The 72,089-nt window shown below is 36.8% G+C and overlaps 4 protein-coding genes and 1 long non-coding RNA gene across 6 annotated transcripts in view; 3 read left to right on the top strand and 2 right to left on the bottom strand.

The window, feature by feature from the left end:
* LOC148769761 (uncharacterized) overlaps nt 1-5,095 on the top strand; it is a 7,039-nt gene extending 1,944 nt beyond the window's left edge. For both annotated transcript variants that reach the window (XR_016032300.1, XR_016032299.1), the window contains exon 2: nt 4,161-5,095. This is a non-coding gene — a long non-coding RNA (uncharacterized LOC148769761). The remainder of the gene's footprint in view (nt 1-4,160) is intronic.
* A 2,678-nt stretch (nt 5,096-7,773) lies between these two features.
* On the bottom strand, nt 7,774-13,454 carry LOC105965051 (endochitinase EP3-like). The gene is made up of 4 exons (XM_088820335.1): nt 12,813-13,454; nt 12,126-12,447; nt 10,818-11,093; nt 7,774-7,950 (listed from the first exon to the last, which is right to left on the bottom strand). The coding sequence occupies exons 1-4, from the start codon at nt 13,452-13,454 to the stop codon at nt 7,808-7,810; spliced, it is 1,383 nt and encodes a 460-aa protein (XP_088676461.1). The 3' UTR covers nt 7,774-7,807.
* A 7,269-nt stretch (nt 13,455-20,723) lies between these two features.
* On the top strand, nt 20,724-24,454 carry LOC105953994 (BRASSINOSTEROID INSENSITIVE 1-associated receptor kinase 1). The gene is given in 8 exon segments (XM_088820996.1): nt 20,724-20,964; nt 21,069-21,148; nt 22,027-22,128; nt 22,223-22,296; nt 22,299-22,521; nt 23,263-23,657; nt 24,008-24,065; nt 24,131-24,454. Coding segments are annotated over 8 exon segments (1,191 nt in total). The 5' UTR covers nt 20,724-20,806; the 3' UTR covers nt 24,232-24,454.
* A 1,038-nt stretch (nt 24,455-25,492) lies between these two features.
* LOC148769760 (somatic embryogenesis receptor kinase 1-like) lies at nt 25,493-33,707 on the top strand. Its single transcript, XM_088820995.1, has 6 exons — nt 25,493-25,757; nt 25,854-25,930; nt 29,451-29,777; nt 30,750-31,070; nt 31,933-32,330; nt 33,274-33,707. The coding sequence occupies exons 1-6, from the start codon at nt 25,603-25,605 to the stop codon at nt 33,544-33,546; spliced, it is 1,551 nt and encodes a 516-aa protein (XP_088677121.1). The 5' UTR covers nt 25,493-25,602; the 3' UTR covers nt 33,547-33,707.
* A 4,360-nt stretch (nt 33,708-38,067) lies between these two features.
* LOC105953864 (BRASSINOSTEROID INSENSITIVE 1-associated receptor kinase 1) lies at nt 38,068-50,273 on the bottom strand. Its single transcript, XM_088820334.1, has 6 exons — nt 50,146-50,273; nt 49,983-50,065; nt 40,352-40,471; nt 39,905-40,222; nt 38,774-39,171; nt 38,068-38,665 (listed from the first exon to the last, which is right to left on the bottom strand). Exons 1-6 carry the CDS (start codon nt 50,271-50,273, stop codon nt 38,384-38,386), a joined length of 1,329 nt encoding a protein of 442 aa, XP_088676460.1. The 3' UTR covers nt 38,068-38,383.
* Nucleotides 50,274-72,089: the final 21,816 nt, after the last annotated feature.

Genomic DNA, 72,089 nt, shown 5'->3' with positions numbered 1-72,089 from the left:
AACAAGATCCTCCTGAGACGTCTGCTCGGAGAGAAAATGACATAGCTAACGACCTCCCACCTCGTGGAGGCTCTGGCTTGCCACCTCCTCCACGTCCCATGGATCCGCCTCGCGAGGTTCAGGTGATCCCCCCTCGGGACCCACCACTCGCCGATCCACCACTCCCTTCTCCTCGAAAGGTTCAAATAACCGAGGATGCGCTTCAACGCATGATAGCAGAAGCTTCAACTCGCGCTGCCACAGAGGCCGTGACCCAATATATCGCCACGATGGGAGCAAATGCTCCCAACGCGATACCAGCACCTGCTCCACATGTGGAGCCACCTATGACACCACCGCCATCGACTCCCTGGGGGTGTACAGTACCCCAAAAATATTTCGCTCGCCAAGGGTTATCGACTCCTTGGGGGCTTACATCTGCCCCCAAAATATTTCGCTCGCCAAGGGTTATCGACTCCCTGGGGGCTTACATCGCCCCCAAAATATTTCGTTCGCCAAGGGTTATCGACTCCCTGGGGGCTTACATCTGCCCCCAAAATATTTCGTTCGCCAAGGGTTATCGACTCCCTGGGGGTTCACCGTGCCTCCAAAACATTTCATTCGCCATGGGTCATTGACTCTCTGGGGGTCTACTTCTGCCCCCCCTCTAACGGTTCAGATAACCGAAGAGGACCTTCAGCATATGATCGCCGAATCCTCAACATGATCAATTTCTACTTACTTCTCGAACGGTTCAGATAACCGAAGAAGACCTTCCGCGTATGATCACGGAAGATTCAACTCATGCTGCCACTGAATCAGTAGCACCATATATCGCCAAGGTTGGGCATCTCACCCTAGTGGTTCGTGATCGCCTCATCCTAAATGGGGGGGCTATCCCATCCTAAAGTTGGGCATCTCATCTCAAGGGTGGTACATCCACTTACCTTTCAACCCCAAGGGGTTTCACATCCCATCAAATGTTTCACGTCCCTACTTCAAAAACAGAAAAAAGGGTCTAACGCGCACGCGCGAACCAATGGCACAACCGTGCGCATCCAACTCAGACCATAGGTCTCGAGCGTCTCATCCTACAGTGGGCAGCTATCCCATCCTAAGGTTGGGCATCACCCTTAACTTTCAACCCTAAGTGGGTTCACATCACATCTCAAGAGACGAGTATAATCTCCCTACTCAAAAAAATAGAACATCCCCAAGGGGACGCACATCCCATATCAAGGAACGAGGATAATCTCCCTACTCAAAAAATAGAACATCCCCAGGGGGGTGCACATCCCATCTCAAGGAACGAGGATAATCTCCCTACTCAAAAAATAGAACATCCCCAAAGGGGTGAATATCAACCAAATAAAAAAAAAAAAAAAAAGAGAAGAAGAAAGAAACAGAAAAAAGAAGAAGATCAAAAAAAAGAAGAAGAAAGAAAAAGAAAAAAGAAGAAGATGAAAAAATAGAAGAAAAAAAAAGAAGATGAAAAAATAGAAGAAAAAAGAAGAAGATGAAAAAAGAGAAGAAGAAAGAAGAAGAAAAAAGAAGATGAAAAAATAGAAGAAGAAAGAAAGAAGAAAGAAGAAGAAAAAAAAAAAAAAAAAAAAGGGGGAGGGGAGCAAGCCGAGCCAAGCCGCGCGCGCGGGGCTCCAAAAAAAAAAAAAGAAAAAAACAGGAGGAAGCGCGCGTGGCGCCCACACGCTGACGCGCGCGCGCGTCAGCAAAGAGAAAAAACAAAAAAAAAAAAAAAAAAAAAGGAGGAGGCGCGCGTGCACCGCACGCGCGCGTCAGCGAAACAGAAAAAAAAAATAAAAAAAAATTGTTAGAGCGCGCACATGCGCGCGCGCGCTTTCCAAGGCGCCTTTGGACCGCGCGCTCCTATCAAATCGCGTGCAACTTTGCTTACTTTTTACTAAATTGCGCGTAGATTTTGACTCGCTTCACCAAATCGCACGAGAATTTCAACGCACTTCACCAAATTGCGCGAGCTCTTCAACGCACCTACCAAATCGCGCTCGCTATCAAACGGATAAATAAAAAATATTATTTCTCCACACCGTGCCAGCAATTAACGATTAAAGAAACACTACAACACCGATCTACTCTCGACACGATCCGGTCCCCTTTTCGACGTGGCTCCCACATCGTCTCGAGAGTGGGGGGCTTGCGAGACAACTCCCACGAGGAGCCAACTCGCTCAGTACTACCACCCGCAGCGAGACAACTCCCACGAGGAGCAAACTCCCTCGGGTCTACGAAACCATAGCGAGATAACTCCCACGAGGAGACCAGTCGCTCCGTCCTATAACCCGTTGCGAGGTAACTCCCACGAGGAGCCAACTCCCTCGGGTCTCATAACCACAGCGAGATAACTCCCACGAGGAGACCACTCGCTCCGTCCTATAACCCGTTGCGAGGTAACTCCCACGAGGAGCCAACTCCCTCGGGTCTCATAACCACAGCGAGATAACTCCCACGAGGAGACCACTCGCTCCGTCCTATAACCCGTTGCGAGGTAACTCCCACGAGGAGCCAACTCCCTCGGGTCTCATAACCACAGCGAGATAACTCCCACGAGGAGACCACTCGCTCCGTCCCACAATTCGCAGCGAGATAACTCCCACGAGGAGCAAACTCGCTCCGTCCTACAACCCGCAGCGAGACAACTCCCACGAGGAGCCAACACGCTCGACACTACAAATCCGTTGCAAGGTAACTCCCACGTGCAGCCACCTCGCTCGATAATAAGACTCGCTGCGAGACAACTCCCACGAGGAGAGAAATCGCTCAGAGCGACATCAATCCGCACACTCGTCAGTCGCGCGTCATCCAATGATTCTACAACTTCGCTGCGAGACAACTCGCCCGAAACTCACTATATAATCGCAAGCTCAAGTTAGCACGATTACAACCCTAGAAACACTTAGAAATATTATGGGAATCTATATAGCCTGGCCAGCTTGATTACTCAAATTTATCTACTTGTTTTCGATGGGTCCTTCATTAAAACGTGGCCACGGTCCAAACATACTTACGACCCACGAGGTCTAACAAAAGGCACGATCCCCATATAAAAATCTTGAGAGCCTGATCCCCTCCTCAAGTACATCACGCGCAAGGCTATATGTAAACACATACAAGCAACGCGTCACAACATTGACAATGTCGATAAATAACAATTCCCACGAGGAGAATACTCGCTTTGTGCTACTACATTATCGCGAGACAACTCCCACGAGGAGATAACTCGATCAACTCTATTACCCCGCGACGAGTCAACTCCCACGAGGAGATACCTTGATCCGAGCTATTACATCGTCGCGGGACAACACCGACGACTCAAGTAACTTACATCGCGACAACTTGGTTGCGCTACGCGCCAACGCGCCTTCACGCCGACAACTTGGTTGCGCTACGCGCCAACGCGCCTTCACGCCCCTCCGACACACGCTCCGATGCGTTTTCGCACACCATTAGGCCATACGCCAACGATCGACTTCTACAAGTTTTACTCTCGACACGATCTGACACCCATTTCAACATGGCCCCCACATCGAATCGAGAGTAGGGGGCTTAATGATATGCATAATTGGGTCAACCCAATGGGCCTACAAATTACTTACCTACTGGGCCACGAGCCCAATATCGAAGACCACTATCACCGAGGCCCAATCACCTTCAAGCAAGGTTTGGGCCCGACAATCTCAACTAAGCTATAAATAAAGGTTTGAACTCATTCCTTAAGGTACGTCCTATTAACTGAGCAATACTACAATACGTATTCTCTGGACTATCTCTATGATCAGCACGTCTGACTTGAGCGTCGGAGGGGTTTCCGCCGGATCAACCCCCGGCTTAGTTCATGTGTTCTATGATCGCAGGTACCTCAGGATCATCAAGTTATCAAGCTACTGATCTGCTTTGCTCTCCCAGTCCGTTTTCTACACCACCCTAGGTGAGCTACATTTTAGCATCATCAGTGACCATAATCATTTTATTAATGAGTGTCCCAAGCTTAAGAAAAACCAACATAGAGATCAAGCCAATATGATATCCGACGGTGGTGATGTATTCTAATGTGTTAGAATATTTGCATTACTTTGTGTTTTGCTTGTTTTTTGCATTACTTTGTGTTTTGTTTTTAGACTTGTACTAACTTTGTGTTTTGAGTGCAGGTAGTGTCATACGGCAATGATGATCTCGTTTTTCCCCTTAAATGTCCCGATGACTCATTTGGGCCAGGTGGAGATTATTGGGATTTTTGGCCCAAATGTTTTTTCTTCATCTGTGGCCCAACACCAGCATGTAACCAGCCCATCTTGGAGCAAGCCCATACTTGAAAAGCCCACGTGGAGAATTGGTCTTGACCCATTCAAGAGGTCGAAACGTGAAAAAGAACTTTTCTCTCCACCGAAATACTGATCTCGGCTCTCTGCTTTTTCATCATCTTTTCTGGTCCGATTTCTCCGCCGAAAATCTGTGACACCAATATCTCGACTCCTCGGTTTTCGCTGAAATCGGTTCTTGGGGGCTATTAAATAGACCTCTTCTTCGTGAGAGAAATGTGGCCAAGAGAGACCAAGAAAATTCAACCTACTTTACACCGTGTTCCAAAATCTTTTCTTCGTGACTGATTCTGACTCTTTGTGAGTGTTTGGGTGTTGGGTTGAGTGCTGTGTGTGTTTGATTCATTCGAAGTACTCTTGGTCCTTTGTGAGTTGGGTTTTTTCCGGGTTTTTCCGGTTCGAGATCTGAGAGGGATTTGGGCTGTTGGGCTAGTTCCGATGGGCGCGTGGCTGCGGCTGGTGAGTCTTGGACGAGGACGAATGGGAATTGAGACTGAGCCGGGAACCTCAATCGTCATCAGAACTTCATCTTCCCGCGAATCTGTGTGATTCGCCGTGGTTCCCTCCTTTCCCCTTTATTTCTTTAGTTTTATATTATTTATTTGTTTCTTACCTTTTTTTTTGCAATTATTCTGATTTGTTAAAGTCGTTATAATTGTTATGCTTTGTTTTTTATATTAATAGTGATTGTAGTCCGTATCCCCTATTCCCATAAGGTTATTTTCTTGTATATGGATTTAAGTGAATATAATGGCTGTTTTATTTCCGATTGTTTCTCCGGACGGATACCCAACATATAGTATGAGCTTGAAGAGTAAATTAAAGTGGATCAGTGGCTCACGAGCTTGATGACCTCGAGTAACATGCGATCAGAGAACAAGTAAAGTAAGTCGGTGGTTGATCCGGCGGAAACCCCTCCAACGCTCAAGTCAGACGTATGAATTGCAAAAATTGTAGAGAGAATTCAGAGAGTTGTCTTGCTAGAATCATGAGCATACCTTAACAAATGAATTATAACATTTATTTATACTGAGCTTGTCGGGCTGGAATTAATTGATTGTAATTGTCGGGCCCAAACCTTATTTGAAGGTAATTGGGCTTACGTCGTACTGGTCTTCAAACATGGGTTCGTGCCCCAGTTTAAGAAATTGAAGGTCCATTGAACTGACCCAATTAGGTATATCATTAAGCTCTCATTCTCGGGTTGATGTGGGAGCCAAATCGAAATGGGTCGTGTCGAGGGAAAAAATCGTAATAGTCTTGTGTTGGGACCTTGTCCTTTGCTTTCCCCTCTTTGGTGTTTATTTTTATTTTTTATTTTTTTGTTGGTATAATCTGTGGTAGAGTAGAGTTTTTGTTGTTGAATCAACATCATAAATATCTGCGAATTAAACTGCGAGAGGAGATTTAGAAGCACGTGATACGTACTGAGGCGATTCTTTGGACATGGGGTTTGACTGCACGCAAACCCAGGTTACTGTCTCTATTTCCATTCGTGTATACTGTTGTAAAAAAAATAAAAAAATTGGTGGCGCTGCGTTGTCCGTCGAACCCGTAAACTTTGATATACCATTTCACATTACATATATATATATATATATATATATATATATATATATATATATATATATATATATATATATATATATATATATATATATATTTTAAATATACTTTCATTTCAAATACCCTTTACAAAAAAATCGAATTCGCCACTGGCAACATATAAATTTAATTGAATTTCTATACGAGACCACGCCAAATCAATGGCAGCTTTTTAATTTATATTGTAAAATTTTGTCGTAGATAAAATAAAATATAGCATTCAACATCACCCATTTTGTCAATAAGGGCAAATTACCAAAACCCCCCTGAGGTAAGGCTGAATAACGAAAATCCCCCCCTTGTTTGCGTAATTACGAAAATCCCCCTTGACTAACGGTTGACCAATTTTTTTTAACAGAAAACGTGAAAAGTCTATTATACCCTTCTGTTAAATATGTAAAAAATAAAAGAAAAAAAACAAATTACGAAAACCCCCCTGAGGTAAGGCGTAATTACGAAAATCCCCCTCAATGGAATATTATGATTTATTTGTATTTAATATATACTTTTTACATTTCGTTTGTTTAAAATTGAAATATAATTAAACAAATATTAAAAATTATTAAAAATATTTTTACCGTAAAATAAGAAATACGAGAATATTTCAAAAATATGTAAACTCGTTTTGATTGAATAAAAAAATATAAAATATATAAAAAAAAAATACAAAACAAGTAAAAAAAATTATGTTACAAGATATGTTTAATTATTTTATATATTCTTTTTGTATATTTTTAATAATTATAAAATGAAGAAATACGTTATAGTTTTAAAATTAAAATAACTACGTTTTTTAAGTATTATAAGCCCCCCTACGGTGTTACTTTTGACGAAAAAATATAATAAAACATTGACAATTACCATAATATTAAAAAAACTATTAAAAATATTTGTAGCATAAAATAAGAAATACGAGAGTATTTCAAAAATACGTAACCTCGATTTTATTGAATAAAAAAATATATAAAAAAATTAAAAAAGAAATAAAAACTTTTAATGTTATCTTTAATTATTTTATATACATTTTATCTTTTTAATAATTATAAAATGAAGAAATACATTATAGTTTTAAAATTAAAATAACTACATTTTTTAAATACATTACAATTTACCCCCTAAGTAATTAATATGCTTACAATTACCCCTCAAGGGCAAGAATGTCATTTTCGGAGGAATATTCCATGGAATCAAAAAGATTCCGTCAGAAGTAACACCGTAGGGGGAATTTGTAAGATGACAACATACCTCAGGGGGATTTTCGTAATTACGCAAACAAGGGGGGGATTTTCGTTATTCAGCCTTACCTCAGGGGGGTTTTGGTAATTTGCCCTAATTAATAGTATATAAGACAAAAAATACACTTCACCCTTTATAAATTTTCTATTTCCGCACTTTCCTCCCAAAAAATTCAAAAAATGGATACTCTTTCTTCGAAATATTATTTTGGCTGCACTTTGCCCCAAAAGTTAATTTTTGGAAGGTATTGTGTGACAAAAATAACATTCAAATGGGCAACCTGCAACAAAAATACTCAACTCCGATGAATGATCAATCGGAGTGTTACTATTGGGTCAATGTGCAACAAAAATAACATTTCAAAGGGAGGGATTCAGTTTTAAAAAATTTAAGGGGTAAAGTGCAAAAATTAGAAATTTATAGGGGGCAATATGCAATTTGCCCTAATATATATAACAAATCCTCCCACCCGTAAACCCAATACAAACAAAGGGACGTACGAAAAAAAAAACCAAAAACAAAAAAAAAAACAGAAAGTTTGACTACATGGAAAACAAAAACTGATTAAACCAAACTACTAATTAATTAATCAAAATCTCTAAATTAAATCAAAACACAATAATATAATATCCAGCCTAGCATCTAAGATTAGTTCCAGGATAACCTCGGAGTTGATTACAATAGTCTCTATAGTACTTAACTCGAGCGCTAACCGTGCTCGGATTCGCTCCGTCGCATTCTTTAGGCCCGTTTATTGCTCGAATCGTTGCTCCGAATCTAATGATATGCATAATTGGCCCAACCTAATGGGTCTACAAATTATTTACCTATTGGGCCACGAGCCCAATATCGAAGACCACTATCACCGAGGCCCAATCACCTTCAAGCAAGGTTTGGGCCCGACAATCTCAACTAAGCTATAAATACACATTTGAACTCATTCCATAAGGCACGAATCCCGAGGCGCGCACAGGCACAAATCCCGAGGCGCGCATCCGACACGCTTCCCGAGGCAAAAAAACGGACACGATTCCCGAGCGCGCGGGCGGACACGATTCCCGAGGCGCGCGTCCGGCACGATTCCCGAGGCGCGCATCCGGCACGCTTCCCGAGACAGAAAAGGAGAAAAAAAGGAAGGAGAAGAAAAGGTGAATAAAGCAACATGCTGCGTCACTCTCGAGGAAGTCCCTATAGCTCCTCATAAAATTCTTAACAGCTCCACACTCTCTCTCTCCGTGCACTACATGCGCGCGTGCTTCCCCCCCCCATGTGGGCTTGTGCGCGCACGGACTCCAAGTGCGCGCGAACTCAGGCACATCAGCGTCCTACAATGCGTGCCGCCTCTTCTACCTCGTAGTTCGAGCATATCTAAGGTCGCGCGCAACTCTCAAAATTCTACCTCAAATCACGTGAAGATTTTGACGCACTTTACTAAATCGCACGAGAATTTCAATGCGCTCCACCAAATCGCTTGATAGTTATACCTCGCTTAACCAAATTGCGCGACCTCTTCAACGCGCCTACCAAATCGCGCTCGCTATCAAACGGATAAATAAAAAATATTATGTCTCCACGCCACGCCAACGATTAAAGAAACACTACAACACCGATCTACTCTCGACACGATCCGGTACCCTTTTCGACGTGGCTCCCACATCGTCTCGAGATTGGGGGGCTTGCAAGACAACTCCCACGAGGAGCCAACTCGCTCAGTACTACCACCCGCAGCGAGACAACTACCACGAGAAGCCAACTCCCTCAAGTCTCATACCCACAGCGGGACAACTCCCACTATGAGACCACTGCTGCATCCTACAACCCGCAGCGAGACAACTCCCACGAGGAGCCAACTCCCTCGGGTCTACGAAACCATAGCGAGATAACTCCCACGAGGAGACCACTCGCTCCGTCCTATAACCCGTTGCGAGGTAACTCCCACGAGGAGCCAACTCCGTCGGGTCTCATAACCACAGCGAGATAACTCCCACGAGGAGACCACTCGCTCCGTCCCACAATTCGCAGCGAGATAACTCCCACGAGGAGCCAACTCGCTCGGTACTACAACCCGTAGCAAGACAACTTCCATGAGGAGCCAACTCGCTCGGTACTACAAGCGGCAGCAAGATAACTCCCACGAAGAGATAACTCGCTCAGTCATATAACCCGTTGCGAGGCAACTCCCACGAGGAGTCAACTCCCTCGGGTCTACGAACCCACAGCGAGATAACTCCTACGAGGAGACCACTCGCTCCATCCTACGACCCGCAGCGAGGCAACTCCCACGAGGAGCCAACTCGCTCGGTACTACGAACCCGCAGCGAGAAAACTCCCACGAGGAGCCAACTCGCTCGGTACCACAACCCGCAGCGAGACAACTCCCACGAGGAGCCAACTCGCTCGACTAAAAATCCGTTGCAAGGCAACTCCCACGTGCAACCACCTCGCTCGATAATATTACTCACCGCGAGACAACTCCCATGAGGAGACAACTCGCCCGAAATTCACTATATAATCGCAAGCTCAAGTTAGCACAATTACTACCCTAGAAGCACTTAGAGATATTATGAGAATCTATATAGCCTGGCCATCTTGATTACTCAAATTTATCTACTTGTTTTCGATGGGTCATTCATTAAAATGTGGCCACGGTCCAAACATACTTAAGACCCACGAGGTCTAACAAGGGGCACGACCCCCATAAAAAAAAATCTTGAGAGTCTGATCCCCTCCTCAAGTACATCACGCACAAGGCTAAATGTAAACACATATAAGCAACGCGTCAAAACATTGACAATGTCGAAAAATAACAACTCCCAGGAGGAGAATACTAGCTCCGTGCTACTACATTATCGTGAGACAACTTCCACGAGGACATAACTCGATCAACTCTATTACCCCAGAGACAACTCCCACGAGGAGATTACTTGATCCCTGCTACTACATTATCGTGAGACAACTCCCACGAGGAGATAACTCGATCAACACTATTACCCCGCGACGAGACAACTCCCACGAGGAGATAATTCGCTACTACATCGTCGCGGGACAAAACCGACGACTCAATTAACTTACATCGCGACAACTTGGTCGCGCTATGCACCAATGCGCATTCACGCCCCTCCGACACACGCTCCAACGCGTTATCGCACACCATCGACTACTACAATTTTTACTCTCGACACGATATGTCACCCATTTCAACATGGCCCCCACATCGACTCGAAAGTGGGGGGCTTAATGATATGCCTAATTGGCCCAACCCAATGGGCCTACAAATTATTTACCTACTGGGCCACGAGCCCAATATCGAAGACCACTATCACCGAGGCCCAATCACCTTCAAGCAAGGTTTGGGCCCGACAATCTCAACTGAGCTATAAATACACATTTGAACTCATTCCATAAGGTACGTCCTATTAACTGAGCAATACTATAATATGTATTCTCTGGACTATTTCTATGATCAGCACGTCTGACTTGAGCGTCGGAGGGGTTTCCGCCGGATCAACCCCCGACTTAGTTCATGTGTTCTATGATCGCAGGTACCTCAAGATCATCAAGTTGTCAAGCTACTGATCTGCTTTGCTCTCCCAGTTCGTTTTCTACACCACCCTAGGTGAGCTACATTTTAGCATCATCAGAATCCTTTTCCAGAAGTCATAATACTATGGCATCCATTCATCCAGAACCACAAAGCTGTCTTAAACGAGAAGACGCGGTTTGTGGCCACGATTTCAGGATTGTTGAGACCATCGAATCCTATGCTTTCACCGGCTGCTCCGTAGTTGTAGTTCCACGATAGTTGTATGGGGCCTCGACCGTAGTAACCCTTCCCCGCTTTGCATGGATACTGCTTGTTTTGCTTGTCGCAGTAATCGGCTGCCTTTGACGGTCCGTTTATTTCTTCGACGTAGCACATATCTGCAACAAACAAATTATATATAACTTTTGAAGAATGATATATATATTGAAGAAAGTATTAGTTAATGTTCATGTTGCGTTCGATTTTTGCAACCGTATGTTACAAATTGGGTTAGTAGGGGAGGGACAGGATTTGAGCAGATGTGAATCCTCTATACATTCAATTTAATAATGGAAAAAGTACTGTTTTCATCCCTCGTTTGCACTGATTTCACATTTGGTCCTCTATGTTAAAAAAAACACATTTAATCACTTTATGTTTCAAAAATTCAACACTTTTAGTTCATAGCTAATTTGTGGTAAAAACATTTTGCTACAATTTTACTAAGAATTTTCCCCATAGCTAATAATGGAAAAAAGTACTGTTTTCATCCTTCGTTTGCATTGATTTCACATTTGGTCCTCTATGTTAAAAAAAACACATTTAATCACTTTATGTTTCAAAAATTCAACACTTTTAGTTCATAGCTAATTTGTGGTAAAAACATTTTGCTACAATTTTACTAAGAATTTTCCCCATAGCTAATACGAGCGTGACAAATGCTTTGATACGATAAACAGCCGTAGAAAATATTTTTTCGCTACAGTAAATCCTAGCATGTAGTACTACCCCCAGACTGTCGCAGTAATAAAATGTACCTTTTCTAATGACTTTTTACTGTAGCTTCGTAGTAAAAAAAATATTTTTCTACTAATACTAATTATTCTTGAAATAGAATAAGATCACAAATTCGAAAATAAAAAAATATTTTTGTGACTAACTTGAGTTGAATTTATATTTATTTGACCAGTTGGACTTGTCTGGACCCTTTAATCTTAAAAGAAAAGGAATACTTGCAGAAAGGAACAAAGAAGTATGTAAGTATACTGACATTATATAATAGAAAACCATAGTTTATATATATATATATATATATATATATATATATATATATATATATATATATATATATATATATATATGGATGTGTATTGATGATTATATTAAAAAAATAAATGATAACTCTTTTAACGTCATATGCAAAAACTTACGTCCAGTTTCATGTGTGACATGCGCGAAGAACGCTGCAATCTCTCGCTTAGAGTCATCGACGGATCCCACTCCCCCAAAACGCGGATACGAACGGGCAGCTTCTAGAAACGCAGCACGGGTATAGAATTCCCTGCCCGCGCATCCCCCACCGGCCTGATTAGCAATCCCGTTGAAAAATGCAACCGTCACAGTATCGGAAACTCTGTTTCCGGTACTACTGACATGGCAACGGCCGCTTCTGCAGCCGTTGCCGCAGTACGCTTCCCCTGTGCCGCAGTAGCCATGCTGGCTGCAGCACTCGTTTGCTCTGCAGCGGGATAATTACACTTTTCGTCCCTATACATTACCACTTACATGATTTTCGTCCCTAAACAAGATGAAGTTACAATTTTCGTCCCTAAACATGTCACTTTTATGCCGTTTCTGTCCCTCCATCCATTTGTCCAGTTAGTTTGGACGGAAAATCGCACGTGCGCCGCACGTGACACACAAAAGCACCTCTACACCTCAAAACGTTCAGATGTTTAGAAACCCTAAGCCCCAATTCTCCGGAAAACCCTAAGCCCCAATTTTCGAAACCTCTCAATTCCTTATGAATTCATCATTGAAAGCACAATTAGAAAGTGGGCAAACAAGAGCTCGAGTGCATTATCCACCATTCCGCCCTTGCATAAACAATCAATTACCGCACTATAGGCCTTAACACTGGGTTTATAGATAGTCTTTTCCAACAACAAAAGCAAATCACGGGCAGTATGAACACGTCCAGCTTTGCAGAGCCCGTCAATCACAGTAAGAATCGTAACATCGTCTAGCTCACAGAGTTTCAAAGTCAAAATCTTCTTGAACAATTTCTCTGCCTCGGCCACATTACCATCCAAAAAGAGACCTTTTAAGAGAGTGTTGAATGTCGTAACATTTGGTTCGTAACCGTGCTTAAGGAAGCTGCCAAAGACAGCAAAACTGAAGTCTACCCCTCTCAAATGGCAACAACAATTAATCAAGATGTTCATCGTGTATACATTTACAGGGGCACCCCATTGACGCATTTCGTCGAACAGTTTAAGGGCGACGGAGTATTGTTTCATCTTGACAATAACTTGCAATTGTTTGGTGAGTTCAAAAACGGAGGGCTGTGGCCGCACTCTCATCATTTTACGAATCAAGAAAACAGTATCATCTAATTCATTTATACAAATTGAATCTGTTCTGGGCACAGTTGAAAATTTGTGGCAGGAGAAAGAGAAAGAAGAAGTAAAAATACCGCGTTCATGAGAAGATTTAGCAGTAATTGCTCTACAAACAAGAGCTATTTTAGAAGCCCTCATCCTCAGAGATTTCGTTGCAGAGAATTTCGGTTGCAAAATGAAGTTGTACAGAAGGTTAACGCACAACTCTTGCTTCGAAAATTTGGGCTTAGGATTTGGCCGATAATTTGGATATTTATGTAATATTCTGAAAATCTGAACATTATGAGGGGGAGTGGGGTGTTTTTGTGTGTCACGTGCGGCGCACGTGCGATTTTCCGTCCAAACTAACTGGACAAATGGACGGAGGGACAAAAACGGCATAAAAGTGACATGTTTAGGGACGAAAATTGTAACTTCATCTTGTTTAGGGACGAAAATCGTGTAAGTGGCAAAGTATAGGGACGAAAAGTGTAATTATCCCCTCTGCAGCCGCATGCCTGCGCGGTAACCCGTATTTGGAGGTATCCGAGTAAGAGAACAATGGATAGGATTGGAAATATTGGTAATTTAGAGTACTTGAAGAGAGCCATTTTGGTAGTTCAAATTAAATTTGAGGATAAGGCTATATATTTGTGATTGCATGTAGGTGTGTTTAAGATGTATTTATAGTGAAGTTGAGGCATTAAATGGTGGGAAAAATACAATTTTCATCTCTCAAGTTTACACCAATTTCACATTTGACTCCTCATGTTTACGAAAATTATATTTAGTCCCTCGTGTTTTAAAAATTCAACACTTTTAGTCGTTTCTGTCAATTTTTCGTTATTGCTAACGGAATCAAGCATATGCACATCACCGCGGGTTAATGGTAAAATGATGGAAATGAATAAAAGTGTTAAATTATTGAAACATGAAGGACCAAATATGTTTTTTGTGAACATAGGGACTAAATGTGGAATTGATGTAAACTTGAGGGGTGAAAAATATAAATTTCCCATTAAATGGTATTAAATTAAACATGTTGTTTACAGGGAAGTGAGTTTTGACCTTGTCAATGAAGATAGTGGACTTGGTCTTGCCTATAGTTACTAATTTGTGCACTCTAAGAACTCAATATTGGTATCCTTAGAAAAAAAAAAAAAAAAAAAAAGAACTCAATATTGGAAATTGAAAATCGATTTGCGTGCGAAATGTACTACTATTACTCCCTCCGTCCCAATTTAAATGACGTTTTGGGTTGTTACTTACACACATATTAAGAAAATCAATAAATGTGTATAGATTATAGTAAAAAAAACATAGGAAAATACTAATATATCCTTGACATTAATTGTTTTACAACTAACTAATTAGGAGTGATAAAGGGTAAAATTGAAAATAGTGTAATTAATGATGCATTGAAAATTTAAAATGACAAATAATTTGGGACAAGAAAAACTCTCTAAAAAGACATATAATATGGGACAGAAGGAGTATAATTTAATTCATAAAATTAGCAGTAATTATATTTTAATATTGAGTTTATTAATTGCAAACGGTACATAGGATCCAGAAAATAGATGCTATACTTGGTTATGTACGAGTAAGTTTTAAACGTAGATCTACACATAACTCCACATACAGGGAATGTGATGCTACACCCAGTGATTTTCACTGAGTAGCCTCTCTTCTTGAGACGTGTCTTTTTTTTAATTCATTTTATAATTATATTTCTAAAACCCTACGGACTATAACTGAACCCGTGGGAATCTTATCAATTAGCGTGCCTGGTTATATTAACTAGGTGTAGTATCGTCATTTCCGTAAAACGCCCAAGTGTACGTGTGCTTAGTGAATAGTTATCTTAATATATAAAAAGAAAAGTTTGCCCCGAAACCCTAAAAGCAGATTTTCTTTTTAAAATATTTTTGTAAAATATTTATTTCCTTTATTTTCTCCTTTTTAATAGCACATTCAAAATTATTTGTTTTTTCTTCCTTTTCTATGGAACACGTTTCGGTTTTTTTTTTTTAATGATTTTCTTTTTCTTTTTTCTTATTCTTTTTTTTCCCTCCCTACGTCAATTTTTTTTTTTCACATTTTTTATTTTTAAATATTTTCATTTTCTTTTTTTCTTCTTCTTTTTTTCTCTTCGAGCACTAAATTTTCTCTCTTTTTTTATATGACACGTTTTTTAGTTATTTTGTTTTTCTTTTTTTCTTGTTTTTTTTCCGTCCCCACTAAATTTTCACTTTTTTTTTCTTTTTTAATTATTTTCTTTTTCTTTTTTTCTTCTTTTTTTTATCCCTTAAAGCACTAACTTTTCTCTCCTTTTTTATAGCACACGTATGTGTATTAAATTTTATTGTTAAAATAGATATATAGATTATATTGCAATTAGTGGAATTTTTATATTTTCGGTGTTCCATTGTTTTGCTATTGTACATGTCATATATTTTTACTAATTTCTAATTTTTCTTATCTTATATTTTTTTCCAATATCAGCCCGTGCAACGCACGAGGCAAAACACTAGTTTAATTAAATCTACGGTTCAAATTCACCCAGTGTACAGAACCAGGTGTAGCATCTAACTTCCCGCAGATATGTCCGCGCCATGCTATTTACTATCTCCTTTCCATTTTATTTGTTGCTTTGAAAGAAAAAAATCTAATTATTTGCACTTTAGAATTCTAACGAGACATTAATTAATTTTTTTATTTTTTGATATTGCATTTTATCACTCTTAATTAATTTGTTGAAAACAAATTAATTACAAGGTATACTTCAGTAATTTTCTACATTTTTTCTATAATCCATGTATATTTATTAGTTTCTTAATATATGTTTAACAACCTAAATCGACCATTAGAATGAGGACGATGGAGAACAACAGAAGACATGGTCCACCTCGATTTTTTTTTCAAATCCCTAACAGAGCAAATAATTATAAATACTTTCAATTATGAATCTTTTTAATTTTCTACTCTTGTGGTGTTAAATTTAATGAATTTTTTTATATTATGTGGAATATTTTTTAGTTTGTAGCCGTTTTACTCGATTCGAGCTCAACATTGTTAAACAAGATGATCATAATATGTGCTTCTTGCGGCAGGTCGCTTTACCCATTTTACCTGTCTTATTTTTCCAGCGGGAGGTTGTCGGAGCTATGGGTAACTGAATCAGCATTAATTAACTTCAACGTTAGTTGACATTCTACTTTTTTTTTGCCTTTTTTCGTTTTTTCTTTTTAAATTTTATTTTTCCGTCGGCGGGTCGTCGGAGCTCTGGTTAGCTGTCTCAGAATTAGTTAACTTCAACATTAGTAGACATTTGACATTCCATTTTTCTCTTTTTTTTACTCTTTTAATTTGTTTCCAGTGGTGGGTCGTCGAAACTCCGGTTAGCTAACTCAACGTTAGTTAACTTCAACATTAGTTCACTTTAACATTTGTTGACATTTTCTTTTCTAGCAACTGTTCGTCGAAAATTCGGTTAGCTGACTCAGCATTAGTTAGCACATTATTTTTTTTCTTTTTTTTTTTAATTTTTTTTTTCCGGCGACGGGTCGTCAGGGTTCTAATTAGTTGACTTGCATTAGCAGGCTACGTATTAGTTGACTTCAACATTAGCTGACGTTCAACTTTTTTTCTTTTAACTTTTTTTGTTTTGTTTTTTTTACCGGCAACAGGACGTCGAAGCTTTGATTAGCTGACGATGCAAATAGTTGACTTTGCATTAGCTAACATCCGACCACTTTTTTTCCTTTTAACTCTTTTATTTTTTGCGCTGGGTATTTATGGATCCGATTAGCTAACTAAGCATTAGCTGGCATCGGACAGTTTTAATGTTAAAGTCAGCTAATCATAGCCTTGACGATCCGCCATCAGAGAAAAAAAAAGCTTGAAGTTAACTAATATTGAGTGTGCTAATTAATCAGAGATCAGACGACCCGTTGCCGAAAAAAAAAAGATCTACCAATGTTTAGTTAACTAATGTTGAAGCTAACTAATGTTGAGTCACCTAACCAGAGCTCCGACGACCCAACACCGGAAAAAAATTAAAAGGAAAAAAAAAAATGGATTGTTTAAAGTTAACTAATGTTGATTCAACTAACTAGAGTTCCGACGACCCGCCACCGAAAAAAAAATGTTAATTTTTTTTTCTAAAAATAAGGTTAAAAAAAAAATCTGATCGGTCGGTCCGGCCTGAAGGGCGGGTGGGATGGAATGGGGGTAAGTTGGATTTATCTCAAATAAAAATGTGTAGGCAATATTGGAAATTCAAGTTTTTGTAGGTTTATTTAAAAAGGGAAAATACAGTTTGCACCCCTGAACTATGGGGCTTGTCACAGGCACCCCCTTGAACTACAAAACGTAACAAGATGATCCCCTCTATATCAGTCAACCGTTAGAAAATTAACACCATTAGTATATGAGTGCATTTACCCATTTGTCCTTCAAATATATCTGCACTATTGGGTTGTATCTTTAGGTACATTGTTGATCTATTATATTTAATAATATTTTATTGTTTACAAATTAATATATTATTGAACAGTTAGTGTATATAATATATATATATATATATATATATATATATATATATATATATATATATATATATATATATATATATATATATATATATATATATATATATATATATATAAAAATTATAAATGAGAAAGTCAACATGCCATGTTATCATCTACTAACATATTGTAAATCGAGGGGTCATTTTATTGCATTTTGTAGTTCAAAGATGTGTTTGAGACTAACCTCATAATTCAGGGGTACAAACTGTACTTTCCCCTATTTAAAATAAAAGTTAAAGGATGTGCCTGTTTATACCAACACTTGGATTTATAGGTCTATGTCAAATTTGCCCAATAGTAAATTAACTCAGATTATTGTATACTATATAAATCTATATGCATCAATATACATATACATATTTAATTATTTATCTTCATTGTAAAAATATTATATATAATATAGAAAAATAACAATACATGCAACACACTCACAGCTAATAATGTCGCATATTTGCCCATTATGTTAAAAGGACTGAGGATCGGGCAGCCCACGAAGTGGCTAGACTTTTGGTTAAAGATTTGTACATCTCCAATATTTTACCTATTGAGATGCAGCATATTGTAGCTACTGACTTCAAGTCTTGAAATGAAATTCATTTTTTATCTCAAAAAATAAAAAAATAATGTCCATATTCGGAAGGCTAGCAACAAATGACACTTTAAAGGGGATGGGACTACGATATGTGATTTGGTCTTGAAATCAATGTTACAATTTGTGTAATTTGTGGGTGAATTGCGTTTTGTACCTCATAATTAACCCTAATTGGCGCTTTGCATCCTCACATTTCAAAATTGGCAATGTCCACCCTTAATTTATAGTTCTTATGGCACAATACACCCTACATCAATTTCTTATGAGATTTAAGTCCAAAAATCAATATATCACGATATTTTAACTTCTGAAAAAAATAACAATTTAAAGCCTTATTCTAAATAATTCATTTAATTTCTATCAACTAGACATTTAAAAATAATATTAATATCCTATAAATCTTATTCTATTTTTATTTTTTAGTAAATATTAATTTTATGGAAATTAGGAATTTTGAATTATTTTGAAAATTAAATTAAATGAAAATTAGAAATTATATATACATTTTTTAGTTCGATGCAGAACATATAAAATAAACATTCAGTTATATTTTAAATATATATACAAGTAAAATAATTAAATAATATTAATTAAGAAAACAAAACATAAAGAATGATGAACATTCCTTCAAAAGTGTAAACATAACTGAATCGCGATATATTGATTATTTTTGGCTAAAATATCACTAGAAATTGAGGTGGGGTGCATTTTGCCATGAAATGTATATTTGAAGGGTGACATTTATTAAGATGTTAGAGCAACTCCAATGAAATTATCAAATAGAGTATTCAAACATTTAACCCCCATTTACATATTTAAAATTAGAAATCTTCAACTTCAATGGAGTTATTAAATAAGGTTTCCATTTTGATAATTCACCTTTTGAGTTGTAAAAATACTTGCTGAAAATTGAGTTATAAAAAATGTAACCTCCTAGATATCCAATCAAAAGTTGACACGTGGCAATTACAAATAAAACCACCCATAAAGTTCCAATTGATTATTAATTTGATAACCATGGTTGGAGTAGATGAATTTTAAATCAATATTAAAATAATTCTCAAATATCAAATGAGTATTTGATAACTCAATTTTAATATCTAGCATTGGAGTTGCTCTTAAGGTGAAAAACACCAAATACTGTTAGTTTTGGGGTGCAAAACACAATTCACCCGAAATTTGTTCACTGTTATATTTTATTTCTTTATGCACTTTATATTTTGATTTTTTTTTTATTTCCACTGTTTTACGACTATTTTTTCACGGTCATATTTAAAAAAAATACATAATACAATAATAATTTTTTTTATTTATTATTCAAAAGAAAATTAAAATTCTGATGTTAATCATATTATTTGCTTAATTTTATAAATATTGTCATAATAACTTTTATATAAAGTTAGTTTTAATTGTTGAGATATATTCATTTTAAGAAAAAAAAAAAAATCAATACATTAAAAAAAAAATAGTACGTGATAAAGTACAAAATTGCAGTTTTCTAATAGTTTGCTGATTGTATAAATTATAACTTTGGTTTCTCAAATTGTGTAAAATATACACAATCATTATTGAAAAAGATTTGATTTCCAGGGATGACATTGACAAAATTTAGAAACATAGGGACAAATTGGATTTCGACTCTAAACATCAGGGGCTAAAATGAATTTTAGCCTCCTTAGTTTAAGATGCGTTGAATTTTAAATTGTGGATAAGGTGGGAGGCAGAACATATCAACATAACGCGTTTCTCCTTTCCTTTCGTCTCTTTGAAAAAGTTAATTTGAAGGGCAAATTGCACATCACCCCCTGTAAAATTCTAAGTTTTGCAATTTACCCCCTCAATGTTTTTTAAAAGTGAATGCCCCCCTTCAAAATGTTATTCTTGTTGCACATTGCCCCAATAGCAAAACTCCGATGGATTATTCACCGTAGTTGAGTATTTTTATTGCACGTTGTCCATTTAAATGTTATTTTTGTTGCATGATGCCCCTTAAAAACACTATTTTTTTGCACGTTGCTCCTATAAAATGTTATTTTTGTTGAACTCCAAAAGTTGGCTAGTGGGGCAAAGTGCAATCAAAATAATATCTCGATGAGGGAGTATTATTTTTCTTTTATGTGGTGAAAAATGCGAAAACGGAAAATTTATAGGGGTGAAGTGCATTTTGTCCTAATTGGAATGACAAAACGAATAGCTGAAAAAGTTGATGTTAAAGAGTTAATTCCACGCTGTAGCAGAGGTGAAAGAGAAAGAGAGAGAGAGAGAGAGAGAGAGAGAGAGAGAGAGAGAGTTTAGAGAGAGAGAGAGAGAGAGAGATTAGAGAGATGTACTCGTCTAGAGATAGTTGGGAGAGGTTAGTGACAGCGGTTGTACGGAAACAGCAGATTTGGGAACTATGCCACGCTCACTCTAGAAGCCCAAGCATCAACACCATAGCTTCATCAGATGATAACGATGATCATTTCAGTGAACAATTTCTCGAGTATTTTTTTATTATTATTGCTATTGTTATTTTTTTTTGAATTTTAAAGTAGAAATCTTTGATTGTATTAAAAATTGAATATTATTTTTTTCAATATTTTCCAGTAGTAACAGATGGGCAGCATCTACATCTGGTACTCCACCAGCTCCACTGCAACTTAATAACCCACCATCTGCCTCTCAAGGTTTATAATTTATCTACTATTTTCATGAATTAAAATTCAATTTGTTCATTTTTCTTTTGTCCTTATTAGGGCAAATTGCATGTCACCCCCTATATTTTTTTTAGTTTTTGCACTTCACCCCCTCAAAATTTAAAAAAGTGAATGCCCCCTTCAAAATGTTATACTTGTTGGTTGTTGCACATTAATTGGAATTCAGTGTTTTGTTTTGCACGTTGCCCCTTTAAAATGTTATTTTTGTTGCATCAGTGCCCACCGAAAATTGGCTTTTGGGGCAAAGTGCAACCAAATCAATATTTCTAAGGGGGTTATCCGTTATCTCTATTCTGAATTTTTAGGGGGAAAAGTGCCAAAATGGGAAACTTATAGGGGTGAAGTGCATTTTGTCCTTAGCAAATTGCACATCACCCCCTGTAAATTTCTAATTTTTGCACATTACCCACTAAAACATTGTAAAAGTGAATGTCCTCCTTCGTAATATTATTTTTTGTTGCACATTGCCCCGATAGAAAAATTACGATGGATTATTCATCGGAATTGAGTATTTTGTTTGCATGTTGGCTCTTTAAATGTTATTTTTATTGCACGTTGCCCCTTAAAAACATAATTTTTTTGCACATTGTCCCTTTAAAATGTTATTTTTGTTGCACAATGCCCTTGAAAAATTGGCTTATGGGGGCAAAGTGTAATCAATATAATATTTCAAAGGGGGAGTATCCATTTTTTTTTGGGGGGGAAAGTGCGAAAAACAGAAATTTATAGGGGGGCAAAGTGCATTTTGTCCTTATTTTTTTTTGGCTGCCTTGTCTAGTTCGTGTTTTCCGTAAAATTAATGTAGTTTGTGAGATGATGATAAATAACATTTGAAAGTTTATTGCCAGACAAATCTGGTGAAGCCAATATCACACGGAAGCTATTTCCGGCTAATTGGTACCGAGGAAAGAAAACGAAGCAAGAATATTCTCAGATGGAGAATATTCCCGGTTAGTCGTCGAAAATTAATTTGGACTGGTGTAACGTGTATACATAATTGTTCATACATTACTTATTTTTCGGATTTTAATTGCGGGTGCACAGGAGTTGGAATATTCTCTCTAAACGAATTGAAGATTGCCACAGACAACTTTGCAGATAGAAATATCCTCTTCAAAATGGATCTGCAGTATTATTGTACAAAGGCCGGTTAGAAAACGGCTCTATAGTGGCAGTTAAGAGATTTAAGCAGTTGCAATATTTCCGAGCGGAAGTTGAAGCAATGAGCAATGCTACTAATCATCCAAATTTACTCCGATTAATCGGCGTTTGCATTACGCAAAAAGAAAAGATGCTCGTTTATCCCTACATGGCCAACAGTAATGTTGCGTCATGCTTAAGAGGTAATCCGTACGTTCATGTTTATTTTGTTTTCTTTTGAATCCAAAACCACCATAGGGAAAATGCAACTTTAAGAAAATAGTATTATAGGATATCCTTCTAAATTCATTTTTCGTTTTCACTTATAGTTTCCTCTTGGCATTTCCGTTATTTTCTAGTTTGTTCTATTCATTTTGTTGAACTGTCCCCAGTGGCGAGTCCAGAAATTTGTTACAGGGTGGACTTCAATTTTTGGGGTTGGGGGCAGTGCCCCGAAATTGTTTCAAGACCTTTTTGTGAAAAAATAGGAAATAGGAAAAGAAAACAAATAAAGAGTTTTTTTTGGGAAAATTACAATTTTCATCCCTCACATTTGCATTGATTTCACATTTGGTCCCCTATATTCACAAAAAACACACTTGGTCACTTATGTTTCAAAACTTCAACATTTTTGGTCATGTTCGCCAATTTTCCGTTAAAACTAACGGAATCAAGCGTGTGCCATCACTGCGTTAACTAACGGACTAACGATAAATTGAAGGAAATGACCAAAAGTATTAAATTATTGGAACACGAGGGACCAAATGTTTTTTTGTGAACATAATGACCAATTATGAAATCGGTGCAAACTTGAGGGACAAAAACTGTATTTTTCCATATACATATATGGAAAAATATATAGTTGTTTTCCTAGTGTAAGGCATTTAGTAAAGAATTCACATGGCCTTGTGATTGTTTCTTTATAAAAAAATGTGTTATTGCAGGGCGACTGGAGTCAGAACATCCACTTGATTGGCCAGTAAGAAAACGGATAGCAATGGGGGTTGCTAGGGGTCTAGCCCATTTGCACGATGAATGTCGGAGGAAAATCATCCATCGGAATGTCAAAGCTGTAAATATATTTTTGAACGAGGAATTTAATGCAATTATTAGTAACTTTGATTTGGCCATACTCATGGACCACGGTGTTACTCATGTGGAAGAAGTTGTTAGCGGAACGGTTGGTCATATAGCTCCTGAATACCTCACGGATGGTATTTGTTCAGACAAAATCGATGTTTATAGTTATGGTGTCTTTCTTCTTGAGCTAATCACTGGTCGCAGAGCTTTTGATCTTATTCGGCGTGCGAATGACAAAGCTGTAGTGTTACTTGAGTGGGTGAGAGCCTATATAGAATTGTCTTTGATAAATGGGAAAAATACGGTTTTCGTCCCTCAAGTTTGCACCGATTTCACATTTGGTCCCCCATGTGCACAAAACACACATCTGGTCCCTCATGTTAAAAAAATCGATATTTTTTGTCATTTCCATCAATTTTCCGTTAGTACTAACAGAATCAGGCCTGTGCCCATCATTGCCTTAACTGAAGGAATAACGGTAAATTGACGGAAATGCCCTAAATTGGTAAATTATTCGGTTTTTCGGGACCAAATGTCTAATCAGAGATGAAATATGTAAGTTTCCCATATATTAATATAAAATATAATATCATCAATATCCATATTCAGGTTAAGAGAATCGTAGAGGAGAAGGAGCGGGAGAGGATTGTTGATCCCGATATTAGAGGTAATTATTATTACATTGAGCAAGGTGTGGAGGAGATGATTAAAATAGCTCTGATCTGCACACAGAACAACCCGGAGAAACGTCCGAAAATGTCGGAAATCGTGAGGATAATGCTACAACTTGGCGATGGCTTAGTGCTACCTCAAAGGTGGGAAGAGTTTTGTAATAAAGAAAAATTGCTTCGTCAAGAGTTTATGAAGAGTTCCGGTGAGAAATGGGATCTAAAATTACCAGATAGCCCGAGGCAATCAGATGAACTTTCCAGCCCAAGATGATGGTGCAGTATGTTTCAATTAATTTTAAACTACTATTTTAGTTCTAAGATAAACAAATACATCTCACATATGGTTTGTAAGCTATTATACGAGAGTGTAGGTTTACCCAGTGCACCTGTACGGTTTACTGCGGATTCCTTCATTACCAAAAAAAAAATACAAAAGAATAATGAATAATCTAATTTTGTTTAGTTTTCGAATTTAAATAGAAATAACAGTAACAAGTCATTTATTGATATTATTAGGAGGACCACACAAATCCAGTTTAGTTTCACTTTCGCTCCACAAGGATATCAAGATCAAATGAGTGTTCATTAGCAAATGATTTTTTTTTAATAAATACTTAAAATAGTTCAATCTTTGATTCTTTTAATTTTAAAAAATAATTCAAAAGTATCATATTTTCAAAAATAAAAAGTTACATTGTTATTTATTTATATTATGAATTTTGCATTTACTTACTTTAATTTAAAATTTTAATATTCAATATTTGATTAATCATCCAAATACTTCATAAACTTAGGTTCTATGTTATTTTAAATATCTGAACTATATTTTTAAAAATAAATTTAATCATTTAGAAATAAAAAAATTCAAATATTAAAAATTGGCGATGATACACTTTTCAAAATAAATTTAATCATTTTGAAATAAAAAAATCAAATATTAAAAATTGGGGAAAATACAATTTTCGTCCATCAAGTTTGCACCGATTACACACTTGGTCCCTCATGTTAAAAAAAACACATTTGGTCCCTCATGTTTAAAAAATTCAACACTTTTGTCTTTTGGCCAATTTTCCGTTAGTACTAACGGAATCAAGCGTGTGCCCGTCACTGCCTTAACTGACTGACTAACGGTAAATTAATGGAAATGACGAAAAGTGTTGAATTATTGAAATACAAGGGACCAAATGTGTTTGTTTGGGAACATGACGGACCAAATGTGGAATTAATACAAACTTGAGGGATGAAAACTCTAATTTTCGCATTAAAAGTCAATGTCAATTCTGGGACTTGGTGCAAAACGCGATTCACACTCTTTCAGAGTGTAGAATACACGACTCCCGCTTGACTTTGACCCGGTAAAAACGCGTTTCTTACATTTCCGGTTTTCCCTCTCGACAAAGTTTCGAAATTTCAGTAAAATCACATGAACAAAAATAAATAAAATAAAAGAAGTTTCAATCACAAGTCACAACAAATATCAGAAGGTTAAGTCATTACAGCGACGGCCGCGCGCAGGTGCGGATGAGTTAGAAGATGTCTCGGGACAATTGGGAGAGGCTCGTGACGGCGGTGGTGCGGCGGCAGCAGATATGGGAATTGTGTCACGACCACTCCCGGACGCCAAGCATCAGCACAATTGCTTCAGATGATGATGATGATGATGGTGATTTCGGTGAACAATTTCTCCGGTATTATTATTATTATTGTTATTAACTTTAATTTAATATAAGAAGACATTTTTTTTTTCTTTCCAGATTTTACATACTAATTTCAGATTATTTCAGTTTTTCCGGCAACCGATCATCGCCGCAAGCTACCTCTGTATGTGCAGTGCCACTGATTAACCCATCTGTTTCTCGAGGTTTGTCTACCTTTTTATTTTCTCATTGCTTTTCCCAGGTTATTTTTGTATAAATATTTTTGCATTAGTTTCTAAATTAACTTAAATTAATAATATTAAATGATACATTTCACTAATAGCTTAAGTTTTTTGTTGAGATGGTCATTCAACATGGTATCGGAGCCAGACTAAATGAAAAAGTCATGAGTTTAAATCCGGGAAAATTACATTTTATGTTCCTAAACTATACCACTAAAATGATTTTTGTCTTCAAGCTTTTGCATCCACGAAATATATCCTCTAACTTGCCACTTTTTAACTTCGCCAGTCAAGTTAAACGGAATGTCACATGTGGCACACATGATATTGACCTGGTTGTTAAGATTGATCTGGCTTACACCCTACGTCGATTTCGCCGATTGAATATGACGTGGAGTGACACGCCATTCTCTTCCCCTATTTCAATTATGAAATCCTTAATTTCTCATTACCCCAATTCACTGATCCTTATCAGATAAACCATATCCCCGAATTCCCCGTAGAAATCCTCAAATTGAGGTGAAATTCGACATCAACAAGATCGCCTAATCCTAATTAATCGAACATTTGTGGAACTGAAGCATCGCAAATCGACCAACAATCTCCAATTTTAGTAAGTTTTTTCAAAGTTCTTATCTTTGAACTTCGGTTTTGGGAATTTGGGATTTGTTATGGGTTTACAACTTTGAACTCCGTATGATTTCGAACAACATTGAAGATCTGATTGTAAATTCGGGAGTGTGTTTACGGGATTGAAAGAAATTTTGAGATTTGATGGCTAGGGCTTTGGGTGTGAAGAGTGAAGTGAGAATTGGGGATCTGACAAATTTGGAATTGGGTTTAGATCGACGGATTTATGTGCCAGCTTGATATTTGACGGTCACGTCGGCATCACGTGCGCCCCACGTGACAATTTGACTGACGAAGTTAACGGCGGAACACTAATTGTTAAAAAGTGGCAAGTTTGAGGATATATTTCGTGAATGCAAAAGTTTGGGGACAAAAAATATTTTAGTATAAAGTTTAGGGACATAAAATGTAATTTTCCCTTTTAAATCCCATAGCCACCCATTACATATATTTCAAGTGCAAAGCTTCAAATGTAATTCGTTTGCACTTGAGAAGGCTTATTGAAGATATTAATATTAAATGTTACATTTTACGTTAAAATAAATTTTTCCTTTGTATAAATGGTTGAGATGCTCATTCAACTGTTCGATATTTGGAGTAGAGGTTTGGGAACTTATAGAAATCAATTTCTCCTTTGTATAAATGCTTATTTTAATATGAATGCGTATTTCTTGTGGATTGCATGCAAGTCTTTTTCGTCCCTCAATTTTGCACCGATTTCACATTTGGTCCCCACGTTTACAAATAACACATTTGATCCCTCATATTTTAACAATTTACTGTTGGTCGGTCAGCTAGAAGAGTAATGAGCTGGCACATGCTCGATTATGTTAGTACTAACGGAAAATTGACGTGAATCACAAAAAAATGTTAAATTGTTGAAACATAAGAGACTAAATCAGTTTTTTTTGTAAACAAGTGGACCAAATGTGTAATCGAGTTAAACTCGAGAGACAAAAAGCGTAATTTTTCGAAATAAGTAGGGAAAATTACAGTTTATGTCCCTAAACTTTACCACTAAAACGATTTATGTCCTCAAACATTTCAATCCACGAAATATGTCCTTAAACTTGCCACTTTTGATCACTTTATGTTCTGCCGTTAACGTCGGCAGCTAACTTCGACGGAAATAGCACACGTGGCTCACGCGACGTCTATGTGGCCGTTAAATGTGACGTGGAATAATATATTGAAAATTAAATATTGACGTGGCACAAGAATATACTAATTTCCTCTAACTCACTCTCCTAAATCCCAAATCTCAAATCACGTTTCACTCCCATTCCCAAATTTTCAATTCAATCTCCATTCTTGCTCGAACCCATACTAAAATCGAAGTCATAAACCCATAAAAAATCAAAACATTATCACATTTGAAGAGTTTTTCCCTTCTCAAAGAACAACAGATTCACGTGCAAAAAAAATTAGAGGAAGCTTTAATTCTTCTCCCAACTCCGTCTCTAGAACGTTGGGGTCTTGTGATTTTTCACTTGTTGATGCTTGTGCCCCTTGTGGTCTCGATGAAGCGAGCACAAGGATGGTGAAGATGGCACACATTCTACCAATTCTGCAGTTTCAGAACCTGCCCAGAAGGTGTTCGACAAAATGTCTGAACCAATTCCAGAAAAAAAAAAAAAACATGCAGCACTTGTCAAAGCTGCATATAATTCTTTTTTCGTCAAGAATAGAGTGCCCGAGAATGGATTCCAGCTCCCCGACTTCCCCAACGAAGTGGAAGAATACATGATTTTTCAGCCCGAAGATGAAAGTAAAATCGATGAAACATTCGGCATTTGTTTATTGGGCTACTTCGCTGGTAAAACACCACGAAAAATGGCTATGGATTCACAGACGATTCTGCTATTTCGAATTTCACCTCAATTGAAGGTTTCGAAATGGGGTTTTAGGGATTGGATTTACGGGTTCATTGGGGATATGGAGAATTATGGATTTTCGAATAGAAATAGGGGAGGAGAATGACGTGTCGCTCCACATCACGTTTCATCGACCAAGTAGGCACTGGGTATTGTACAACTCGACATTTAACGGCCACGTGTGCTATTTCCGTCGAAGTTAGCTGCCGACGTTAACGGCAGAACATAAAGTGATCAAAAGTGGCAAGTTTGAGGACATATTTCGTGGATTGAAATGTTTGAGGACATAAATCGGTTTAGTGGTAAAGTTTAGGGACATAAACTGTAATTTTCCCAAATAAGTACGAATCTGAACCAAAAAAAGCCCTTTTCGTTCTTATGCAAAGTTTTGCGAGGCAAATTACATTGTGTTTTCGTTAATACTTATGGGGACTTGGTGAATTACAAAGTTCATCGAAATGTTTTGTATAGCCCACATTTTCTATATAGCGGATTTTTTCCTTTCGGTTTGGAGTTCTTCAACTAGTCGTGTTTCGTAATTACTAAGCAAATTAAGTTGTGTGCCCTTATTTGAAGATTGAATATTTTGTTGATTATGGATTGAAATTAACATGGTTGTATATAGGAAAAAAATACAGTTTTAGTCCCTCACATTAGCACCGATTTCACATTTGGTCCCTCGTGTTCACAAAAAACACATTTGGTCCCTCATGTTTCATAAATTCAACACTTTTAGTCATTTCCGTCAATTTTCCGTTAAAACTAACGGAATCAAGCCTATGCCCATCAATGACTTAACTAACAGATTAACACTAAATTGACGAAAATGACCAAAAACGTTAAATTATTGAAACATGAGGGACTAAATGTGTTTTTTATGAACATAGAGGACTAAATGTAAAATCGGTGCAAACTTGAGGGATGAAAACTGTAATTTTCCCGTTGTATATATATAAATATATTCCCACACTACGCTTATTTTCTATTTTTAACTGCAGATGAGGTGGACAGAGGAGTTAGGAGATTTTCTCTACACGAACTGAAGGTTGCAACAAACAGTTTTGCAAGTAAAAATCAATTTTATTGTAACGGATTCTCGAAGTTGTACAAAGGCCGGTTAGCAAATGGCTCTCTAGTGGCAGTTAAAAAGTTGGTGAAGAGAGAGGATTTCGACGAGCAGATGTATTTCAAAACCGAAGTTAAAACGATGAGCATTTCTGTGCATCCAAATTTACTTCGACTGCTTGGTGTTTGCATTGCGCGCAAGGAAAAGATGTTTGTTTATCCCTTTATGCTCAACGGAAGTGTTGCATCATGCACAACAGGTTATTGAGCTTGTCAATAAGGTTTTTCGTATTTATTTCTATTTCAAGGCCTTTTTTTTTTATCATTTCTATTTGCGAAAAAATACAGTTTTGATCCTTCAAGTTTGCACTGATTCCACATTTTTGGTCTTCCATGTCCACAAAAAACACATTTGGTCCTTCATGTTTCATAAATTCAACACTTTTAGTCCATTCTATCAAATTTATGTTAAAACTAACGGAATCAAGCTTGTGCCCGTCGCTGCCTTAACTGACGGACTAACGGTAAATTGACGGAAATTACCAAAAGTGTTAAGTTATTAAAATATAAGGGACCAAATGTGTGTTTTCCGAATATGGAGGACGAAATATGAAATCGTTGCAAACTTGAGGGATCAAAACTGTAATTTTCCCATCTCTATTTATACAGATATATTGTAGAGAACTTCATATAGCCAATGGGTTTTTGTGAGGGAAATTACACTTTTCGTCCCTTAACTTTACCTCCATTTCACATTTGGTCCTCATGTTCACAAAAAAACAAATTTAGTCCCTTGTATTTCAATAATTTTACACTTATGGTCATTTCCGTTAGTACTGACAGAATCAAGTATGTGTTCATCACTCTCTTAACTGACTGGACTAACGGTATTGACCGAAATGACCAAAAGTGTCAAATTGTTGAAAAATGAGGGACCGAATGTGTGTTATGTGAACATGAGGACCAAAATGTGAAACCGCTGCAAACTTGAGGAACGACAACTGTAATTTTCCTGTTTTTGTGATTATTTTTCCGTTGGTTAAGAAAGACGATTAGTATAAAAGTCAACCTTTGCATGTTTTGATATTCTTTTAAAGAATTGGCAAATTTATAGTAACTTAAGAAAACAAGAGATTTGAACATTTATAGAGTAGATGTTCTTTAATCTTTGTTTGAAATAAATAAGTGTTATTTAATTTTGTATTTTAATTTTGTGGATGAGGTTCGCGCAGGAGTTGTGAGATTTTCTCTACACGAAGTCGAGATTGCAACAGACGGTTTTGCAAGTGAAAATGTATTTCATAACGGTCAACGCTATAAGTTCTACAAAGGCCGGTTAGAAAATGGCTTTCTTGTGGCAGTTAAAAGATTGGAACAAGGAACCGAGTTAGATTACTATGTAGAGCGGCATTTCCAAACAGAAGTTGAAACGATGAGCATTTCTACTGTGCATCCGAATTTACTTCGATTGCTTGGTGTTTGCATTACGCATAAAGAAAAGATTCTTATTTATCCCTTAATGGTCAATGGAAGCGTCGCGTCATGCTTAAGAGGTAATTTCCGAGCTTTTAAATTTTTTATCACAAAAAGGTATGTACGGGTCCTCGAATTTTTCTTTTTTTTGAGGGGTGAATATACTATTACGTAATCTGATATAAAACATGCACAGTTTCTTCGACTTTACAGTTTCAAATTCTCTACAAAAATGTACTAATTAAGAATACTATGATAAGAAATCCGATTAAACATAAAGTAATGATCATTTGAAATTGCGAAAAGTACGATTTTTGTCCCTTGCGTTTACCCCGATTTCATATTTGGTCCCCTATGTTCGCAACAAAAAAAAAAAAAAAAAAAAAAAAAAAAAAAAAAAAACAGATTTAGTCCCTTATGTTTCAAAATTGTAACATTTTTGGTCATTAACGTCAATTTGCAGTTAGTACTAACTGATCAAGCGTGTGGCCGTCATTGTCTTAACTGAATGGACTAACGGTAAATTGACGGAAAAGATCAAAAGTGTTAAATTGTTGAAACATTATGGACTAAAATATGGGGAACTTTATAGTTTTCATCCCTCACGTTTGCAACGATTTCACATTTAATTTGGTCCCTCATTGTCACAAAAAAACACATTTGGTCCCTCATGTTTCAATAATTTGACTTTTTTGGTCATTTCCATCAATTTACCGTCAATCCGTCAGTTACATAGTGACGGGAACACATTTGATTCCGTTACTTTTAACAGAAAATTGACGGAAATGACTAAAAGTGTTAAATTTTTGAAACAGGAGGGACCAAATGTGTTTTTTGGGAACATGGGGGACCAAATGTGGAATTTGAGCAAACTTGAGAGATGAAAACTGTATTTTTCCCACTGAATATGTGTTTTGAAATAAAAATGTTCTTTTATTGCAGAGCGAATGAGCTCACAGTCTCCACTTGACTGGCAAGTAAGAAAACGGATAGCACTGGGGACCGCAAGTGGTCTGGCGTGTTTGCATAACGAGTGCGAGCGGAAAATCATTCATCGTGATATCAAAGCTGCAAATATATTTTTGAACGAGGACTTCGATGCAATTATTGGTAACTTTGGGATTTCCATAGTTACGGACCACGTAATCACTGATGTCCCAATCCAACATGTATGCGGAACAATTGGTCATATAGTTCCTGAATATCTCGCCAAGAGTATTTGTTCAGAGAAAAGTGATGTTTATGGCTATGGTATCTTTCTTCTTGAGCTCATCACGCGGCAAACTTCTTTCGATCTTGATCGTCTTGCCCACGAGGAAGACATGATGTTAGTTGATTGGGTGAGAGCCTATATATATATATATATATATATATATATATATATATATATATATATATATATATATATATACACACACACGCGTGGGGTTTATTGCATTAGGCACCCTCTGTGTTTTTTCTAATTGTTAAAAAAAAGGGAAAATTTCAGTTTTAATCCCTCAAGTTTGCACTGATTTCATATTCGGTCCCCCATGTTCACAAAAAACACATTTGATCCCTCATGTTTCAATAGTTCAACAATTTTGGTCATTTCCGTCACTTTAATGTTAGTCCGTCCGTTAAGGTAGTGAGGGAAAGTTGACGAAAAGGACCACAATTGTAGATTTTTTTAAACATGAAGGACCAAGTGTGTTTTTTTGAACATGGGGACCAAATATGAAATTGGTGCAAACTTGAGGGACGGAAACTATATTTTCCCCGTTAAATAACCCATCTTATTTTATTGGCAACCCCACTCTAGTGATTCATTTTTAAGAAAACTACCCTAAAAATTCACCTATTTAGGGGGTTCTATGCTAAAAAAAATGCACTGAAGAGGGTTTTGCTGATAAAATAACAGTGGGAGTTTCGTACAAATTCAATAAGAAAAATTGCAGTTTTCATCCCTCAAGTTTGCATCGATTTCACATTTGGTCACCCATGTTCACAAAAAACACATTTAGTCCCTCATACTTCAATAATTTAACATTTTTGGTCATTTTTCGTCAATTTACCGTTAGTCCTTCAGTTAAGGCTGTGATGGGCACGCGCTTGATTCTGTTAGTACTAACGAAAAATTGGCGAAAGGACTAAAAAGGTTGAATTTTTGAAACATGAGGGACCAAATGCGTAATCGGTGCAAACTTGAGGGATGAAAATTGTTTTTTTCCCAAATTAAATATAAACACAGGCGTATTAAATGTGTGTTCAACTAACAAAACCTTGTCCAATATCTATTCTTAGGTAAAGAGAATTTTAGTGCAGAAGAAATGGGAGATGATAGCCGATCCTCATTTGAGGGGTCGTTACATCGAAGAAGGAGTGGATCAAACGATTAAAATAGCTCTTCTTTGCACACAAACCGACCCTAAGAGACGTCCCAATATGTCGAAAATTGTGAGTATGCTACGATTTGGAGATGGCTTGTTAGCTCAAAGTTGGGAAGAGTACTTCTATAATGAAGAAATGTTGTCTTGCAGCCCAAGGCAATCTGTTGAACTATCCAACCCTAGGTGATCATGCAAATATGTCGAATAATCAACCATCGAAGATAAAATGTATTATGAAAGGCAATTCATATACTCAGTGCTTTTGGTGATTACTGTTTTGCTAAGTCAACTTTTCCGCTTTTCGTACTCTTTCAAAGTTACATTAACTTTAAGCTATGCTAAAAAAAATGCGAGAGGAAATAAGAATACAGATAGCCCAATTTAAGTTGGGACTTGCTATTTACGGTTTGAAAATTGCTATTTGCGGTTTATAACAAAAAACACTTTATCTCTCTAAAACTTCCCAAAAAAATCCAAAAACCCCCCCAAAACGCGTAAAAGCCCAACTTGGGCGCCCATTCATGCAGTGCACGCCCAAGTTGGGCGTGCAAGCTGCATTTGGGCACCCGAGTTGGGCGTCCAGTGCAAAAAAATTTTTTTTTTTTTTTAATTGAACGCCCAAGGGGTTTCGTACACGCCTTGGGCGCCCATCTTGGGCGTTCCAACATGTTTTTGCTAAAAAAAAAAAGCCTTCTTCAAGCTTGATTTCGAATTTTCGAATTTTTTTTTTTTTTTTTTGCTATTTGCAGTTTGGGGGTTTTGGATTTTTTTGGAAAGTTTTGGGGGTTTTTGTTTTAAAGCGCAAATAGCAAATTTCTAACCGTAAATAGCATTTCATTTTAAGTTGCATGCATGATGTATGAATCTTTAGAAAGTCATTCAAAATCATGCACCAAAAAAATAAAAACAAAAAAAAAAAAAAAAAAGAAACATTGCAAGACTAGACACAACAAAACTCATCATTGTCGGAGCAAAACCCGCACCTGCTGCCAAAGCGCCAGAATCGAGCAATCCTTCATAGTCACCGCCCACCGGAGCAAACCGTCCAACACCGACGCCTAAGCAAAACCTTCAACAATTATGGTTTTCAAAATCTCAAAAAAGTGTGAAAAATCGAAAGGGTTTTTTGTAACAATCGATCTTTTTGAAGTTTTTTTTTTTTTTTCTTTTTTTTTGTCAAAATATCATTTAGAAGTCTCTATGAGCACGTAGTTGTGTAATTATGTTGAAGAATAGACAATTAAAGAATACAATTGATGGTTTTTTTTAAACTGTTGAACTCGGAAAATCAACTTGCAAATGTCGAATTTTTGTACGGTTGATCGACACTTGCAAGTCGATTTTGTGTGTAAATTTTTGACATGTACATGTCGCTACTTTTACAGAGAAATTGATATCTAGGTGTCGATTTTTTGCTACTTTTCACGACATTACAATGTCGATATTTGACTGTTTTCCTTTTTAGTTTGATTTAGACAATATAATCGACACATAGATGTCGATTTTTACGATAAAAATCGAAGTGCAAATGTCGATTGTGGTCTGAGCGGAAAAATATTTTGAAGGGTAAATACCATTAAACCGCCTAAATTTTGTCCGTTTTCTTCATCTTCTCACACTACTCATCTAGTACATAATTTCCTAAAATCAAATACCATCGCAGCAGAACAAGAAGACATCACAAAATAATTGACAGAAATGGAAAGACAGAGAAGTCTCTTAAATCCGGACGATGACAAATATTTTGTCTACCTCATTTCAAATAATGATAAATTTTATTGCGAGAAGCAGATGATGACATACTTGCGGCCGTTGCTCGCGAGACTTTATCAGAGCAAAGTTTGAGGCGAGGGCTCTGTTGAATTCCATTGTCATGCTCTGCTCCGAAGAATTAGCTGCAATTGACAAGAAAGAAGTGGTAATGCGGTCGTTCAGCGAGGAAAGGGTGCGCAAATGGCAGGCGGCTCGACGAGCTCCAGGTGGGAGGCTCGGTGATCCTTTGTATGGTCCGATCTATGTGGTCCTTTGTTCGAGGCTTGGTGCGCGGAAAAAAGATGGTGATGAGCTCCGGGCGCAAATTAAGGGGAGGCTCGGTGGTCCTTTGTGGTCCGACCTATGTGTTCCTTTGTTCGAGGGGAGGATTGTTGAACTGAAAACAATGTCCCACGTCGGTTTAATATGGGAAAGATCAATCCTTCATAAGGAGGGGATAGCACCTCTATTACAGTGAGGTCTTTTGGGGAAACCCAAGAGCAAAACCAATTAGGCCCGGCCCAATTTGGACAATATCACACCAATGTGAAGTTTATGCTATCTCGTGGGACCCCTGAAATCTCCAATTAATTTCGCGACCTGGGTTATGTTTTTTGACTTGAAAAGACCAAAATACCCTTTAAAAAATAATTTTAGAAAATTATAAACTCACCCCATGATTTTTGTAAGACCCAACATAAAAGTTTAATAATTTTCTTTTATATTTAATATAAAAAAAATTCATTTTGTTTATTTAAATTGAAATATTTTTCAAAAATGTAAGGAGCTGTGTGCTTTGTAAAACGTAATATAGGGGGGTTGTTGCTAATTTTTTTAACGGAGGTGTCTTTTCGACAATTCGAGATTACACATGGAAGATGAAGCCACAAAGCTTCAATTAATTTCGAATTTGTGAAAGTTTCAAATTAAGTTCAATTGAGTCCCTGGTACTTTCAATTTCACCCCTTATGATATTTTCAAGTAAAAAGACGAAAAAGCCCTTGTACTTTCGCATGTGCATCGCCCGTGCGCTGGAAAATTAGAAGATTCGCCGGAATATTCCCCTTAGGTTGTTATGTGCGTCAAAAAACTAAGTTTGGGTGTGCGTTTGCAACTTTTATTAGTTAAAGTGGCAAAGTGCAAAAAGGGCCAAAGTTCAGGTGGCGAAATGCTATTAACCCCTGTTTATATGTCTCAACCATCTGGATTTATTGACGAACAATTCCCCAATCATGTCTATAAGAAATTAGCCACACATACCCATATTACCTACCTCGGACCAAAAAGCCTAACAATTGAAAGCCACAAAGTCCCAATGATCCCAATAGCTTATTGTTCAATATTAGTTGAGTAGAATAATTTGGTGAGTATTTGGAGTCAAATATATGCATGTAAGTATAAATTCTTTCTATCTTTAACTTGCAAATATTGGATACTTGAAGCAATTGTATGATTTGTGATTGTTGGTAATGGTGAGTGACTAAGTACCGTTGAATGTTAAGCTTGCGAATACCTAGGAATTATCATCATAATTGCAAGTTCTGAAAACGCGAAGTTGATCAATCGATCTATGTAATGAGATGTATGGTTTTGTTTTGTGTTCTTAATTTGATTTTACTTGAGGGCAAGCAAAAGTTCAAGTTTGGGGGTGTGTTAAGTGTATATTTATACACTTAATTGTACCTTTTAATTGGAGCTTTTGGTGTGTTTTAATGATAATTGGTGCTTAAAATGGTTATTATTTGTATTTTAGGTGCAAATTGAAGAATTGTCAACTTTTGGGGTGAAAACTGCAAATTCGGAGAAAAAGTGGGCCAAAAGTGAAATAATCAGAATTCTGAAGAACAGAAGGCCGCGCGGCCGTGCGGGTTTTAAGCTTATATTTCACACGGCCGTCCGGATGGGCGTAGGGGCGCAGTGAAGGAAGTTTAATTACACAAGGAAACCCGCCCTATTATATTTTTGCACCCTATTTAAAGGCCAAAAGCACACAATTAGAGGGGTCTTTGATCTTTTATCTTTTAGCTTTAGTTTTATTTTTATCTTTTTACAAGCAATCGAGGAGGAAGAGAACGAGGACGAAGACTTGACGATTCTTCATCCTAGTTTTCCTTTTCCTTTTCTTTTCTGATTTTCATGAATTCTCGTATTTTTATTATGATTTCCGTTACGAACATGAGTAGCTAAGTTTTTATTCTAGGATTTTGTTGGAACCCTATGTGGTAATTCGAACCTATTTTTCTACTTTTATGCAAGTTTAATTCTTCGATTATTTCTTCTATCTTGATCTTATTTAGCGCATGAACGTAGCTAATTTATGTTGCTATTTGTTATTGTTAGAATTGATTGACAGATCGTTTTAATAATTAGAACAGGGATAGAAGAGCCTTCGAGTAGTTTTTCACCGAATGCGTGTGTTGATTGCATGTATTATCCTAGACATACAGATAATACCTTAGGTAGCCGTTTACGAGACTTGTTATTGAATGCTTTATTTATATTAGGTTTGCATAGACATATAGTGAATCTTTTATGAATAATAGGCTTATAACACAGCGACAGCTGGTTATGAGTAATTTCGTATCTTGGGTTAATAATCGGGAATCGTAACTTGCATGATAGGAGATTAATTGGGTGAAGAATTATCGCATAGGGGGAAGATAAAATCCTAGATCCGTTTTATATTAATATTTTCTTGTATTTAATTGCTTTCTTAATCAGTTTAATTTATTTAGTTAATTAATTTGACAAACTTGCGTAGGCTGGATAAAAATCGTAATTGTTAAAATTTGGTACTTAGGATTAAATAATTTGCGTATTCCCTGTGGGATCGACATCCGACTCTCACGAGTCTACTTTACTACTTGTTTGCGATACGTACACTTGTGTGTTGGTATTTAGCACCCAACATATACACAATTACCTTAGATCACGGCTTTATGTTGATCTACCGTGATTGTAATTACTCGATTGATTCACATTAAATCAATCCTCCTGTATATATACTCACGTATACATCAATGACAAGTGAAAACCCTTAACTTGGGAAATCCTTTTAATATGTAGGCATAATTATACTTCGATGGTTTGATATATTTGGAAAGAACTTTACGATCTCCTAGCCTCACGCTTTTCAAATCTTTATGGCTTGGATCGGTCAATTGAGACTGTTTTTCCGATGACTCAACACCGTCTTCACAATGCTCCTTAGGTCTCGAGATTCAAGACATATACGAAACACAGAAATCTGACGCAGACACCAAATTGCACGATCATCTAGGGCTGGATAGTTCATCTGATTGCCTTGGGCTATCTGGTATTATTTCTTCACTACAGAGCTCTTCCCACCTTTGAGCTAATGATAAGCCATCTCCACGTGGTAGCATTATCCTCACAATTTCCGACATATCGGGTCGTCTCTCCGGCTTATTCTGTGTGCAGCGCAGAGCTATTCGAATCAATTGCTCCACCTCTTCTTCAACGTAATAATTATTACCTCCAATATCAGGATCAACAATCCTCTCCCATTTCTTCTCGTTTACATATGTCTTTACCTGATCATATTATTCAAGAAGCTCTTAGTTAGTTATTAAGGCGATCGAATTTACAACATACTTTACGAGGCAATTATTAGTTATATATATATGTACATAGGCTCTCACCCAATCAAGTAATATCCCATCTTCGTAATTATCAAACCTAGCACGATCATAAGCTCTCTGCCCTGTTATGAGCTCAAGAAGAAAAATACCGTAAGCAAAAACATCACTTTTCTCTGAACATATTAACCTAGTGTAGTATTCAGGAGCTCTATAACCAATTGTGCCACATAAATATTTTTCTTCCACATGAGTTACACCGTGGTCCATGTGTATGGCCAACTCAAAGTTACCAATAATTGCTTCAAAGTCCTCGTTCAAATATATATTTGCAGCTTTCACATTGCAATGAATGATTTTCCGTTCACAGCCATCGTGCAAATAGGCTAGACCCCTAGCCGCCCCCAATGCTATCTGTTTTCTTACTTGCCAATCAAGTGGAGGTTGCGACTCCGATCGATCTGCAATAACACTACTTAATTTCAAACAAAGGGTTAATTAATGGGCATCTACTCTACGAACACCCGTTCGGTCACGGCTATATTACATTTACTCTTGAGGTACGCATCCTATAATAGTTTCCCCCATATGGCGTCAATAATAACGGAATCTTTTAGATACCATGAATGTTTCTCCAAAAAACTCCAATTTAACCCATTTAACTATGGGAAAAATACAGTTTTCATCCCACAAGTTTGAACCGATTTCACATTTGGCCCCCTTTGTTCACAAAAAATCACTTTTGGTCCCTCATGTTTCAAAAATTCAACATTTTTAGCCATTTCCGTCAATTTTCTGGTAAAACTAACGGAATCAAGTGTGTGTCCATCACTACTGTTAGTTACTGCCTGTTACTACCGTAACTGACAAACTATGGGTAAATTGATGGAAATGATCAAAAGTGTTAAATTATTGACACATGAGAGACCAAATGTGTTTTTCTGTAAACATGAGGGACCAAATGTGATATTGTTGCAAACTTGAGTGATAAAAACTGTATTTTCCTTTTAGCTATGAAATGTTTTTTTTTTTTTTTAAATATATCAAATGTTTGGTTGTAAGATTTTTTAGGGGATTAATTGTAATATTTATACATAATCTAAAATATAGTTTATTATGAATATGGATGGCGAATATTTTTTTTTCTTACTTCACTTGCTTTTTATCTCAAACATTAACGGCTCGAGAAATTACCTCTTAAGCGTGATGCAACACTTCCGTTGGCCATATAGGGATAAACGAGCATGCTCTCTAGTTGCGTAACGCAAACGCCAATTAATCGGAGTAAATTTGGATGCACGTTAGCAATGCTCATCGTTTCAACTCCTGTTTTGAAATGCTCTCGTAAATGTCTATATAATTTAACAGCCACTAAAAGGCCATCTTTTAACCGGCCTTTGTAGGATTTTGAAAAATAATTACAATCATCAGAATCATCTCTTAAAATGATATTTCTGTCTGCAAAGTAATCTGTTGCAATCTCCAATTCGTTTAGAGAAAATGTGCAAACTCCTGCACGCAAGCGCCGATTGCATCAGCAATTATAATACAAAGCAAGTACTGTAGGAAGTATGAACATATTAGCAATTAGATTACCTATAAACAAATAATGTAATTTAAATTCACATTTAGAAGACTAACCTGCAGGAATATTAATGATATAATGTTCTTGCTGTGGTTCCTTTTCTGGTTTCTTTCCTCTGTACCAATTAGCAGGAAATAGCTTTCGTGTGATATTGGCTCCACCGGATTTCTTCCCGACTGCAATAAGCAACAAACGGCCAAATGTTATTCACACACACACACACACACACACACACACACACACACACACACACACACACACACACACACACACACACACACACACACACACACAATGTTAGTTGAAATTAACACCAATCAAAAGGGGGGAAAACCCACTGTAAAAAATAGTGGGTAAATTCCACTTTCCCCCTTGTACTTTGGCTCGGTATCACTTTACTATCTTCTGATCTCGATTGTGTTGATTTGCCTCCATACACTTGAAAAATTGTCTTTATGTGGTTGACAGACATTTGACCTTGACACCGTTTGTGAAATTACAAAAAAGGCACCTCTGCGAGTTTAAATAGTTATTAAAAAACAATTTATTTTTTTATTTTTTAAATTTTTTGAATAATTGTTTAAATAGGATGGGTGATTTTTTGTAATTTTCAGAATTAGATCAAACGGTCTTAAAGTTAAAGGTCTGAAAACTAACAGCAAGCGCTACATTGAGACAATTGTACAGGTGGGCAAATCGATGCAATCGAGAGTAGAAGCGGTAAAATGATATCGAGCCAAAGTACAAGGGCTTGTCGCAAACACCTCCCTAAACTACAAAACGTAACAAAAAAGCCCCTAACATTTTTGGTCAACGTAAAATCAAAATAACACCGTTAAGTTTTGATATTTTTTTGCACAAATTGAATCATTTACATTTTTGCCCTCAAAACCCCTATGAGCAAAACCGTCTTTCGCTCTTCATCACCCCTTCTCTCTCTTGTTTTCAGTTCATTGAAAACAAATCTTTCCAAACTTGTCTGTAAAAATCTAAAGAGATATTAGAGAGAGAAAGAAGGATTGGGAGAAACGTAAGTTGTTTTACGGTCAAAAGGGTTTCTTTTCTTAGCTTCAATTTCAAGAACCAGAGCTTTTATTACACAACCCTCAAAAGCTATTTGAGGTACAGATTCACCAAAATTAAGAACACTTGGGTTTGCAAAAATTTCAAAGATTAATGGCCAAAATTACTCCGGCCACTTGTGATTTGAGGATTTGATGTAGGGTATGTAATTGAAGTATTGGAAACCGCCCTTCAGAACCACCGTCCTCCTCCCCTTCTCAGCCCCCCTACCATCGCCAAAACACCGCCACCGCTGAAACCACCCTCCCGCTCTCCATCCAAAGAATTTTCTCAACTTTTAGTTTATGAATTATGTTTAAACTTGGGTGAAAATTAGGACTCAGGAGACTACTTATTGTTAATAATTTTAATTATTTAAATTAAAATAAAAACCAGTAGTTTATTTCTATTAATGTTAATTATTTTATTTACTTAAATTAAAATTAAAATCAAACAGGCTTATATATATATATATATGTACATACATACATCAGTACACGATACTCAGGGGTAAAACAGTCAAAACAAATTCAACATCAGTAAAAGTGATTAGAAAAGAAAAGGTCAAAAGGCTAAGAGCCCGTTTGGCTAAGCTTATTTAAAACATCTTATAAGCTCCTACATCTGATAAGATGTTTTAAGAGCTGATAAACTGTTAGATCTTATTTTAAAAATTATTTTTTAAGGTGTTTGGATATGTAGCTTATAAGTTACTTTTTGTTTTTATAAGTTGTTCAGGTGTTTGGAAATAAAAGGTCTGTTTATTGCTATAATGACAAAAAAGTACATGACGCCAGTATAATTGTTAAACTTATTTGACTCAAATACTTTTGTTCCTAAAATATTATTATAATATTTACAAATTATTTTTTCAAATAATAATAATATAATAAAATTATATAATAATATAAAATAAAAGTTGTAAAAGAAATATAATTTTTTTTGTAGATGAAAGAAATATAATTTATTATGGAGATAATAAGAATATACGTGTATTTTTAGGGAAAATTACAGTTTATGTCCCTAAACTTTACCACTAAAACGATTTTTGTCCTCAAACATTTCAATCCACGAAATATGTCATCCAACTTGCCACTTTTGATCACTTTATGTTCTGCCGTTAACGTCGGCAGCTAACTTCGACGGAAATAACACGCGTGGCTCACGTGACGTCTATATGGCCGTTAAATGTGACGTGGAATAATATATTGAATATTAAATGTTGATGTGGCACAAGAATATACTAATTTCCTTTAACTCACTCTCCCAAATCCCAAATCCCACGTTTCATTCCCATTCCCAAATTTTCAATCCAATCTGCGTTCTTGTTCGAACCCATACTAAAATCGAAGTCATAAACCCATAAAAAATCCAAACATTCTCACATTTGAAGAGTTTTTTCCTTCTCAAAGAACAGCAGATTCACGTGCAAACACATGCCTGCAATCGAGAGGAAGCTAAGAAGGTAAACGCGACTCCTCTTCTGGTTCTGAAAAAGATTTTAGAGGAAGCTTTAATTCTTCTCCCAACTCCGTCTCTAGAATGTTGGGGTCGTGTGATTCTTTGCCTGCTGATGCTTTTGCCCCTTGTGGTCTCGATGAAGCGAGCACAAGGATGGTGAAGATGGCACAAATTCTACCCAACTCAACAGTTCCAGATGCTGCCTAGAAGGTGTTCGATAAAATGTCTGAACCAATTCCGGAAAAAAAAAACATGCAGCACCTGTCAAAGCTGCATATAATTCTTTTTTTCGCCAAGAATAGAGTGCCCAAGAACGAATTCCAGCTCCCCGACTTCCCCAATGAAGTGGAAGAAGACATGATATTTCAGCTCGAAGTTGAAAGTGAAATCGAGGAAACATTCGGCATTTGTTTATTGGGCTATTTGCTTTTAAAACACCACGAAAATGGCCATGGATTCACAGACGATTCTGCTATTTTCAAATTTCACCGCAATTGAAGGATTCGAAATGGGGTTTTAGGGATTGGATTTACGGGTTCATTGGGGATATGGAGAATTAGGGATTTTAGAGTAGAAATAGGGGAGGAGAATGACGTGTCGCTCCACATCACGTTTCGTCGACCAAGTAGGCACTGGGTGTTGTACAACTCGACATTTAACGGCCACATAGACGTCACGTGAGCCACGCGTGCTATTTCCATCGAAGTTAGCTGCCGACGTTAACGGCATAACATAAAGTGATCAAACGTGGCAAGTTTGAGGACATATTTCGTGGATTGAAATGTTTGAGGACATAAATTGTTTTAGTGGTAAAGTTTAGGGACATAAACTGTAATTTTCCCTGTATTTTTATATATACATATAAATATAAATAGAGAATAGTTTTTTTTACAATTATTATGATAATTACGATAATTATATTTAACCAATTATTAATCTTGATTACAAGAATACGTTGTTTTGATAAAATATAAATATTATTAGTATTCATGTAATATAATAAAGTATTTCCAAACCTTAAGAATGAGAGAATTCTCAGAAATTGCAGTTTTGACCCAAAAGTTTCGAAATTTACATATGCAACCACACTAGAAGTTCAAAATCACCTTTTTCTTGAAAACTCCTAACAAATCTGAAATTCCACTTTATTAGATGCAGAAAATGAATTTGAAAAGTCTCTTTATGCAGAAATTTCGGAAATTGCATAATTTGCCCCAAAATTTCTAGATCTACACATGCAAGCCTAATAGAATATCCAAATCAACTTTTTCTTACAAAAATTCTTTAAATCCGAAAATCTTGTTCAATGAATGCTAGAAATCAGTTTTGAAAACATTTTTCGGACAAACTTTACAAAAATTACAGATTTGGCCCAAACTTTCGAAGATCTACACATGCAACCACAAAAAGTTAAAAATCTCATTTTCTTGAAAACCCCTTTTTGAAATCTGAAATTCTCAAGACTTTTGGCCAATAAATGCTGTATCTAACCACTACTAACATAGATTATGCATGCAAGAACAAGAATTTAACAAGAACACTCATTTTTCCATTTTTCTTCAAAAAGCCCTAAATTTTCGAAATCTTCCCCAATCTTTTAAGTTTTATGAAAATCTTTTTCATACTATTGATGTCCCTTAATTGCAGCAAGAAATCGAATTTCTTACCTTAAGATCGAAGAAGAAAAATGACCGAAAGGAAGAAAACTTTCAAGCACCAAAGTCTAGCCAAGCCACCTTGATTGTGAAGGAGATGGTGTGAGCTTCAAGGAGGGAGGAGTTGTGATCTCCCGAAAGAAGGCAGGTGGTTTTCACGGTGTTCTTGGAGTAGTCCAAGGCAAGAGTTAAATAGGGAACTCTCATGGTTATATTGGGAATTCTTTGGAAATTATGAAGTGAGGTGGAGAGAGGAGAGGCCGATGGTGGTGGTGATTTGTCTCGGTGGGGAGAGGAGAGAGAGACAAGCAAATGTGGTTGCCGACGCACTAAGCCGCAAATCGATCAACGCGCTCATCGTCCAACCTAACTTGGGAGAATCGATCAAATCAGCCCAGCAAAACGACCCTCAAATTCTCAAAATTCGCGATAACCTCGAATCCAGTCCCAATTTTCAAATCTCCAAAGATGGTCTCGTCCGATTTCAAAATCGCATTTACGTCCCCGATGATCCAAATGTTCGCCGACTCCTCTTAACCGAATCTCACCAAACCACGTACACTTGCCATCCCGGAGAAACCAAAATGTACCAAGACCTCAAAAAGCTCTAATGGTGGCCTGGAATGAAGAAAGACGTGGCCCGATTCGTAGCCGAATGCTTAGTGTGCCAGCAAGTCAAAGCGGAACATCAAAGACCCGGAGGCCTACTTCAATCGAACCTAATTCCGGAATGGAAATGGGAAGCTATCACAATGGACTTCGTACAAGGATTTCCGAAGACCCAAAGAGGATCCGACGCCATTTGGGTGATCGTTGACCGACTGACCAAAACGGCTCACTTTCTCCCGATCCGAATGACGTTGAGTCAAGAAAAGCTAACCGAACTATACGTCCGCGAGATAGTCCGACTCCACGGCGTCCCCGTCTCGATTATTTCCGACCGAGACCCTCGATTCACGTCAAAATTTTGGAAAAGCTTACACGAAACCCTCGGAACGCGATTAAAATTCAGCACCGCCTATCACCCCCAAACCGACGGTCAATCCGAAAGAACCATCAAAACCCTAGAAGATCTTCTTCGCGCTTGTATTCTCGATTTTGGAGGAAATTGGGAATCCCGCCTTCCACTAATCGAATTCGCGTACAACAATAGCTTTCACTCGTCAATTGGAATGGCACCCTACGAAGCCCTTTATGGTCGCAAGTGTAGGTCCCCACTCCATTGGGACGAAATCGGCGAAAGAAAATTCCTTGGTCCCGACCTAGTCCAACAAACCGTCGATATCATCAAAAGCATCCGAGAGAAAATGCGAATTGCCCAAGATCGGCAACAAAGCTATGCCAACACCCGAAGGAGAGATCTCGAATTCGAAGTCGGAGACTCCGTATTCTTAAAAGTGGCGCCTTTCAAAGGAATTATGCGATTTGGGAAAAAGGGAAAATTAGCACCGCGATTTATTGGCCCATTCGAAATTCTCGACAAAGTTGGTACTCGCGCCTACCGACTCGCCTTACCGCCCAACTTATCCAATTTTCACAATGTCTTTCACGTTTCGATGCTTCGAAAATACATTCGCAGCCCCGACCACATATTGAAAACCGAACCGGTCGAACTAAACCCCAACCTATCCTACGAAGAGAAACCTTCCCAAATACTCGATTTCAAAACCAAAACCCTTCGAAACCGAGACCTTAAATTCGTTAAGATCCTTTGGCAAAACCATACGCCCAAAGAAGCCACGTGGGAACGAGAAGAAGAAATGCGCGAACGTTACCCCGAGTTGTTCAGGTAACAATTTTGGGGACAAAATTTCTTTAAGGGGGGGAGATTGTAACACCCCACCTTTCCAAAACCCGAAAATTCTAAAACCCGAGATTTATATTCCTAACTCGAAAACCTTTAGGAAATATTATTATGTGACTATATGCATTACGTGAATTTAACGATACTACTTACGTGAATGATTGCATGTGTTATTACATGTGTGATTTATGTGATTTAAATTTTAGTAAATTGAAATTTTAAGAATTTCGTGAATTATGTGAATTTTGTGAATAATTACGTATTTTATTTGTTTGATAAATTACTTGATGAATTATGTAGAATACATATATACCTATACGCACACGTACATACATGCATGCATACTTATACATATGTATATGCTAGTATTTACATTATGCATTTAAAATATACCTATATATATATATATATATATATGTCCGAAATTTGTGTGTGTGTGTGTGTGTGTTCGGATGATGTGTGTGTATGTTAGAATGCAAGTTGTGATTTAATTTAATAAATAATTATATGCAATTAGGCATGCATTACACTTGGCAAAACACTCATCATTTTCACTAATCCTACACTCTACCTTAACTAGTAAGATGAAGAGACACCTTCATCTCTTTTCCTTCCAACACCTCCACACTTACTTGTCTCTCTCTCCTCTCCCCACCGAGACAAATCACCACCACCATCGGCCTCTCCTCTCTCCACCTCACTTCATAATTTCCAAAGAATTCCCAATATAACCATGAGAGTTCCCTATTTAACTCTTGCCTTGGACTACTCCAAGAACACCGTGAAAACCACCTGCCTTCTTTCGGGAGATCACAACTCCTCCCTCCTTGAAGCTCACACCATCTCCTTCACAATCAAGGTGGCTTGGCTAGACTTTGGTGCTTGAAAGTTTTCTTCCTTTTGGTCATTTTTCTTCTTCGATCTTAAGGTAAGAAATTCGATTTCTTGCTGCAATTAAGGGACATCAATAGTATGAAAAAGATTTTCATAAAACTTAAAAGATTGGGGAAGATTTCGAAAATTTAGGGCTTTTTGAAGAAAAATGGAAAAATGAGTGTTCTTGTTAAATTCTTGTTCTTGCATGCATAATCTATGTTAGTAGTGGTTAGATACAGCATTTATTGGCCAAAAGTCTTGAGAATTTCAGATTTCAAAAAGGGGTTTTCAAGAAAATGAGATTTTTTAACATTTTGTGGTTGCATGTGTAGATCTTCGAAAGTTTGGGCCAAATCTGTAATTTTTGTAAAGTTTGTCCGAAAAATGTTTTCAAAACTGATTTCTAGCATTCATTGAACAAGATTTTCGGATTTAAAGAATTTTTGTAAGAAAAAGTTGATTTGGATATTCTATTAGGCTTGCATGTGTAGATCTAGAAATTTTGGGGAAAATTATGCAATTTCCGAAATTTCTGCATAAAGAGACTTTTCAAATTCATTTTCTGCATCTAATAAAGTGGAATTTCAGATTTGTTAGGAGTTTTCAAGAAAAAGGTGATTTTGAACTTCTAGTGTGGTTGCATATGTAAATTTCGAAACTTTTGGGTCAAAACTGCAATTTCTGAGAATTCTCTCATTCTTAAGGTTTGGATCTGTTTTTACAGCAAGTATTAATTAGGAAAAGGTTTTATTTAGCAAGTTTTTAAATTAAATAGAGTTATATTAGAGTTTTTGATTTTTAAATTGAAAAAGGGAGTTTTCTAGTTTTTATTTCAAGAAAATTCGAAACTTTGTGAAACTTTAAAATAATTTCAGAATCTGGAATTTGAGTCAGTTAGGAGTTCTAGGATTTAATTTGAGAATTTTTGGAATTGATTTGCTAATATTTCGAAATTTAGACATTATGCATGTCATTTAATATATTTTGTGCCTTAATGCTTTTATTCTTGATATAATGATGATGAATGATGAATTATAGTATTTGTGGTACTTTAATTTCTGTTGGATGTGTTTAATGGCTGTGGAAAATTGGTTGAAATGGATTATTACCTAGATGTGGTAACAAGTCCATTAAATGAAGGTAAAAAGGTGTTTTGTTCTTGAGCTTGCTTTGATGAGTAAGTAGTGAAGTTTAATGTGTTGATTGTGCATGTGTGTATGCTGAAAATGTGTGAATGTGTGCGTGCTGATTGTGCATGGTGTGTGTGCCGTGCGTGGTTGTGTATTTATGTGTGTGAATTTGGGAGTTTTGCCCAAATCATAAGTATTTGGTAAATTGTGATATTTTGGTGATTTGTGGCACTTGATTGACATTTGTGATGTTATGTGTGGGTCATATGCATAATTTCGAAAAGTGCATTAAATGATTTTATTTGAAAGGTTAATGGAATATCGGGTAATAAACAACTCGGATATAGTGGGCCGGTATCCAACTAGGATGATGTGGTAGTGGTTTGATTCCACTTAGTGAAAACGGGCTCGTAACAGGTTTATTATTCGGTACAGAAATTAATCTTTCACGGATCCGATAAACCGAAAAATGTGTTTTTCATGGTTTTCACAAAAAAAAAGGGGGCATTTTAGTCATTTTGCATATTTACGTGATCTTGTGAAATGATGTGCTTTCGTGAGATATGTGATTTGACCGATTGTCTTGTGTTGTGTGCGAATTGTGGGTAAGAACGGGTATACGCTATTATATATATTATATATAACGTATTTCTAAAGTTTGATAATACTCGGATTTCTTACTGAGCTTTATAGCTCATATAGATGTCTTTTAATTGCAGGTAGTAGTAATCCTCAACCGGGATGGATCGAGTAGTGGATCGAGGTCTTGCCCGGGATTTTGGAAGACGTACGAGGACCTATGAACGAATGCTAGGAATTTTGGTTATTTTCTTTTGGTGGTGTAACCCTAAAACCGTAACATTTCCCTTTCGTACTTTTGAACTCGTTTTTCATTATGAATCGTACTTATTTCCTAGCTTAAATATATTAAGTCTCGTAAATAGCTATTTTCATGCCTTCGTTAGGAAACTTCGGATTATTCACCAAAATAACCTTTTCGAACTCTGATTTATTCTCGAACCGAAAAGAACGTTTAGTGAGAATGTAGCACTCGAATAAGAAACCTCCTTTCGAAATTTATTTCCAACCGAGATTTATATTCGGCTAAATCAATTCAATAAAAGTTTTCGAAAATGCCAAGTCTTCAACACCCAAGAGAACAAAGTTTCGATAATTGCATTTTCACCCCATCCCAACGTTTCAAAAATTACAAAGAGATCCTTTGCTTCCGCTACTTTAATAAGAAATTCCGATAAACCGGTTCGATTTATCGCCCGACTAGAAGGGGGGGTGCTACAGAGAGTGGTATGAGGGTAATTTTGTATTTTAAGTGTTTTAGTAAAGAAGCAAATAAGATCTTAAAGAAAAAAGGTGGGGTAGAGGTATTTTTTTTAAAACATCTTATAAGCTCCCTAACAGCTTATTTTTTGAAAAAATAAGATCTTTTGCAATTTTTTTACCAAACACCTTTTAACAACTTATAAGCTCCTAAACATCTTATAAGATGTTTTTAGGAGCTTATAAGCTTAGCCAAACAGGCTCTAGCAAGCACAAACGGAATTGCAACGGAGGGTTTTTTTTTTTTTTGTTACGTTTTGTAGTTCATGGGTGTGTTTGCGACAAATCCCGTATAGTTCAGGGGTGCAAACTGTACTTTCCCCTCTAATTAATTCACGAAAGCAGTCGATAAATTACAAACCTTGAGAGACAGATAGCGGGTTATTAAGGGGCAGTGGAGATACAGATAATGATGTTGCTGCCCATCCGTTACCGGAAATATTACTGAAAAAATAATCTCAAATATTTAGTCAAAGAAAAGATTTCAGCTGTTTTATTGAAGAAAAAAAAAATAATAAAATTACTCGAGAAATTGTTGGTTGAAATCATCGCTATAATCTGATGAAGCAATGGTGCTGATGCTGGGGCTTCTAGAGTGAGAGTGGAATAGTTCCTGATGTGTATAATTGGATCTTAAACCCAATTGGTCCATTAAAGGCCCAATTAAGGGAAAAGTCCAATTAGAGCTCCACTTCTATAATTTTCTCCCACATTGAATCTCTACAAGAAGTTTCACACTTCTACACTTGTCCCACATTGAAAGTTTACAAGAAACTAATAGTCAAGTCCTACTATAAAGACAAGGTATGATTCATTTGTTGAAGTATCTCTAATTTGGGTGATATTTTAGCCTTTGCAAAGTATCACTTCCAATACCTGACTTGAGCGTCGGAGTGTAATCGCCGGGGCCACCCCGGCGAGTCACTTAGTGTCTTGATTTGTTTTGTAGGTTATTTGGCGGACCCACACCTTTGATCCCTTTGGACACGTGGCAAGGACCCCCGGCATTCCCGATATTGGGCTTGAAGATTCCCGGACTTAGGAGACCAGTGGGCTTCAAGACCATTGGGCTGACCCACCATTTTGGAGCAGCATCATTTTGGCGCCGTCTGTGGGAATGCGTACCAGAGCACGTGGCATGGAAGAAGGCGATCGAAGGACGGATGGATTCCCTCCCCAAGAAGGCCCCGAGATCCCGGATCCCCCCCGAAGGGCACGGACGACGGGAACTACAAACCGACCAGGAGGGGCCCCGCCAGTCTTACAGATGAGGACAGAAGAATTGGAAGCCTTGATGGACCAAGTGGCAACGAAGGCAGCGGCGGCGGCAGTGGCGCATTACCTCGTCACCCAAGGTGTAGCCCCAGAAGAAGACCCGAACCCGGTAACCGATGACCTGTTGGAGCCTCACCCAAACCACCCCGCCTCACCTGTCGTGGAGCCTTACCATTCGGAGGAAAGAGTGTCAATGGGAGACCGAAACTTTCCCTCAACATCCGCTAGGAATGTCCAACGGCGGGCGCCTCACCTTAGCCTTTTGCCGGAGCAAGTGCCTCGAAGGAACAATCGCCGTTGGTCGCCACCATTTAATGTCACCGTAGATTACTCTCTTCAAAGGGGCGACCATCAACGTAGAGCACGCTCAAGGGGACAAAAGGAGCGTATGCGTCGAGAGGAGAAAGGCGAAAAGAGACGCCACCATCCCAACCACCGTGGAGGCCCTGATCGGGGCGAAGACAGTAGCAGAATGTCCCAGCACAAGGAGAGAAGTCGACGTCGCACAAGGGTTGACGACGACGATGCAAGAAGCCGGCAGACGAAGGCAAAAGAGTCGGCGTCCCTTGCCCTGGTGAAAGCACTTCCGACAAGAGTAAGCCCATTTACCCCGGCCATTCTAAAAGAAGCCCTGCCCTTCGGGTTTCGGATCCCTGATCTTCCACAGTTCGACGGAACCGCAGATCCCCAAGACCATATAAGTAACTTTTATGCCAAGGTCGATCTTTACGGTCTCACGGATGCGGCATACTGCAAGATCTTTCAAACTACCATGAGTGGCCAAGCGCTAGGTTGGTTCAACAAATTGCCAGGTGGGACTATCGACGGATGGTCGCAGTTAGTGGAACAATTCCTTAGCCAATATTCCATCAACAAGAAGTACGCCAAGACTGGAACCTACCTTTTCAAGGTTGTCCAGCAAGAAAACGAGGCGCTCAGAGATTATATGCAACAATTCTTTAGCGCGGTGCATGAAGTATGCCACGTAAACCACGAGTTCTTGGCGGGGATCTTGATGAGCAACTTGAGGCATGAACGGTTTCGAGAGTCCCTTGCGGGCCGACCCCCCTCGACATTGGATGAGCTCATCGGTCGGGCCGAGAAGTACATTCGCATTGAGGAGATTGCGGAGATGGGTTTGCCCGCGAGGGGAAAGCACGAGGAGACGCACCCTGAGACGAGAGATAGACAAGAAATGCGCCCAACGCTCACCTAACCTAATGCTCACACCGCATAGCCATCAAAAGGATAGCGCCACAACACATGAATAGGCGCTAAGGGCAAAAAACTTGAAGATCTTAAGAGCTTTCAAAAACAAGCCGGGGGCATGTCGGTCACCGCAATATATTATGTACTGTCAGCTACAATGATAATTGAATGTTTTAATCAGGGGCATACTTCCCGCCGAACCTTTATCTAATTACTCATTATTTTTATGTATCTGCTGATCACTTTCGTTACCTTTCAACCCACTACCCGTAAAACTACAATTTACATACGTGATAACATATCGAAATTGGAATTTCGTTCCCTGAAACACCAAGAGAAAATAAAAAGACGGACTTCCCAATAGGCAAAAAGCCAAGGGATACGGCATCGCCTTAAAAAATAAAGTTAAACTCATTCTTCGCAAAAAGTGCATTTCCCACTAGGCTAAGCCAAGGGATACCGCCTTTCTTAAAAAGATGAAGCATAGCTCACCCTTAACGAATGTCGGACTTCCCACTAGGCAAAAAGCCAAGGGATACCACATCGTCTTAAAAGATAAAGCTTAGCTTATTCTTTGCGAGAGTCGGACTTCCCAATAGGCAAAAAGCCAAGGGATACGGCATCGCCTTAAAAAATAAAGTTAAACTCATTCTTCGCAAAAAGTGCATTTCCCACTAGGCTAAGCCAAGGGATACCGCCATGCTTAAAAAGATAAAGCGTAGCTCATCCGTTACGAAAGTCGGACTTCCCACCATGCAATAACCATGAGATATCGTCTTACCCAAAAAAGACAGATTATAACTCATTATTTGCGAGAGAAAGGCTTCTTGCCATTGATATTTTCGGAAAGAAAATCGACCATTGGCGTAATGGCCGGCAAATTAGCCGTCGGCATCTTTAAAAAAAAAAAAAAAAAAAGGTAGAGATAAAGAGATAGGAGAGGAGTTGGTGTCTAAACACTCCATTAATACCAACCCACCCTCTCCACCCCAAATCTTTTCTCATGGGTCATCTTCCAAACTAGAATCCAAGTCGATCACTCTAGCCGCACCTCTAGTTTAAGCCATTATCCCGTCTTCAATTACCAATGCCGACGCAGCCGTACAAAACACGGGCGAATTTTGGCTAAGTCTTTCCAAAATCACCCACACCCAACGCCGACGGGGTTGTACAAAAGACAGGAGAATTTTTTCCAAGTCCATCCCAATCACCCGACGGCTCGCTCATACGGTTTGATGTCGGCCGAAGCCGCAAACCCGGGCCAGCCGTCGCCCCGTTTACCCGGAACCCGACCTGGCATCTCCCGGCCCGTCGGCTCCCGACCCGGCATCCTCCCGGCCCGTCAGCTCCCGACCCGCCGGCTCCCGGCCTGTCGGCTCCCGACCCGGCATCCTCCGACCCGCCGGCTCCCGACCCGGCATCCTCCGACCCGCCGGCTCCCGGCCCGTCGGTTCCCGGCCCGGCATCCCCCGACCCGCCGGCTCCCGGCCCGTCGCCTCCCGAACTGGCAACTCCCGCCCCGTCGACTCCCGCGAACCGGCATCCCCCGGCCCGCCGGCTCCCCACCCGGCATCCCCCGATCCGCCGACTACGCCGCGACCCGGAGGTCCTCGACCCAACGGCTTCCGGCCCACTACCTCGCGACCCGGAGGTTCTCGACCCGACGGCTCCCGACCCACCAAGGTTGAACCCGATGGCTCTCGGCCACCCAAGCTCGGACCCGACTAAGAGTCTTCCCGAGGGCACCCAAGCGGCCACTTCGTCATCCCCACCGCCCAACCACCACTCACTCTCGTAGCGCCACCACTCCTCAAAGCGCGCGTACGAGAGACGGACAAATTTCGTCCTAATACACCCAAGACACCCCTCCCGCCCTCCGGATCATCCGCCGTAGCGCAACTCTCTAGGTCACGGAGCAACAACTCCAAACTCGTTCTCTACTACTCCCAAGCCGGCCCACGGACCGTGGCCCAATTTGGGAGTGGGGGGCTTAATGATGTGTATAATTGGATCTTAAACCCAATTGGTCCATTAAAGGCCCAATTAAGGGAAAAGTCCAATTAGAGCTCCACTTCTATAATTTTCTCCCACATTGAATCTCTACAAGAAGTTTCACACTTCTACACTTGTCCCACATTGAAAGTTTACAAGAAACTAATAGTCAAGTCCTACTATAAAGACAAGGTATGATTCATTTGTTGAAGTATCTCTAATTTGGGTGATATTTTAGCCTTTGCAAAGTATCACTTCCAATACCTGACTTGAGCGTCGGAGTGTAATCGCCGGGGCCACCCCGGCGAGTCACTTAGTGTCTTGATTTGTTTTGTAGGTTATTTGGCGGACCCACACCTTTGATCCCTTTGGACACGTGGCAAGGACCCCCGGCATTCCCGATATTGGGCTTGAAGATTCCCGGACTTAGGAGACCAGTGGGCTTCAAGACCATTGGGCTGACCCACCATTTTGGAGCAGCATCAGTTCCCATATCTGCTGTTTCCGTACAACCGCTGTCACTAATCTCTCCCAATTATCCCTAGACGAGTACATCTCTCTTATCTCTCTCTCTCTCTCTAAACTTTTCTCTCTCTAGCTTACAATCACAATATAGAATAAAATAAACTATATAATATTAAATTTTATGAGATTTGATTGTGTTTAAAATGTCGGTTTGCTGAAATGGTGTGGAAAGAGAGATGTGAAGAAAGGAGAAAACGCGTTCTTTCTCTTGTTCTAGTCAAACAGAGTGGAACTCAATTATTACGTGTAATAGGCATAGAACCCCAGTGTTAAGGAAAATATGCGCCAAATCCCCCTGTATTTTTTTTCTTGCGTAAAACTTTCTTGTGTTTCATTTTACTTTGCACGAAATTCATTTTTTCTGTCAAAAGTTAACACCGTTAACTATAGAGGGGATATTAATCTATTATGCAAGTTTGTTTATAACATATGGGGATTTGGTGCATGTTTTGCAACACAAGGGGGGGTCTACGCAAAATTAATTTATTCATTTAAAATTCAAATTATTTTCTTAATTTAACGAATACATCTATTAATTTAAAATATGAAAGCCAAAAAATTTAATATTCGAGATGGAAGTTGGAACGAATTCTCAAACCATTTATGTTGTTTTCACATATAATTAATCCAGAATAAATTATAAAAATAGATCATAATTTAATAAAATAATTATATATTTAAAAAAAAATTCTTAAATGCATTAATAAAATATATCATATAAAAATTGATTTTTTTTGAAATATTCACCACACTTATTAAATTTATATTTTTTATATTGTAACTGAATAAACGTATTCGACTTAATTAATGTGAAAATTTTAAATGTATAAATTAATTTTGCATAAAATCCCCTTGTAATTTGTATTGTATAAAACATATATGCACTAAATCCCCTTATGTTATGCAAAAATTGCATAAAATCCCATATATAAGTTACCGGCGTTAACTTTTAACGGAAAAGAGAATTTTGTGCAAAGTAAAATGGAACACAAGGGGGTTTTACGCAAGAAAAAAAAAACACAGAGGGATTTGGAGTAGGTTTTCCTTAACACAGGGGGTTTATGCTATTTACTCATAATGTCCCAAGTCATTGCAGTGTCATCACAGTTGATCTTTTCCTTCAATTTTCAGTAGTACTAACGGAATTAAGCACGTGCTCCTTTCGCTGCCTTACGAACTGAAGGTAAGTTCACGGAAATGACCAAAGTTGTTAAATGGTTGAAACATGGGGGATGAAATGAGTTTTTTGCAAACTTGAGGGAGCAAACTTGAGGGGTGAAAGCTGTATTTATCGGAAGTACAAAATTAAATCCAATTCCAATCGAAAATTTCAGAATTTCGGAAAAAAAAATCAGAAATCACATAAGTTTACAAATTTCAAAACTTAGCGGAAATTTTCTGAAAATTTCATAATTTCAAAAATAGGAACATCCACGTCGATAAAGTAAAATTAATAACTATTAAATTTCAGTTCAAAAAAAAAATAAATAAAAATAAACCACATCATGATATCCAATAAAACTTCTAACAATAATTCAATACGGCGCAATCTTTAAACAAAATTTAAATCAAACTAGGGTTTCCAAAAAAACTTAAAATAAGTATTATATAATACTCCTTACGTCTCATATTATATGTCGTTTTGGGTGGTTGCTCATATATTAACATAGTCACTAAATGTGCAGAGATTATACAAAAAATAAACATTTTAAAAACTAAAATACCCTTGTCATTAATTATTTTTTAATTAATTAATTAAGAATGATACGGGGCGAAAATTAATAAAAATGCAATTAAGCCCTTATTGGAACTCTAAAACGACAAATAATTTGGGACAAAAGAACACTCCAAGAAGACATATAATAAGGGACATAACGAGTAGTATATATTATTTATAGGTGTAGAAAAAAAAATTGAAAGTTTTCGGAATTAATTTTGAAAATTAAATCGGATCGAAAATCGGAAATTCCCAACTTTTTTATATAATTCCAATTCCAATTCAAATAAATCGAAAAATTAAAAAATCGGAATTTCGGAAATCGGAAAGAAAAAGGTTGTTCCAAAATCGGAACCTTTCGGATCGAAAGTGGCGGAAATTGGAATTTTCGTTCCAACTTGCACCCTAAGTATGATAGCAGTCAATAGAGTATAATAGCAAGAAGAAAAAAAATAGACTGCGACTATTTGAAATACTAATTCCAATTAGGAGAAGATCAATTTGAATTTTCCAATGTAGAATACTATAGCACCATTACTAAAAAAAAAAGAGAGACAAAAATGAAACAAGACCACAAAATCAAAATTTAAACAGACAAAAAACTACCGACAAGAAAAGTTAAGACTAGAACCACAAACCCACCTTCACCATCTTCTAAAAACTCCCAAAGACTCTCTCCTTCGTACCAACAAAACCCTAACATTCAAAACCCTCAAATCTTACAAAGAGAACAAATATGGAGTTAAAAGACATCAAAACGACAATATATATTAATGTGTTTTTTTTAGCTAGATGACCATTATTGTTCGTTTTTTAAACGGGTTGATAGCATTTTGTTACTTGTACTTTGCCCGTTTTTGCACATTGCCACCTTAACAAAAAAAAAGTTGCATGGACACGTCCAAACTCGTTATTTCGAGCCACTTAACCACCTAAGTCGAATTTCCAGGCGAATAATTCGAATATTCCGTCGCACGCGCGAGGCACATGGCTACTACATCCATGGTTTTTTCGTCTTTTCAATTCAAAATAACTTGTAGGCCTAATTTCTGTTTTTTGTTTTCATTTTTATTTCTTCTCTCTTGCATACACAGACCAATATCATCATCTTCGTCTTCCTTGATTTTCTTCTCCTCTTTCCTTAATTTTCTTCTCATCACCCTTGTATCTTGTTCATTTTCATTTTCAATCTTTCCCAGCCAGTCATTTTCACCGTTTCTCCAATTGCACAACCCCAACCTCTGCTTCGTCATTTTAGAGAAAAAGAATTCTATTGATGCTGATTGTGAGCAATTTTCTGCAGTGAAGAAATTGTTGCCCACACCTGCAGCTTAGTTCGTCTTATCTATTGATAATCTTGTGCTATATTTTTGCATTACATGAGGGTTTTCTCTAGTTTTTAAGTTTTGAGCAGGTTTCAAAAAAAAATTCTTGATGTTTGATATTGGGTTTAAGTTTTTGTACTCGGACGTATTTCTTTGAGGGCTGCGATTAGTTTCTAAGCGAGGTTGGAGTGGAAACAGGGGAATTGATAAATGATTTTTTTTTCTCAAAAAGTGGTCTTGGTAAAAAAAGATCGATATTGAAACTTCTAAAGGAGGATTGATAAAATGGAGGGGAAAAGAAATTCATCAATCAAACCATTTATGAAAAGAAAAACTTATGTTCTTCAAATCATAGAATGATTGACTTTTTTTTTTTTTTTGTTCCGCCGTAGCCGCCTCACCGTTTATGGCCCCCGTTGCCGGGCCCCTTCTTTCTTTCTCTTATTCCAAAAGGCCCTTTCTATGTGTCCACATGAGCAGAGGTTACCCTTCTTTTTTAGTGTTTCTATTTTCTCAAAAGTTTCAAATTAAGTTCGATGGAGTCTTTAAGTTTCAATTAAGTTCAATTGAGTTCTTAGAACTTTCAATTTCACCCACATATGATATACTAAGATGAAAAGACGAAAAACCCCATGGACGTAGGCATGTGCCTTGCGTGTGCGCTGGAATATTTGAATATTCGTCTTAAAATTCAACGTAGGTGGTTAAGTGGCTCGAAATAACGAGTTTGGGTGTGCCCGTGCAACTTTTTTGTGTCAAGGTGGCAATTATGTGCAAAAACGGGCAAAGTATAGGTGGCAAAATGCTATTAACCTTTTTTTAAAATAGGGTAAATAACATTAAACCACCTAAATTTTTCCCGTCTTACGGATTACAAAAAAAAAAAAAAAAAAAATCACCTCCCATCCCACTAAATTTCAAGCGAAAATGGTTGGAATTAGACCAACGTGCGTTGAACATGCGATTTGAAAGGGTTTTTTTTTTTGTCTTTTCCAAATCACAAGCCCTTAGCACCCTTTCCTTGATGAACGACTGTCATTACCACTATTTTCTTGTCAATTGCAGCTAATTCTTCGGAGCAGAGCGTGACCATGGAATTCAACGGAGCCCTCGCCTCAAACATTGCTCTAATAAAGTCTCGCGAGCAACGACCGCAAGTATGTCATCATCCGCTTCTCGCAATAAAATTTGTTAATATTTGAAATGAGGCAGACAAAATATCCGCTTCTCTGTATTTCCATTTCTGTCAATTATTTTGTGATGTCTTGTTGTTCTGCTGCGATGGTATTTGATGTTAGGAAATTATGTACTAGATGAGTAGTGTGAGCATGGTTCGCCGGCACAGAACAGTCGGCTGTCGCGGACACTGCCGTTCCAATTCCATTGCCACGTCGCGGTTCCGTCGCGACTCCGTCGCGGGTGGAACAGAATTTTTTTAATTAAAATGCTAAAAAATATAATTTATTTCAAATATATTTTTGATACCAACATTACAATACAATAATATGCTAAATTATTAAAAATAAAAAAAAATATTACAACAACCTTGCATTAAAAAAGAATAAAAACAAAAATAAAAACACATATTTATGTTTATTTGTAGTAAAACATATTATGTGATGAATTAATTTCAAATTAAAATGATTATATTTAAGTAACAGAATATTGAAAACAAAAAAAAAAGTTAAATAAAATTTTAATATTATATATATTCGAATTTTCTATTTTTATTTATTATTTCTATTTTGATATTTATTTTCCATTTTTTAAGAATCACAGTCTTCAATTTTATTTGTTATTTTCTGTAAAAAAAATATATGTATGATTGTTATTTCCCTTTCGTTAAATACATAAATTATAGTCATGTTTTACTTATTGTTACTTTCTCCTATTAATAGGAAATTAGAGGGATTAGTGGGGTCTCATTATCCAAAAAAATAAATAAAAAATTTAAAGTCTTTTTTTAATTTAAATTATTTTTTTAATTTAAAAAATAATTTACACTCTTCTTTTACCAATTATCCCGTTCCCAATTTTCTTTTTTCTTCTTTTTTTTTTCAGTTTTTTTTGTCCGTCAAGGCTCTCTCGTTCCCATTTTTTTTTTTCTATTATTTTTCCGTTCCGGCCGTTCCGAGGCCGTTCCGGTGCCGTTTCCCGGCTAAGTCTCGGCCGTAACGGTGGTTCGCCGCGTCATAGGGGAGAGAACGGTTTTGTTAGGGATTCTGGAATGGCGGGCACCGTTCCCGTTCCGGGACGGCCGTTCCGGCGAACCCTGAGCGTGAGAAGATGATGAAAACGTACAAAATATAGGCGGTTTAATGGTTTTTACCCTTAAAAAAAATCTATGAATTCGCAGGTAACATTTTCGAAGCGCATAAGTGGACTTTTGAAGAAGGCCTATGAGCTCTCAGTTCTTTGTGATGCAAACTCTATGAATTCGCAAGTTCTAGGTACACATAAAGCTGTATTTCAATTAATTTTGAATTTGGGTAAGAAAATGCCCATTTGCGTCTTGCAGAATTGGAAGCTCTTGACGAGAAAAGATTAGAGGCACAACAAAGTATTGAATGCTACCAAGCTCGTCTTTCTAGGGCGTTTAACAAGAAGGTGCAGCCAAGCAGTGGCGGATCCAGGATTTTTGCCAAGGGGGTTCGAAATTGTAGAATAAAAAATTTAAATATCACTTTATAAAAATAGTGGACCAAAAATTTACAATTTACAAATTTTGGGTGAATTGTGGAAATATTTAAAGAGAAAAAATGTGAAAATGTTAAAAATAGTGGACCAAAAATTTACAATTTAAAAATTTTGGGTGAATTGTGGAATATTTAAAGAGAAAAAATGTGAAAATGTTAAGATTGTTAAAAATAGTGGACCAAAAATTTACAATTTAAAAATTTTGGGTGAATTGTGGAATATTTAAAGAGAAAAAATGTGAAATTGTTAAGATTTTAAAAAGAAGTCAGTTTTGGAGAGAGTGGGGAATCGAACCTATGACCTATTAGTAGATTCAGAATACCTTTACCACCTCAACCAACAGCCTTTTTTGACAAATTATCTATAACAGTAATATTTCTCCAAATCCAAGGGTGTGCAACTGCACACCCTAGACCATAGGTGGATCCGCCCCTGCAGCCAAGATCGTTTCAAGTTGGAGATTTGGTACTTGCCGTAAGGAGGCCTATCATCGTCAGTCATAAAACGGGAAATACATTTACTTCAAAGTAGGATGGTCCTTATGTCGTCAAAGAAGCATACACAAATGGAGCGTACAAGTTGGTTGCCGCAGATGGTTTAAGAATTGGTCCGATAAATGGAAAGTTCTTGAAGCGGTACTACGCATGAAGCGGATGAGAAGGCTTCTGGCCCACATGAGTTGAAACTGTGCACGGCTAAAAAAAAAAAAAAATTCTATCTTTTTTCTTTGAACTACGTTATGACTTGATCCCACTCGGGGTACGTAGGCAGATTAGATATTCTCTAAGTTCAGTCATTTCCTAAAAAAAATTAAAAAATTCTATATTTTTTTCTTTGAACTACGTTATGACTTGATCCCACTCGGGGTACGTAGGCAGCTTAGATATTCTTTAAGTTCAGTCATTTCCTAAAAAAAAAAAAATTCTATTTTTTTTCTTTGAACTACGTTATGACTTGATCACACTCGAGGTACGTAGGCAGCTTAGATATTCTTTAAGTTCAGTCATTTCCTAAAAAAAGAAAATTCTATCTTTTTTTCTTTGAACTACGTTATGACTTGATCCCATTCGGGGTACGTAGGCAACTTAGATATTCTCCAAGTTCAGTCATTTGCTAAAAAAAAAAATCGTTGAAAATATAATTACAGAATAGTAAGGGAGCAAGATGGAAAAGGAGAATATTTTTTTTATTTCATAAATCATAAAAGTGAAATAAACAAAAAAAAAAATCTAAATCTAGTTCAAGCGAAAGGGTCTAAATCGTTCAACTTTTCTTTGGCATCTTCTAAAAGCTCGGCAGAAGCGCTCAATTCTTCTACCAAATCATCACTTAAAGGGGATGTATTTTCAATGGCTGCAATCTCTTTGTTAATCTCACGAATTTCAGTTTGAACAGTATCAAGAAGTTCTCGTTGTCGTTTTAATGATGATCTCAACTGTCCCACCCTCACCTTCAAAGCAGCACGCACTCTCCAAATCATTATTGGTGACTTGAACTTGAAGAGTCTTTTTGTGTTCTCTAGCTTGAGTATTATGCAAACGATCTTTAGCCTCATCTAATTGTCGTGCTAGAATCTCTTTAGATGCCTTCTCAGAGTTCGATGACCTCACCTTATCATAAGCCGTCGCCTGGGAAAATAATGACTTCAATAATTCCTCTATGCAAGATATGTCGAAATCACCAAGATCCCTCATGGTTCCAAGAACTAATTGGACATCTTCTTGAATAGACGAAATGGAATTAAATGAAGTCCGTACTATCATCGCACGAAGATCTTGCCATAATTGGCGAAGAAAAACCCGCTTGTGATTTTTCAGAAAATTTTCACCCACAAAAACTGAACGAGCACCATTGTACGACCCTTTCGCGGTCTCTTTCATCTTGGATGTTCTGGCAGGCATCAAAGCAGTAGGCGGCGAAGCTGCACCCGTTGAGCAAGCCTTGGCAGTGGAGTAATGACTAGCTTCAGATTCCTCGCGATCGTCAACGTCAATTATCTCCTTTTCCAACTAAAAAGGAAAGTGTTAAGTGCAACCTTCTCAGCAAAAGTGTCATTTGTTCGAGAATGACTGTCCACGCTGTTATCAATATGAAGATCTTGTGGTTTTGAAGATTGCGGATCCCTCTTCGGCCTTTTCCAGTGACGCTATATGTGGCTATCGTCACTCTCATCCGATGGAGGCAAAACGTTCTTCTTCTTTATATCTCTAGGAGGATTTTTGGTTTGGAGCACATTTTCGCGAGAAAGATTGTCGAGACTACCTCTTGCCTCATCTTCTTTGTCTTCAAGTGGAATCTTACTTAACTCCAAGTTCATCAGACTCACACAGACACATATCGAGCTCTCAAGCTCACGTCTCGAGCCTCCGCCTCGAATTCATAACATGTTTGAATTCGAGGTGTTCGTGATAGAAAATCATTCTTTCGATTCAAGAACAAGCTTTTAAGCCCTTGAATCAAAATTAGAATAGGAGAGACGAATCAGGGGAACTACGGAGATTGTAATCCGCTTTCGTTTGATAATAAATTTATTTGTTTCGTATATTTTTCTTGTCTTGTACCTTATATATTTTGCAGATGGAAAATTTGTGGTTAACAGTGACAACCGATTTGTTGTCCATTCTTATGCCCGATTGCAAAAATCTTTTCCCTAATTGTAATTTTCAATCTTTTTTTTTTCTTTTAGCCAATTTGATTGCGATTTGGAGATTCTTCGGTTCAAATGTTATCAGTTATCACTATTACATAACTTGCAATTCTCTCTTTCAGGCCAGATTTGGACGATCAAAAGCTCATATTCTTGCGTTTACCCCTCCGTTCATTTTTGGGACTTAAATTGATGATTTCATCAAATAATTAAGTGAACTCCCTATTTTACCCTTTTGACCGAAGTTAACTATTATGATCTTTTTTAGGAACTAAAATGCCTTTATGATTATTTCGGGTAAAATTACTTTTCATCCGGTAAGTTTGCATGGATTCATATTTGATCCCTCATGTTCACAAAAAACATATTTGGTCCCTCATGTTTACAAAAAACCAACATTTTTAGTTATTCCGTCAATTTTTCGTTAGTACTAACGGAGTCAAGTATGATTCCATCATTTTCTTAACTGACGAACTAATGATAAATTGACGTAAATGACCAAAAATGTTAAATTATTAAAATATGATGAACCAAATGTGTTTTTTATGAACATGTGAAATAAGTACAAACTTCAGGGATGAAAACCATATTTCCCAATTTATTTCAGTTATAGAGGTGTGAAAGAAATAAAATACGGGAAAATTATAATCACTCCTCAAGTTTGCAGTTGTTTTACAACTGATCCCCATGTTAAAAAAAAAAAACACTTTTGATTTTAATTTTTGTCAATTTACCGTTTCCCCGTCAGTAAAAGCATTGATGGTACACACTTGTATATGTTAGTACCAACGGAAAATTGACGGAAATGACTAAAAATATTGAATTTTTGAAATATGAGGGACTAAATATATTTTTTATAAACATGGGGAATAAATGTGAAATTGGTGCAAACTTGAGAAACCAAAACAATATTGTTCCTAGGGGTGGAAATTGGAACGAAATTTCTGAATTCCGCCAATTCCGATCCGAAATATCCGAATTTGGAACCCATTTTTTCATTCCAATTTTCGATATTCCGATTTCCGATTTTTTCGATTATTTTTGGAACGGAATTGGAATTACATATAAAATTATTGGAAATTCCGATTTCCGATCTGATTTTATTTTCGAAATATATAATGTACAATATATATTATATAAAAAATATAAAAGTTATGATATATGCTTATATGATTTAGATTTATGGTCTCTCTCTACTTGCCCATTATATAGGTTCCTTATTTCTTTGTGTTTTTTTAGAGCAATTAATTTTACTGGCACATTCTAGTGATAAATATACAAGAGTTGCGGAATCAAAATGATTATTCACATTATAGACCGCCGCAACTGTTGCAATTTCTAAAACCTTCTGAATAACCTCACGCTGGTGCCCAATTGAATGTGTGTGAAATGAAAGTGCCGTGGAAAAAAAAGCTTATTTTAGATGTAAATGCAATGGGAATTCGAATTGAATGTGGCCACAAAACTTTATTAGAAATAATTCACTAACAGTTTTAGGGTCGAATAATCAAATTAAACATCCTCTATCAATTCGATTTATACTACAATATTGTAGTACCTAAAAAGGAAATAAACTATAAATGTGTCCACATTAAAAAATTCAACATTATAGAATTTCCATGCAAAAAATAAAAAAAAAATGAAAGAAAAGAATAAGAAAACCATTTGTGTGTGGGTGTGTATGAGAAATAGTGTGTTTAAAACTAACAAGTAAATAAACAAATTGGGCCCACACAAGATTGTTGTCACGTGAGGAGGAGAAGTAGAAATGAATAACAAAAACGTGTGGGCCCACCAATTGAAGGCATGAAAGGAGGAAAATAATAAAAAAAAAAAAAACATTGGGCCCACCAACATGACCGATTGCAATCGAAATTCATTCAACGGCGCCGTTTCACATGGGTAGGGGCCAAAAAAAAAGGGAAAAGAGAAAATGTGGGAGAGTAAACTAGAGGAGTCCCACGCTTATATAGTATATATATATATATATATATATATATATATATATATATATATATATATATATACTATATATATATATTGTATTTTTGAATTATTTTTAATTTCGTATGTTGCAAGAACTATGTTTGCTTTGATAAACTGATTATGTTGCTTTTACAAGTGTTTACATTTCATCTTATTGACCTTTGTTTTGAATTCTTGCATTTTGTCGGAAAATTATGAAAATATTGGGATAAAAATCTTAAAATTACCATTATTTCCGATTTTGGAACAAAAAAATTAAGAATGAATGCAATTTTCAAAAATTCCGAAATTCCGAAATTCCGCCGATTCCGAGATATCCCGAAATTGGAATGGATTTTGAAATTCCGATTTTTTGAAACGGAAATTGGAACCTATTTTTAACTTCCGAAAAAAATTGGAAAATTTCCGAATAAGGTATTTCCGATCTATTCCGTCCGGTTTCCACCCCTAGTTATTTTACATACCCCCCCCCCCCCCCCCCCCCCCCCCCCCCCTAGCCACAAATAAATTATGAATAAACCCAAGCCCAAATCATCATTTGACATACCCTCTAGAGAAGCGAAAGTACTATACTACCCTTATATGCAATTTTCGGTCAAACTGCATTCAGCATTTTTGATCATGCATTTATCATTTTCGCTAATTTATTTATTATTATTTCTTTTTTTTTTTAAATAATAAACCTGTTTGTTAAATTTAGATATATATTTATTTTTTCAATTTTTTTTAATTAAAAAAAATTATTATTTTTTTAATTTTTTTCATTTTTAATTTTCAAAACAATATGTTTACTTTACTGAAAATAACTATATGTAACTATAGTACCTATAGTAATTCGTAGTTATGTTTTTTTGTTTTCCCCATATTTTTAGTCAATCAATTGTACACACACACGAATATTGGCTTATACAAAAGAAATTCATAAAACCCCAACAAAAATTTACAAATTTCAATATTTTTATTATAAATCACCTCAGAACCAATAAAATACAAATCGAAAATACACAAATATATGCATATGTAACTACATGTTACTACAGTAATGTATAGTAATGTATACAATCTGTTGAACAAAGCAGATGTAACTTCAAACAAAAATTTTGACACCTTCAAGGAAATGATCAATGGTCTTCATTAAGCTACAATTGCAAACTAGAAAAAAAAAATTACTTTAGTGCAAATCAACAAAATTTGAAAAAACATCAAAACATTCAAAAATCAACAAACACTAAGAGATCGAGAGATAGAGAGAGAGAGAGAGGTTATTGCTGGAAAATGCTACAACTTTTAAATCAAACAGACAGTGACTCCTCACCCCCCTCGCCTCCTACCAAAACCCTAGACGCCGCTAATAACCGCCCACAAAAGCAAAAATATATAGAAATAAATCTGAAAACATAAAAATATACGAAATTACCATCAAAAGACAGATTTCGACAAGAGGAATCCAACCGGTGGCTAGCCCGTCAAATTTCGACGGGTGGAACACAAAACAAAGCTCCGGCAAGACCAAATAAATTAGGGATAAATCCAAGCCCAAATCATCATTTGACATACCCCTGGAGAAGCAAAAGTACTATACTACCCTTATATGCAATTTTCGTCCAAACTGCATTCAGCATTTTTGGTCATGCATTTAACATTTTCGCTGATTAATTTATTATTATTATTTTTTTTTAAATAATAAACATGTTTGTTAAATTTGATATATACTTTTTTTTTTAATATTTTTTTTTTAAATTAAAAAAAATTATTTTTTTTTTTTAATTTTTAATTTTCAAAACAATATGTTTACTGTACTGAAAATAACTACATGTAACTATAGTACCTATAGTAATTCGTAGTTATGTTCTTTTGTTTTTCCCATATTTTTAGTCGATCAATTGTACACACACACGAATATTGGCTTATATAAAAGAAATTCATAAAAAACCCAACAAAAATTTACAAACTTCAATATTTTTATTATAAATCACATCAGAACCAATAAAATACAAATCAAAAATACACAAATATAAGAGATCGAGAGATAGAGAGAGAGGTTATTGCTGGAAAATGCTACAGCTTTTAAATCAAACAGACAGTGACTCCTCACCCCCCTCGCCTCCTACCAAAACCCTAGACGCCGCTAATAACCGCCCACGATTCCGCGCGCCCACAAAAGCAAAAAAATATAAACGAAATTACCATCAAAATAAGGATCTCGACGAGAGGAATCCAACCGGTGGGTAGCCCGTCAAATTTCGACGGGTGGAACACAAAACAAAGCTCCGGCAAGACCACCGTCGTCGAATAAAAAAAATTGCATAAACAGATCAGCGCTCCAAACTGAACGAAATCACCACCAAAAGAAAGAGCTCGACGAGAGGAATCCAAGGGTGGTTAAACCATCGAATTCCGACCACCGGAGAGGGAGTTATGACTCCAGGAAGCAATTTCGCCGGTGGGAGGTTTGTGGAGGCGGGATTTTGAATCTAGGAGAGGAAGAGAGAGACCGAAATGTGTTGGGCTATAGTTTGAAACTGAGTTTAAAAGGGTTCTATAGGAACTTCAGGGTGGCCCAAGTGGGTATGTCAAAATATTTTCGAAATAAGGGGTATCCCCTAAAATGTAACCCACTTAGTTAGTTTTATATAATTTAGAAATGAGGGGGTTTACAAAATAATCCCTAAAGAAAAATCATACAAACAGAAACAATTCTACATGTACTCCCAACTCTTTTCTACACGTGTAGCCTAAAATAATAAATATATTATGTATTTAATTATTAAATTAATTGGTCGCGTCTTATTCCGGTTGAGTCACAATAAGCTCAAATAACTTGCTCATAAATGAATCAGCCGTTTAATAAAATGATTCAAACTCGATCAACTCATACGGCTCCACTAAAATCAGACGGGATAGTCTGGCTTCGGTTATGCACGGCTCAATTGCCGGTCGTACATATTACACTATGTTGACCGAATAGCTGAAAAATCAACTCAAAAACAAATAAAGAAAAAAAAAATCACCGCATTTAACCTATTAAGTATTAACCGTCAAAAAAATATGAAAAAGGGAAGGAAAAAAAAAAAGGAAAAAAGAAAAAAGAAAAAAAGAAAAAGAAAAGGAAAAGATCAAATCTCAGAAAGACTTGTGACATGTAACAGATTCCCACTCTGCTTGACTTTGACGACAGACGAACGCGTTTTCTCCTTTCTACACTTCTCTCTTTCCACACAATAATCAAATCTCATAAAATTCATATTATATATATAGTTATTTCTATATTGTGAATTTGTGATAGTTAGAGAGAGAGAGAGAGTTTAGAGAGAGAGAAACAGATTAGAGAGATGTCGAGGGATAATTGTGCAGTTGTACGGAAACAATGCCACTCTCACTCGAGGACCCCGAGCATCAGCACCATTGCTTCATCAGATGATGACAATGATCATTTCAACCAACAACTTCTCGAGTATTTTATTATTATTAATTTATTTTTTTGGGAAAATTACAGTTTTCATCCCTCAAGTTTGCATTGATTTCACATTTGGTCCCTCATATTCACAAAAATACATTTGATCGCTCATGTTTCAATAATTTAACACTTTTGGTCATTTCCGTCATATTTGGCGCAGACTTGATTCCGTTGTACTAACGAAAAATTGACGGAAATGACTAAAGGTGTTGAATTTTGAAACACGAGAGACCAATTGTGTTCTTTGTGAACATAGAGACCAAATATAAAATTGGTGCAAACTTAAGGGCGTTCGGCGAATGCCGTAATTTTCCCTTTTTTTTTTCTGAATTGTAAAGTATAGATCTTTGATTGTATTAAATATTGAACATTAATTATTTTTTCAATATTTTTCAGTAGTAACAAATGGGCAGCAGCCACATCTATAGCTCCACCAGCTCCGCCGCCACTTAATTACCCACCATCTGTCTCTCGAGGTTCGTAATTTATCAACTATTTTCATAAATTAAATTCAATTTAGCTTTTTTTATACTTGCGTTGTATTATAATTGCTGATGAGATGGGCGCTTGCATGCAGGAGCTCGAACATTTTCTCTAAACGAAATGAAGATTGTGACAAATATGAATCGCTTGCATAATTGAAGGTATTGGGGGAGTAATAATCATATAGGGGAGGATAAAACCTTAGGCTTGTTTACTCTAATAAATTTTCGTGTTTAATTTGCTTTCTTGCTTTGCCTTTTAATTTGTTTTAATTTAGTTTATTTTAATTTAGTTAATTCTCTCCAAAGTTGACTATGTACGGTGGGCTTGATAGCAATTGTTACAATTTAGCGTCTAGAACTAAATAATTAAATATTCTCTGTGGGATCGATATCCTTTATGTTGGAATTTTTAATTGAATAAAATAATTAAGAGTATTTCAGATAGGTGCATGTTTGGAATGAATGTGTTTCTTTCCAAACAACACATCTATTTATGAAATAACTCTTTTCAAAACAACATATTCATTCACAAAAGGACTCTTAAATATCTATAAATAAGACAACCTGATCAGTTTTGCACAAGAGATAAGAAGACGTTTGAGAATTTCTTCCTTTAACCTTTTTGTCAAAATTGTTCCTACGTTTCTAGTTCGCCGTGGGCTTCGAATTTGTGCAAATATCGAAGTATCCGACTGTTGTATCTTGGGAGACTACCGGGAGTGACTGTTGCACCGTAGACAGCTCGGAAATATTGTCTTAAGGACATTGCTTTTGCAAGCCTCAGTCGATTTTCCGTTCTTCATATTTCCGGTTAATTTCTACTTCCAAGTAAGTGTAATTCTTATTCAATTGTTTACGCAGATTGTTATATTTATACCAACAATCTTAAGACAATATTATTTTTTATGTTTATAACATCTGCGTGAATTGCGTATCTGTTATGAAGTTGTTGTTTGAAAATTTGTGCGCAAATTTAATTTGTTTTATTCTTTGCCTAAAATTTTTGGTGGCTTAAATTTTATATAACATATTCCTTGCTTAAATGTATCTCTGGTTCCCAATATACTCATCTGTTAATCAGAATAGTCCACTTTGATTTATAAATTTTATATTTTCAATCATGTGCAAAATAACAGTGGTTGTATGAGCAGAGATAGCGTATGTTCGAAGAATCTAATTAATTAACGACCTGACTAATTCAAATTTGGTTTTGAAATTTCTGTTAATAGTTTCATTCTGGTTTTTACGAAATGCATTTATGCATTAAAGTCTGCAAATAAAGATTTTCATTTTGCGCATAACAAATCTGTGTTGGAAAATTAATATCAAAAGTTTGTTATTTTTTTAATGCGCTGTAAATATGGGAAGAAATTGTTGATGACTTATTAATTTCACTTCATTGAAATTTATGCACAACATATCTTTTTACATTACAAAATACCGGTTCAAGAGTTTAAATAGTTTTATCCATAAAAAGTACAGAGCCCTAATTTGGTTCTTAATTAATGGATATATACTTTTATATATTATGTATATTTGTATGATCTGTGAACAGAACTTTAATTGAAGTGTGCAGTTACTATTGTGTGAAAATAGTTTCACTTTAATGAGATTTTGAGTAAAGAATTTCATAAATTAACCATTTGTTCAAATAATTGCGGTTTAAACATTTGTGATTCATTTGTTAAAAAATATTTGAGTGAACATCTAATATAGATGATTTCAAAGGTAACACCTTTAAAGGGTGATGATAAAGCGAAAAATCAAGTTCAAGAGCATTTATTTTGCATAGTGGCAAATTATGGCGTTGCTTTATTGCGTGATCTTCAATTCAAAGAGCAGGTGTACACATAAGACTACTTGTGTAATGACCTAGTTAAGGTTAATATGGTTGTTATTGGCAAAAATGAAGCTATTAATGAGAATGCTTCATATGCTTTCGATTCAAGTTTACCGGAGAACTTGTGGGGGGAATTCTTATATGTGTAATCACATATTAAGTGTAATTAATTCCACACAAGAAAAATGATATCTATCATAAGGAGTTTATGGAATGATACAAAGTTGACTACAAATACCTCAAAATGTGGGGGTGTTTAACTATAAGTTAAATATGTTAATATATGTCTTTGAGGGATATACTTATGCAATTGGATTTCGATTTAAAGATAATCAATCGTAGACATAATACCGTGAGGCATTTACTCTCTAATGGAATAATTTTCATTGATTTTGTGAAATCAAAAGATAACCTAGCGGATCCATTTACTAAAGGTTTATCTAGTGAGAGAGTTAAATGTGCATCGAGGAAAATATTTAAAGCCTAAATAACTAAGTTACCTTATACGGAAACCTAACTTGGCGACTGGAGATCCCACAGACCAAGTTCAATAGGACAACCAGTTATGTGTAACTTAAATGGATGGAGCACTTAGGAGTTTAACTCCATCTTATTCCTATGATGCAATAAGTGCAACCTGCGACGTTAAAAAAGGTTAAGCTACTGCTTTTAATGACGTCTATATCTTGTCAAGTACAAGTGGGGTATAGTAGGATACTCTTTATAGATGCGGTCACCTATGTTAGTGTGAGCTGGGTCGACTCGTTGAGAATTCTTATAAAGGCTTAAATTCTCTAAAGCACTCGCAGAACCCGAGAATGTTCAGGGCAAAAAGGAACGAGAACTTGAAACACGTGTGTTTAGTACGGTGTTAAGTTTATTGTCTTGGTTTACACAAACAGCCGACAGTTCAAGATGAAATAATTCATTGATTGGCTAAGTAAATCCGATAAACTTTAACTACGGAAGGTTGAAGATGAAATATTTCACCTATCACGGTGACGTACTATTCCTAAAAGAATTTTTTGACAATATGGTCTCATGAGATGAGGTTGGAAGAATACTTTTATTCATATGGGGGGGTTGTTGGAATTTTTAATTGAATAAAATAATTAAGAGTATTTCAAATAGGTGCATGTTTGGAATGAGTGTGTTTCTTTCCAAACAACATCTATTTATGAAATAACTCTTTTCAAAACAACATATCCATTCACAAAAGGACTCTTAAATATCTATAAATAAGACAAAACCTGATCAGTTTTGCACAAGAGATAAGAAGACGTTTGAGAATTTCTTCCTTTAACCTTTCTGTC

The sequence above is a fragment of the Erythranthe guttata genome, chromosome 7 (genome assembly GCF_056151865.1).
Source record: "Erythranthe guttata isolate IM_541 chromosome 7, IM_541, whole genome shotgun sequence".
Taxonomy (NCBI): domain Eukaryota; kingdom Viridiplantae; phylum Streptophyta; class Magnoliopsida; order Lamiales; family Phrymaceae; genus Erythranthe; species Erythranthe guttata.
This window is presented reverse-complemented; position numbering and strand designations above follow the sequence as displayed.

What these genes read in the sequence shown, in the direction of transcription:
- LOC105965051 (XM_088820335.1), bottom strand. Translation starts at nt 13,454, where the DNA reads ATGAGGGCTTCTAAAATAGCTCTTGTTTGTAGAGCAATTACTGCTAAA. An exon ending in GTGTTAAGGCCTATAGTGCG is followed by an intron (nt 12,448 to 12,812) that starts GTAATTGATTGT and finishes CGAAAAGTGTAA; the next exon opens with TTATCCCGCTGCAGAGCAAA. An exon ending in TATTATGACTTCTGGAAAAG is followed by an intron (nt 7,951 to 10,817) that starts GATTCTGATGAT and finishes TGCATATCATTA; the next exon opens with GATTCGGAGCAACGATTCGA.
- LOC148769760 (XM_088820995.1), top strand. Translation starts at nt 25,603, where the DNA reads ATGTCTCGGGACAATTGGGAGAGGCTCGTGACGGCGGTGGTGCGGCGG. An exon ending in TAACCCATCTGTTTCTCGAG is followed by an intron (nt 25,931 to 29,450) that starts GTTTGTCTACCT and finishes TTTTAACTGCAG; the next exon opens with ATGAGGTGGACAGAGGAGTT. An exon ending in CGTCGCGTCATGCTTAAGAG is followed by an intron (nt 31,071 to 31,932) that starts GTAATTTCCGAG and finishes CTTTTATTGCAG; the next exon opens with AGCGAATGAGCTCACAGTCT.
- LOC105953864 (XM_088820334.1), bottom strand. Translation starts at nt 50,273, where the DNA reads ATGGACCAATTGGGTTTAAGATCCAATTATACACATCAGGAACTATTC. An exon ending in TATCATTAATATTCCTGCAG is followed by an intron (nt 40,223 to 40,351) that starts GTTAGTCTTCTA and finishes GCTTGCGTGCAG; the next exon opens with GAGTTTGCACATTTTCTCTA. An exon ending in ATGGGATATTACTTGATTGG is followed by an intron (nt 38,666 to 38,773) that starts GTGAGAGCCTAT and finishes TAATATGATCAG; the next exon opens with GTAAAGACATATGTAAACGA.